Consider the following 61,509-nt stretch of genomic DNA (forward strand, 5'->3'; position numbering starts at 1 on the left):
GTGGAGAATTGGTCTTTGGGTTTGCCATTTGGGAATCAGCAGTAACTAGCCAGCAGTGGGTGCAGGGAATCAAGTCTGCATGGAAAGTTTGAGGAAATTTTAAGTTACTGGGAGAGTGGAAATGAGGAAGGGCTTGGAAGCAGTCACTGAAGGTGACCAATTTTCTGGACAGGGCAACAGAAAATGGGGCAGGTGCTAAAAGGAAGCTGTGGGACCCTGAAGGGTCTTGCAAAGGTGAGAGGTGCTAGTGCACGGCCTGACATGGGGGACACTCCAGGAAGCATAGAAGTAGAGCAAGTGTTGGAGAGAGTTGGGCACTGCACGAGGTGAGCAGATGAGGCAGGGGACTGACAGCGGTGGACTCCACATTCTCTGAGGACAGGTGAAGGGTGGCTGTTGAGAGCAGCAGACATGCACAAGACAGCTGCTCTGAGCAAAACATGAAGCAGAGGAAGTCGGTAGGATTGGATATAGTGGATCAAAGGACACATGCATTTCGGGTCTGAACGTTTGGATCAAAGCAGTGTTTCTTTCCTAGAGAAAAGAGCATGGGAAGCCTTTTACCGTAAGCATGATGGGGGAAGATGGGAGGCAGTGGTACATCAGGGGAGCTGACATGCTACAGGTGATCACGTTCGCAGGACAGATCTGCTTGAGATGTGTGGGAGGAGATTGCTGTTTCAGGTTGCGGGTATAATTATGCTCTTCAGGGACAAGAGACAGATCGAGAAGCCAAAGGCCCTGACACACATGGTACCTAGGGGACTTAGCGCCAAAGGCCTGGCAGGACCTGGGCAGCCATATTCTGTGATGCTGTGTGGCTGGAAGGACTCATTCACTCACTTACTCAACCACTTTGAGAGCAATTTAGTGTGAAATACATCCTAGGTCCTGGAGAGGTAGCTGGTATTTGAGGAGTGCAAGCTGCTTTGTTGTCCCGGGGTCCATGGAGCAGTAGTGGCCAGCCCTCCCTGGGGGAAATTGCAGTACTTCTCTGGGGCGGCTGAGTGAGCCTGCTCTTCCCACAGCTGCGCATGGAGTACCTCTCCCTGATGCATGCCGTGGTCCGCTCCACGCCCTACCTGCAGCACCGCCATCGGCTGTCAGACCTGCAGGCCACACTGCGGCGCATCCTGACTGAGGAAGAGGCCTCACCCCAGTGCCAGATGGACCGCATGATTGTCCAAGAGATGCACAAGGAATTCCCGGAGCTGGGAGAGGTCCCCAGCTAGCACCTCTCTTTTCTCCCTTCTCTGCAGCCCTGGCCAGGGTGCAGGGAACCCGGGGCTTTGCTCTAAGGATGTTTTGCACTGATGTTTGTGAGGGGATAAAGGATTTGGAGGTACCTGAGCCTGGCCCCTTCCCTGAAGTAGAATCACTGTGCGGGGCCAAGTGTAGGAGTGGGGACCACAGTCTGGGAATAATGTCGGGACAGAGGACACGTGCAAGCTGAAGATCCTCTGTTTGCTGGTAGGCTGCCTCTTCAGCATGCCACCCACCCCATACCCATGTGCATACCCAAAGTCCTGCTGCCGCGCCAGGCTGGGCCACCGTCATCCCCACCTGCTGCCTGCTCTGAGTCTTGGGCCTCAGCAAGCCATGTTTTTAGGGTGAGGGAGGCGCCTTCCACCAGCTCTGTTCTTTGCCTTAGCTTTCAGTGAGTGTTGCTCATGTGCAGCCCTTACCCCCTTAGGGACCGCTCTCCCCCCACGCTCCTGCTTTCAGCCCCAGAGGCCTTGGCCAGGCTGTTGCCTTGAAAGCGGGATCCTAGAGACAGGCCATCCATCCTGGAGCCTTGTGGAACAGGAGGATGGTACTGAGAAAGCCAATGACAGAATCTATTTTCTCTCAGAAAAAAAAAAAAAAAAAAAGACCGAAAGCCATGTGTATTTTCCTATATGCTATAGCTTACCTTCAGAAATAAATTATAGGCATCAGGAATTGAGCTTCCCTGTATGATCCTGGGGGAGAGGATGGGTGGGGTGGTGAGGCCTCAGGACCTCAGTGCTCGAACTTATACTGATAGCTGCAGCCCAAAGAGGTGATAGACCTTGACTATGCTTCCCCTTCTAGGGACTAGCCACAATCAAGTGCCCCAGGAAACACCTGTAGGTCTCTCTCTTTGGGGTTTTGTTCATTTCTTCATTCTGGCCATTGTGGTGCACACCTATAATCTTTAATCCCGGCACCTGGGAGCCAGAGACAAATGGATACCCACAATCAGCCTAGTTTATGTAGTTTCAGGCCATCCAGGGCTGCATAGTGAGACTGTCTCACTGAAAAAATAAGTAAAATAAAACAGGTATCTAGTCCTTTACAGTTACAGCTGTTCCCTGCCCCTCCCTTCACCTTCGTTCTCCAGCTCCCTCATGCTGTGGATTGAGCCCGAGACCTCGCACGTGCTCCCTGAGTCTTAAGTGGAGCAGGCCCTTCTCCCAGCTGTGTGCTCCCTGAGCACGCTGGCCAAGATTAGCGCTCTCGTTATTTGGCCCACCATCGTTCCTTCGTTTCATAACCTCAGCGGAGATTGTGTAATTTTTGTATTCTGAAAGGCTGTTACAAGGCTGGGGTTAGGCATGCACTCTTGCTTTCTCAGAGGCTAGAGAGTCATTCTCCTTCCAGCCAGTGTAGGGACTCTCGCCAAACGCACAGGGAAAAGTGAGGGCCCAGGGGCAGCAGCAAAGCGTGGTTCCTCAGGCATTTCTTAGCTGCAGCCCTCCGCATACAGACCACACATCCAGCATTACATCAGGCTGCTGAAGGTAGGAGCTGGAGTGATGGCTTAGTCTGCGAAGTGCTCGCCACCCCAGCAGGGAGGCCCGTGTGGTGGGACCACACAGGGCAGAGAGAACCAGCTGCAAGTTGTCCTCCACATGTGCTTGTGCTTCGTCCCCGTGTGTGTTCACACACACGGAAGTAAGATGTAATTTAAGTGGAAGGTGGGGGCTGGAGAGCTGGCTCCGAGGAGGAGCACTGGCTGCTCTTCCAAAGGTCCTGAGTGCAATTCCCATCTATAATGAGATCTGGTGCCCTCTTCTGGTGTTCAGGCCTGCATGCAGGCAGAATACTGTATACATAATAAATCTTAAAAATAAAAAACAAAAACGGAAGGTGGAGTGCGCTGGAGAGATGGCTCAGCAGTTAGGAGCCCCTACGTTCTTGGGGAGGGCCCCACTTCAACTCCGGCACCCACATCAGGAAGCTCACAGCCCACCTATTAACGCCTCCAGCTCCAGGGGATTCAGTTGCTCTCTTCTGGCCTTTTCAGGCACTACACAAACTCACTCAAACCTGTATGTACACGTGATTAAAAATGAAAACTTTTTTTTCCTTAAGTAGAGGGTGGCTCAACCGTGAAGAGCACCAGCTGCTCTTGAAAACGGCTCAGGTTCTGTTGGCAGCACCCACATAGTGGCTTACAATCATCTGCACTCCACTTCTAGGGGATCTGGTGCCCTGTTCTGACCCCTGCAGACACCAGACACGCGTGGTGGACATACGTCCATGCAAACAGAACATTCATACACCTTATAAAGTGTAAATAAAAATTTAAAGGTATAGAGCAGTAGAGAAAAACACTTGAAACCACCCTCTAGCCTTGCCATGTACACACACCCAAACACACAAAGTAAATGCAGTGGGCAGAAGAGAGGCTAAGGGTGTGGCCTCCACAGTAGCTCAGGAAAGTGAGGTGGGGACATTTCAGACGGAGCCTCTGGGGTAGAGTCTTCCAGGCAGCACCCTCCTTAGTCACTGGCTCTGTCAGAATGCTGAGCTCACACGCTCCAGAGACACGACCTACTCACTGTTCTTTGCCCTGAGATAGCTTGCCTCCCTGTCACATCCAGTCAGTGACACTGATTTCTAGCCATAACTGCTCTCACGAAGTACTGCAAACAGGAAATCATTGCTCTCGGAAGGTGATGTCATGTGGTGAAAAGCAGAAGTTTTCCAGGAAGCTGAGGGAGGCACACGGGACAGCGTCTGCTGTTTGCTGCGTTTGCTGTGATGTACACCCTGATTTTGTGGGACGAGCTGGCCATTCTGTTGTCTGTCTGAGGGCTAACTCCTAGATAAACAATGTATAATTTTAGGAAGCCCACACTCAAATTGTAGGATCATCCTGCACATGTTTGTAAGAGATGCAGAAGACCTAGCCAAGAGTTACATAAATGCTGGGTCATGTTCCCAAACCTACTTCAGCCAAAAGATTCCTCTCAGGAAGGGAAGCTTTTGAGACAACACCTCTCCAGCTGCTTGGAAGAGTGGATGTGGGATGTGAATAAGGATGAGAGACAGAGATCCCTTAGCTCTGCCGAGAAAGGACAGCATGCGGATGGGATTGAGAAGCAAAAGGGAGAGGTGGGACTCTGTAGGCTGAACATTAGTTTGACCAGAAATGGCACTTAAAGTGCATGCCTAAAGGTCCGGTCCATGGGGGACACACACTGGACCCCAAGACACTCATGTACAGCCTTGTGAGGGATGGGAAGCTCGCTTGTGTCCTCCAAAGGCATTGACATTTACTGTATTCGTGTGTGGTGTGTATGCATGAGCACAAGTGTGCAGGGAGGGGCCAACGCCAATGTGCATTTCCTCCCAATAGATCTTCACTTTGTTCATTGAAGCAGGAGCTCTCAATCAAACCCGGAGCTCAGCAGAACATCTACTATGATTAGCCAGACGTTTCGAGGATTCCAGCCGGCCCCCTGAGCTCGAGAACTGAGCAGGCTGCCACAGCCATCTCACATTCATGTGGATACTGGGGATCCGAACTCTGGTCCTCTCCTCACCCTTATATGGCACGTGTTTAGCTGCTGAGCCATCAACCCAGCCTTTTCCCCTTGGAATAGAAGAATAACACACCACCAAAAGTTATGGTATTCAAAGAACAAGACTTGCACCTTTTCATTAGTTTACTGTCTTGTCCGATTACTTTCAGTTGTAATGCTTATTCAAATCTCTTATCCATATATCTACTGATCTGTATCTCTTTTATTGACATATATGTAGTCAACATATGATTCCTTAGATTTTATACTTATAGTCCATCTATCTATCTATCTATCCATCTATCTATCTATCTATCCATCAAGATATTGCTATGTTGTCTCAGCTTGAATAATCTTTCTATTTCAGTCTTCAGAGAGGCTGAGTCTGTAAGCTCACTGGACTTGAGTAGGTTGGTTGCCATTCTTTTATTGTTTGATTTTTGTTATTGTTATTTGAAGTAGGGTCTCACTCTCAGCCTTGGCCTGCAGGTAACTGGTGTCCTCCTGTCTCAGCCCCAGTGCTGGGAGTGCAGGCATGTATCGCCCTGTTCTGGCTCCCTTCTTAGTGTTACCATTGGATAATAATTCACTGGGTGCAACGTGGTCCAGTTTATTGTTGTTTTCACTTGTTTAATGCATCTTTATGTTGTATTAAAAATCCTTTCTTTAGCTGGGCGGTTATGGCACACTCCTCTAATCCCAGGACTTGGGAGGCAGAGGCAGGTGTATCTCTGTGAATGTGAGGCTAGCCTGGTCTACAGAGCATGTTCTAGGACATCTGGAGCCACACAGAGAAACCCTGTCTCGAAACACAAAACAAAAAGTAGTAGGTTCTCTAAACAATTGATCAATGTCTTCAGCCCCATGTCCAACAACTTTGTTAAGTCCATGTTAACAATTTACCCTTAGTAGGGCTTGAGAGATGCCTCAGTGGTTAGAGCACTGGCTGCTCTTCCAGAGGGCCCGACTTCAATTCCCAGCAACCACATGGTGGCTCCCAACCATCTATACTGGGATCTGGTGCCTCTTCTGACATGCAAATGCATAAAATACATAAATAGTAATTAAAAGAATTAAAAAATAAAGTGCCAGCTGGGCATGGTGGTGCATGCCTTTAATCCCAGGGAGGCAGAAGCAGGCAGATCTCTGTGAGTCCAGGACAGCCAAGGCAACGCAAACCCTGCCTGTCTGGAAAAAAGCAAAAACAATTTATTCCTACTGAGGCTGGAGAGGTGGCTCAGTGGTTAAGAGAACTTGTTGCTCATGAAGAATGCCCAGGTTCAGTTCCCAGCACTCACATGGTGGCTCACGATCGCCTGTAACTCCTGGGCATCTGATGCCCTGTTCTGACGTCTGCAGGCACAAAACATACATGTGGTGCACACACATGCATACAGCCAATACATAAATACACGTAAGATAAATCTAATAGCACACAAACATAAAGACAATTTACCCCTAGGTTCCCTTGGATTTTTATTATTATTATTATTTTTAGGGGAGAGTCTCATAGATCTCAGACTGTTCCTGGGTTCCCTATGTGTCTGAGGACCTTGAACTTCTGATCCTCCTTTCTCTCCCTCCAGAGTGCTAAGATTACAGGCATTCACCACTGTACCTCAAGGCTGACGATTTACCCTAGGGCTTCATACATAATAAGCAATCACTCTACCAACTAGGAAATATGCCCACTCCTTTGGATTTTTTTTTTTTTTTTTACCTACAGCATCTTATTGACGATGATACAATTTTTCCTTTTTAACTTCCATATTTGTAAAATTGGTTTCCTTGCCTTACCATAGAGTTGTCTAGGTCCTCTAAACATACTAAGGCTGTAGTCATGAATGTACGATGAGACTAATTAGCAGGATTGTGTGTTTTTTCCAGTAATGCTCTGCAGCTCCAGATATGAGAGATACACACTCTATTTTAAGCCCGTTTGGTTATAGTCCAGTGAAAAGCTGAGAAGTTAGAGCCAGGTTTTTTGGTTTTGTTTTGTTTTGAGACCATATTTCTCTGTGTAACAGAGCCCCAGCTGTCCTGGACTCGCTTTGTAGACCCAGCTAGCCTCAAACTCACAGAGATCCACCTGCCTCTGCCTCCTGAGTGCTAGGATTGAGTGTGCTTGTTTTGTTTTGAGACAGTCAGTCTCACTGTGTAGCCCAGGCTGGCCTGGAGTTTACTGCATAGACAAGACTGGTCTCAAACTCAGAGCCTTCCTGCCTCTGTCTCTTGAGTGCTAGGATGTAGTGACACCACACCAGGCCAAAATTCTTTTGTTTATGGTGCTGGAGATTGAATACGGGGTCTTGGTGTACAGAACATGTGTGTAGCACTGAATTCTCTGAGGCTAATGGAAAAGGTGAGGTGGAGCGCCAACCTCTGCTGTCTGGTCTTATCTTGCCTCCCATCAAATCTAGGTCTCAGGTTACACAGAGAAACCCTGTCTCGAAAAAAAACAAAACAGAACAAAAAACTAGGTCTCTGAGCCTTAAGTGAACCCTGTCATTGGAACTATTGAGAATGAAGATAATCCACAGGGACGTTTTACTTATTTCCAGGAGGTGGGGCCAAAGCTGGACTTGGAAGCAGAGGGAGGATTAACGTGTCATTTGAAAATATGGATGTGTTATTTTGGAGTGGAGTCGTACGTAGAGAGAGGTCAGAGGACGCGTTTGTGGCGTCGTTCCCTCCTTCCCCTTCCTCGTGGGTTCTAGGGGCCAAACTCAGGTGTTCGGACTTGGACATCAAGCGCCTTTCCCGGCTGAACCATCTTGCAGGCTCCTCGTTCTTGTCTTTCCATTCTTAGGAACTCCTACTGTGGGTTGGACAGAGAAGCGAGTGCTTATGAGAAGACAAGGTGAGGAAGCCTCCAGAAAAAAGCAGCGGAAAACAGAGGAAGAGTGCACGCAGGGAGCCACACCGAATGCTGTCTGTTCTGGATGCCACGGCTCAAGGGTGAAGGCCAGCTACCAGCCCTACAGGGAGGAGAAAACGGAACTCGATTTTCCTCAGCAGTGGCGCCTTAACACCCCTGCCCACGCGGCAGGGGCTACCTGGCTCCCTAAAGTGCTGCTCAGGCACCTGGTACACCTGAAGTCCTGGTCTTCGTTCAGGCGCCTCCTCTGTGATCCCAGCTCTCGTCCTCCCTGTTCGGCCTCAGATCTGTGCTTTCCACTAACTAGCCCGCGGACCCAATGGGCAGCAGGCACTGTCAAAACTAGGTACGGCTCCTCTCTCCTCCGGTCGGGAGCCGCAGTCCTACAGAGTAACTTCTTTAGCGCCCTCGCTGATACTCCCACTGCGTGCACAGGGGTTCGCCTGACACTGAACGCTGGCCCTGAAGAGCTTCTTAAGACTCAAAGACCCCAACCACCACAGCCGAAGCTCGCGGGCCAGACCCTTGCAACCACAAGGGATGCCACCCGCGTGAGCCCGGACTCCCGGAAGCAAAGAAGCGGAGGAGGGCGAGAGTGCGTTGATTGGTTGCTGGTGATGTCATAGCTACCATCTGGGGGGCGGGCTAGAGGTCTGGGCCAGGAGTTCTTGGACTGTTTGAAGCAGTAACCACTCAGCTGGGGGAGCCGCGCCCAGGGCAGTGTTGGGGGTCCTGGGCTGACTCCTGTCTCGGCGCCGGAACGCCCGAGCGCGCTGCACCTTGGACGGCAGCTCTCCACCAGCGCCACGCTCGGGGCCCGCCGGGGTAGCGCGCCTTTTGGATCATTTCTGCGGGCTAGCTTGGAACTCTGCGGAGCCCTCCTTCCTCCCGCATACAATGGAGTCCTCCGAGAGGGGCGGGGCCTCCCATTGTGCCAATAGAAACAATGACTCTCTGATTGGAATGCGCCGCCTTCCCCCCCCCCCCGTAGTCCGTGACGTCTGTTGCGCCGCGTCCAGCTATTGGTCAGTGGGGAGGCGCGCGTGCCAGGAGTTGGACGGAAAGCTAGACTGGACCAGGACGAGGGAGAACTGAGCTCCTGTCAGGCTCTTCAAGGGGTTAAAAGGATGCAGTTGTCGCAGGCGAGGGGCGGGGACCCGCGGAAGCTGGGCCCGCGCCCATGGTGTAACCCTGGGTTCCACGTGGCGTCTCAGAGCCCTGGACAGAACCACAGCCTGGAGGAATGTGGCGTCTGGCACGGGAGCCCCCAGGCCGGGACACTGCCAGCCACTGTCGAGGCGGAGAAGGGTTGGCTTCTCCTCCTGCCTCAGGAGGGTCAAAACAAGCAGATATTTGCGACATGTTTCACGAGCCCAACTTGTTAATAAACGGTCAGGGCTATTGTTTGAACTGCTGATGATGCAGGCTGGTTTCTTCTGGTCGTTATCCTCCCTGTCCCGGGATTCTGCACGGTAACCCTGCCCAGAGCGGTGAGGACACTCAGAACATCACGTGACAACACGTTTTCAGACCAAAACTGGGTGTCGGGGCTCGGAACTCGTGCTCTAGAAGGAGACGAGATTCTCAGCCAGGAGAAAGGCGTACCGGGAAGAGGGAGGGCGATGGCGGAGTAGCGGAGAAACTCTCCGCTCCATTCAGCACCGTGGGCAGCACTTCTGTCCTCAATAAAGATGGCGGAACCGGCTTCGCTCGCCAGAACTGCCATGCGCGACGGGCTCTACCACCGGGTCTGGAGCATCGGGGCGGAGGTGGAGCGAACCATCAGAGCGGCCGGGAGCCATGTTGGAGCGTCGGGAGGCGGCGGCAGCGTCGGGGATGCTGTGGTGGGGGCGGCAGAAGCCGGGGCCGTATGCCAAAGGGGCTCCGGCCGCGGAGTAGATGGTGCCCGGAGAGCACCGGCGGCGCGGAGCGACAGGCCGAGGGGCGGAGGGCCGGGGCGGCGGCGGGGGCCCAGGAGGGGGCCAGAGCAGCGGGGCGGGCCCGAGGCCCGGACCCGGGCGGGGGTCGACGGAGGCCGTGACGGGAGGCGGGGGGTGATGGCGAGGCGGCCTCTATGGTGGGGTCTCCGGGGACCGTCGACCCCGATATTACTGCTCCTTCTCCTCTCTTTGTTCCCTTTTAGCCGGGAGGAGCTGGGGGGCGGCGGGGACCAGGGCTGGGACCCAGGGGTAGCTGCTGCTCCTGGGCCAGGAGCGCAGATCGGCAGCGGAGCCGCGGCTCTTTGTCCCGAGTCTCCCGGCGTCTGGGACGATGGAGATCCCGGCCTGGGAGTCAGGGAGCCTGTCTTCATGAGGCTCCGAGTAGGTAGGCAAAGCGCCCGGAACGGCCGGGGGCCCCCTGAGCAGCCAGACGCGGGGCTTGTGGCCCCGGCATTGGGTACTCGTGAACAAGAAGCAGGTCGGGGTCCAGGATATCTGTTATGTTGGCACCCAGAGATCTCCTCTTGTGGGCGGACAGGGCCTTTACGAGGAGGTGGTCCGCCCCTCGAGGCCCTGTCCCCAGGGGACCCAGATCTGGGGAACAGCTCTCCCCACCCTTCGGACCTTCTGGCTCAGCGTGATGGCTCCAGGACGGTGTCCTTCCAGCGTAATGCTAGGAGGAGGGTCCGCAAGAGGGTGGAAACCCCTCGCTGCTGCGGGAGGCCGTGGGAGCCAGGACGCCAGGGTCAGGGTGGGAGATCCGCCGCTTCCCGAGTGGAGAGGGGAGCCCTTCGGCGGGACTGCCTTCCCGGCTCCTGGGGATCTGAGCCAGGGGAGGATTCAGCACCACGTGCTCCGAGGACAGCTCCCACGCCGGGTTCAGCACCCCGCGAGCCCCGGACAGCTCCGGAGCCGGCTCCCGAGCGCATGCGCCCGCGCGGTCTCTTCCGCCGCGGTTTCCTCTTTCAGCGCCCTGGGCCGCGCCCTCCCGGGTTCCCGACTGGTCCCGAAGCCCCGCGAACGCTCTCGACGAACCAGGGTCGTCCCCGTCGTGCTGCCAACCGCCACCCGCAGTTTCCTCAATACAACTACCAGACACTGGTACCCGAAAATGAGGCAGCGGGCACAGCGGTGCTGCGCGTAGTGGCGCAGGACCCGGACCCGGGCGAGGCCGGGCGCCTGGTCTACTCTCTGGCGGCGCTCATGAACAGCCGCTCGCTGGAGCTTTTCAGCATTGATCCTCACAGTGGGCTCATCCGCACGGCAGCCGCTCTGGACCGGGAGAGCATGGAGCGCCACTACCTCCGAGTGACGGCCCAGGACCACGGCTCGCCGCGCCTCTCAGCCACCACCATGGTGGCGGTGACCGTAGCCGACCGCAACGACCACGCGCCAGTGTTTGAGCAGGCCCAGTATCGGGAAACACTTCGCGAGAACGTCGAGGAAGGTTACCCCATCCTGCAGTTGCGCGCCACCGATGGCGACGCGCCCCCTAACGCCAACCTGCGCTACCGCTTCGTGGGTTCGCCAGCGGCGCGCACCGCGGCGGCCGCCGCTTTCGAGATTGACCCACGCTCGGGCCTGATCAGCACCAGCGGCCGAGTGGACCGGGAACACATGGAGAGCTACGAGCTGGTGGTAGAGGCTAGCGACCAGGGCCAGGAGCCCGGGCCACGCTCGGCCACGGTGCGAGTGCACATAACTGTGCTGGACGAGAACGACAACGCCCCTCAGTTCAGCGAGAAGCGCTACGTGGCACAGGTGCGGGAGGACGTGCGCCCGCACACGGTGGTGCTGCGGGTCACGGCCACGGACAAGGACAAGGACGCCAACGGTTTGGTGCACTACAACGTCATCAGCGGCAACAGCCGTGGCCATTTCGCCATCGACAGTCTCACGGGGGAGATCCAGGTCGTGGCACCTCTGGACTTTGAGGCAGAGAGGGAGTACGCTTTGCGCATCCGGGCGCAAGATGCAGGCCGGCCGCCTTTGTCCAACAACACGGGCCTGGCAAGCATCCAGGTGGTAGACATCAACGACCATACGCCTATCTTTGTCAGCACGCCCTTTCAGGTGTCCGTGCTGGAGAACGCACCCCTGGGCCACTCGGTCATTCACATTCAGGCCGTGGATGCTGATCACGGCGAGAACTCCAGGTTGGAGTATTCTTTAACGGGGGTGGCCTCAGACACCCCCTTTGTGATAAACAGTGCCACGGGCTGGGTCTCTGTGAGCGGGCCCCTGGACCGCGAGTCGGTGGAGCATTACTTCTTTGGTGTGGAGGCCCGAGACCACGGCTCACCCCCACTGTCGGCTTCAGCCAGTGTCACCGTAACCGTGCTGGACGTCAATGACAACAGGCCTGAGTTCACCATGAAAGAGCACCACCTCCGGCTCAACGAGGATGCAGCTGTAGGCACCAGTGTGGTCAGTGTGACTGCGGTAGACCGAGATGCCAACAGCGCCATCAGCTACCAAATCACGGGCGGCAACACGCGGAACCGATTTGCCATCAGCACCCAAGGTGGTGTGGGCCTGGTGACGCTGGCCCTGCCGCTGGATTACAAGCAGGAACGCTACTTCAGGCTGGTGCTCACTGCCTCTGACCGCGCCCTTCATGACCACTGCTATGTGCACATCAACATCACAGATGCCAACACACACAGGCCTGTCTTTCAGAGCGCCCACTACTCGGTGAGCATGAATGAGGATCGCCCAGTGGGCAGCACCGTGGTAGTCATCAGCGCCTCTGATGATGACGTAGGTGAAAATGCCCGCATCACCTACCTTCTGGAGGACAACCTGCCCCAGTTCCGCATCGATGCAGACTCCGGGGCTATTACGCTACAAGCTCCCCTGGACTATGAGGACCAGGTGACCTATACCCTGGCCATTACTGCTCGGGACAATGGTATACCGCAGAAAGCAGATACCACGTATGTGGAGGTGATGGTCAATGATGTCAATGACAACGCCCCCCAGTTCGTGGCCTCCCACTACACAGGCTTGGTCTCTGAGGATGCCCCGCCTTTCACCAGTGTTCTGCAGATCTCAGCCACCGACCGGGATGCTCACGCCAACGGCCGGGTCCAGTACACTTTCCAGAATGGGGAAGACGGGGACGGAGATTTTACCATTGAGCCCACCTCTGGCATTGTGAGGACCGTGAGGCGGCTGGACCGGGAAGCAGTGCCGGTGTATGAGCTGACTGCCTACGCGGTGGACCGAGGCGTGCCCCCGCTGAGGACTCCAGTCAGCATCCAGGTGACTGTGCAGGATGTGAATGACAATGCCCCTGTCTTCCCAGCTGAGGAGTTTGAGGTGAGGGTGAAGGAGAACAGCATTGTGGGGTCAGTGGTGGCTCAGATCACTGCGGTGGACCCTGACGACGGCCCCAATGCTCAGATAATGTACCAGATTGTGGAAGGGAACATCCCGGAGCTGTTCCAAATGGATATCTTCTCTGGAGAGCTCACGGCGCTTATCGACCTGGATTATGAGGCTCGTCAGGAGTACGTGATTGTGGTGCAGGCCACATCTGCTCCCCTGGTCAGCCGGGCCACCGTACATGTGCGCCTGGTTGACCAGAATGACAACAGTCCTGTCCTCAACAACTTCCAGATCCTCTTTAACAACTATGTGTCCAACCGCTCTGACACTTTCCCCTCGGGCATCATTGGGCGCATCCCGGCTTATGACCCTGATGTCTCTGACCACCTCTTTTACTCCTTTGAGAGGGGCAATGAATTGCAGCTGCTAGTGGTCAACCAGACCAGTGGGGAGCTTCGGCTCAGCAGAAAGTTGGACAACAACCGCCCGCTAGTGGCCTCCATGCTGGTGACTGTAACAGGTGAGGGGTGCAGGAAGGTGACCTAAAGATCCTGTCAGGGGTCAAACCGGAATCCTAAAGTGGTCCAATCTCGTACCCAGTAAGATCACCTATAGACCTCAGATCCCAGCGGTTCTTGGACAGTCTTGACAGAGCACTAAAGATTCCAGGGCATGTAAGAACCATAAGTAACCGGTCCTATAGGGACTGCTCTCCTCTCCTTAGGGGGGAGGGGACAGGGGTTCTTTTTGATGCTCCTGTTTCTAGGAACAGTCAGAATGGCAGTTCATGTACCCCATGCCTGTGTTTAGATAAAGGTTACTTTGGGTCTAGTCTGTCCCTTACTTCGGTGGTCAGGGAGAGCAACTTAGTTCGACGGCCTCAGGCAGGTCATACAGGAAGTGGGCCCACCCTGCTCTCCAAAGAGCAGTCCAGGGACCTTTTTGGGAAATGTCCAGAGATCCGACGGCCTTCCTTTCCCTGGGGACTTCACAAGCCCCTCTTCCCTCGTAGAAGGGATTGGGTGGAAAAGGCTCTTGGAGCCCCACCTTCTAAAGGTGTCAGAGGTTCATTTGTCTCAGCCCTGGAGCTGGCGCTCTTGGCACCACCACAGAAGTTATGGTCCTCATTTACCCTCAGTACTCTCAACAGCCGATCTTAAGGACCACCGAACGCATGCTAAATCTTTTATCTCAGAATGGGCACTGAAACCACAAAACCCAAGTCTAAGTGTTAGGCGGTTTGCTAAGTAAAGCATGCTGAGGGAGACGCAGAGTGCGGGTCTACATCAGGGTCCGTGCTGTTCCTGGAGCTGGCTGATCCAGAGCTCTGGAGAAATACTCTGAGTGTCTGAGCGTCCAGGACCGTGTAATCATTGCCCAGAGCCACCCTCTTCTTTCTTTTTTCTTCTTTCTTTCCTCCGCCTTTCTTTTTCGTTTCACTATGTAGCCCTGACTTGAACTCATCACGTAGACCAGGTTGGCCTCAGACTCACAGAGATCGGCCTGCCTCCGCCTCCCAGTTCCTGGGACTAAAGGCACGATGCGTATCAACACATGCCTGGCTTCCCCACATTGTCTCTTGCAGGGGGTGTCCTGCTGTTCCTACTACACCGAGGAAAGATGGGGTGCTAGGGTTGGATGGCCGGTGGTCCTGGCTTCTCCTTGTATCCTGAGTGGATAGCCTGTTGACCACAGTGACTAGGAGTATAGGTTACTCAGCAATTAGGCAACTCTTGTGTGTTTAATTATGAGGACAGGGCTGGTGGAGCTCCCGATCGGGACCAGAGCTGTGTAAATTACTGACTCAAGCCTCTCCCCATATTGGGGATGCCCGAGTAAGGCAGCAGCAGCTTGTAGTGCCTTGAAGCCGGGAGAGGTGGCGATTCACCACCTCTCCTGTCTGTTGGCTCAGGGCTTTAGGTTAATCACTGGCCCCAGACCCCTTGTGTTCCAAGGAGAGGCAGCTACTGACCCGAAACTGATCACTGTCCCTGCCCCTGCCTGCAGATGGCCTGCACAGCGTAACGGCACAGTGCGTGCTGCGCGTGGTCATCATCACCGAGGAGCTGCTGGCCAACAGCTTGACCGTGCGCCTGGAGAACATGTGGCAGGAGCGCTTCCTGTCACCGCTGCTGGGTCATTTTCTCGAGGGCGTGGCTGCCGTGCTCGCCACCCCAACCGAGGACGTTTTCATCTTCAACATCCAGAACGACACGGATGTCGGGGGCACCGTGCTCAACGTGAGCTTCTCGGCGCTGGCTCCTCGCGGGGCCGGGGCAGGCGCTGCAGGGCCCTGGTTCAGCTCGGAGGAGCTGCAGGAGCAGCTGTACGTGCGCCGCGCCGCCCTGGCCGCCCGCTCGCTGCTCGACGTGCTGCCCTTCGACGACAACGTGTGCCTGCGCGAGCCCTGCGAGAACTACATGAAATGCGTGTCGGTGCTCCGCTTTGATTCGTCCGCGCCCTTCCTGGCCTCGGCCTCCACGCTCTTCCGACCCATCCAGCCCATCGCCGGCCTGCGCTGCCGCTGCCCGCCGGGCTTCACGGGAGACTTCTGCGAGACGGAGCTCGACCTCTGCTACTCGAACCCCTGTCGCAATGGCGGCGCGTGCGCGCGGCGCGAGGGAGGCTACACCTGCGTGTGCCGCCCGCGCTTCACCGGTAAGTCGGCCGCAGCGCTGGCCGAAACCCCGGCGGAGCTTAGCGGAGGGACTGCGGGAGTGCGAGGGAGCGGCCGGCCTCTTTTTCCGTAGCCGCGGGGATCCGGTAGAGGCGCGGCTGAGCCGGGCCCGCCCAAAGCCTGCAAAGCTCTAACAGGAATGGAAGCCCTAGGCAAGATGAGCCGGGGGCGGGGCGGGGCGGGGCGGGGCCTGGGCGGGGATAGACCACGTGAGGGCGTGCCCACAGACAGCTCAGCCACTCAGAGGCGGAGGGGCTGGGCCTCGAGGCTCCAGCCTCTCGGAGAGACCGTGGGTGGGCGGGGCGTGGGCGGGGCGTCCTCTGACCGGTCCCGCCCTCCAGGGGAAGACTGCGAGCTGGACACCGAAGCTGGGCGCTGCGTGCCGGGCGTCTGCCGCAACGGGGGCACCTGCACCAACGCACCCAATGGCGGCTTTCGCTGCCAGTGCCCCGCGGGCGGCGCTTTCGAGGGCCCGCGCTGTGAGGTGGCAGCACGCTCTTTTCCTCCCCGTTCCTTCGTCATGTTCCGCGGCCTGCGGCAGCGCTTCCACCTCACGCTGTCCCTCTCGTAGGTGCCCGCCCCGTGTCACTGTCCCTACCTACGTACTCTGATCCAGACCGATAACTGCCCGGTCCTGAGGTCCTCCCCGGACACCGGGCAGCGTCCTCTCCCCGACCCCTGCTGGCATCTCCCACGCTCTTCTTTAGGCTCAGCTTGAGCTGGTTCTCGAATGTCTGCTCCTAATGGTCCCATTCCACCTCACTCAGGTTTGCAACAGTGCAGTCCAGTGGGCTACTCTTCTACAACGGGCGCCTGAATGAGAAGCATGACTTTTTGGCTCTAGAGCTTGTGGCTGGCCAAGTGCGGCTTACATATTCCACGGGTGGGTGAGATGTGTTTTTTTTGTGAGAGAGTGGGTGCATGTGTTCCTGGGGTGGCTGGCAGAGTCAAAGCATGATTCCCCTCAGGTGTGCACCTGAACACACCCTTCAGTGCCAGGCGACAGTGAGGACCAGGCTCTGTGGCCACTCCCTCAGGGAAGGCCCATCCCTTCAGGAAGTGTGTTTCTCCGGTGTTTGTCCTAGGCTCAAGGACACTGTAGCTCAGCCAGTTTGGTCACCAGTGACCAAATATGGTGATCCATTTATCCAGCATGACCCCAGGAGTGTCTGTCCCTGCTTATGTAAATGGGGCAGGGTGGTGCCACTCAGGAACTCCAGACAACATTCCACGTACCCGCTCCCCACAGGTGAATCCAATACAGTGGTCAGCCCCACAGTCCCCGGAGGCCTGAGTGACGGACGGTGGCACACAGTGCATCTGAGATACTACAACAAGGTGGGCGCCGCCCCCTGGCGTGCTATGAGCGGGGCGTGGGGGGAGTCAGGATTCTGCGTTCTCCTCAGGACTAACCATAGGGGCGTTGTTGATTGGTGTGCCTGGTCTCTAGCCCCGGACAGATGCCCTAGGGGGTGCTCAGGGCCCTTCGAAGGACAAGGTGGCTGTGTTGAGTGTGGATGACTGCAATGTGGCTGTGGCTCTGCAGTTTGGTGCTGAGATTGGCAACTACTCGTGTGCAGCCGCTGGTGTGCAAACAAGCTCCAAGAAGTGAGGCCCCCATCCCCTGATCCTCATGTTCTCTGCCGACCAGAGCCCCCACCTTCACCCTTCACCTAGCCTGCCAACCCCCTTGTTCTCTTCCCGAACCAGCACATCAGAGACCCCGGAAGCCTCCTCAGCCTAGCTCCCAACCCTATACTCTGTACTCCACCCCAGCTTCCACACAGTCCTCAGAGAAAGACCCGAGGCACTCTGTCCCCTAAGATCTCTACACTCTCTAGTCTCTAATGTCACACGCTGCCTCTACTCCATGAATCTCATAAATAGACCCTGAGAACACTGAGTGTACTGATGTCACCCTGCAGGCCCTCTGCTCCACCCCCACCCCAGCCACCCACATGCCTCACTCTTCATCCTAGTCTTCAAGTACCCCATCATTTCCACACCATCTTCCCGTCATGGCCTCTTCCTTACATCCTCACAACTGCAGTCTGAACTCTCCCCAGCATGGCCTTGTCTTCTTCACCTAGCCACCCTTCCTTTAGTCCTACCCCCTACTTCCTGAGGCCCCCAGGAGCAACCCTACTCTGGCTCTAGACCCACCAATGACCCAGGCTCCTGACCCCCAGGTCCCTGGACCTGACGGGCCCTCTGCTCTTGGGGGGTGTCCCCAACCTTCCCGAGAACTTTCCAGTGTCCCACAAGGACTTCATTGGCTGCATGCGAGACTTGCACATTGATGGCCGCCGAATGGACATGGCAGCCTTTGTTGCAAACAATGGCACTATGGCAGGTAGGCCCCCCAAAGCTCCTATTTGTCCCCATTCATGTCCTTGTCTCCATCATAATGAGGAGGTGGAGGTTTGCATGGGATGGCTCTGCGGCTGACCCCGATCCAGTATTAGATGGCAAGATGCCTACTGCAGTTCAGCCTGTAGAGCCTTCCTGTCTCCTTCCTGAGAACGTGAGGATGGAGCCACGTTCGCTTGCAGCCCCTTTGGGCCCCCACACCCTCCCCAGCACTCAAGTCCCCCTCACCCAGTGTTCTCATGTCCTCCTTGTCCCTTGCTCTCCAGGCTGTCAGGCCAAGTTGCACTTTTGTGCCTCGGGCCCCTGCAAGAACAACGGTGTCTGCTCAGAGCACTGGGGTGGCTTCATCTGTGACTGTCCTGTGGGCTTTGGTGGCAAAGATTGTCGGCTCAGTGAGTGGGCATCATGGGGCAGGAGGGCCATAGAGCGTAAGTAAGGTCTGTTCTCGGGGTAGGATCTGTAACCTTGCTTCTCTCGTCTCCTCAGCAATGGCCCATCCCTACCGTTTCCATGGCAATGGCACGCTGAGTTGGGACTTTGGGAGTGACATGACTGTGTCCGTGCCATGGTACCTGGGACTAGCATTTCGAACACGAGCCACGAAAGGGGTCCTGATGCAGGTGCAGCTTGGGCCACATACTGTGCTCCTCTGCCGGGTATGTCTGTCCTCCCGAGCCGTCACTGATGCTCCCCAACAGCTGGGTTCGGGCCTGGTTAGATAGCATACTTCCCTGCCAGCTGTCTTAACATGCTGGACTCTGCTTTGCACCCCAGGCCCTGACCCTTCCCCTACCATAGCCTTCTCTGTATGCACAGGGCACACACATAGCTCTTTCTTGTAACCGTACTGACCCATAAACCCTGGCTCTGTATCAGTCCACATCAACACGAACAGTCCTCCATGCATTTGGTATAGCTTTGCCTCTACTGTTCTGAACTCATAATCACTAAGCTCTGATCTCACCACCGAACCTCATCCCAGTCTGACCCGGGGGCTGTGCATTTCTGTCTACAGCTGGATCGGGGGTTGCTGTCTGTGACACTAACTAGGGCCTCAGGCCACACTGTCCACCTCCTGTTGGACCAGATGACTGTCAGCGATGGCCGGTGGCATGATCTTCGGCTGGAGTTGCAGGAGGAGCCAGGTGGCCGAAGGGGCCATCAGATCTTTATGGTTTCACTGGACTTCAGCCTCTTCCAGGTCTGACCTCTGACCCCAGGGTAGTCTGTTCTCAGCTTTCTAACCAGACATACCTTATTTGACCACATCTCTTGTCCATCTCCTTTCTGCTTTTCCAACTCCCAGATCAGATATTCTCCTAGCCCTTTGCTCTGATCCCACCCCACCAGCCAGGTTGGTCTGTTAGGCAACCCCACTTTTGTTGTGTAGGCTACCTAGATTTCTGGCTTGACCTTGGGGGACCTTTGTAGTTAGGACTTTGCCTTTGCCTGACCCTGAAAGCCCCTTATGGTGTCTTCCTTAATATCTAACCACACCAGGTTAAAATCCTGGAATCGTAGTAATGGGGAGATGGCTCAGAGGATAAAGCACCTGGAATTGAGGGACTCAATTCCAATCCTCAGAACATGTGTAAAGGCTGGGCAAGAACAGCAGCTGCCTGCAGTCCCAGCACCCAGGATGCAGATACAGGAGAGCCCCTGAGCAAACTGGCTAGCCTGACTAGCCAGAATTGATGAGCTCCTAGTCTAGCAAGCTCGATTAATGAAGAGTGATCAAGGAAGAAATCCAGTGTCATCTTCAGGTTTTCACATGTACACACATACACTTGCACCTACACACATCACACACCCATACACATATGAACATGTATGTACACACAGGTACACCATGTACTCATACACACACCAAAAAAATAAGATCATGGAATTTCAAGGTTGGCTCTGGGTCCAGGAGGGAGGGGCTTGTCTGAGCATAACTCTTTTTTTTTTTTTTTTTTTTTATTTATGTATGTGAGTATTTGCCTCCATGTAGGTGTGTGTATCATATGCATGTCTGGTACCCAGGGAGGCCACAGGAGAGTATCAGAGTCCCTGGAACTGGAGTCATAGACAGTTGTGAATTTTCGTGTGGGTGCTAGGACTCAAACCCAGATCCTCGAGAAGAGCAGTGCTCTTAGCCACTGAGCCATCTCTCCAGCAGCCCTGAGCTCAGCTTGTCACTGAAGCATGTCACCCATGCTGCAGCCAATTCTCCATACTTGGGAGCTACTCATTCCCAAACCATTCTTCTGATACAGAGGACAAAACATGGTCCTGTAGGGCTAGGAGAAAGCCATTCTGACGCTGGGATCTGACAGGGGTTTAAGAGGTAGCCCTCCCTCAATGGTGACTATCCCCTTCTTCTAGGACACCATGGCCGTGGGGGGTGAGCTGCAGGGCCTGAAAGTAAAGCAACTCCATGTGGGAGGCCTACCCCCCAGCAGTAAGGAGGAGGGTCCTCGGGGTCTGGTTGGCTGTATCCAGGTGAGGATCAGCATGAGAACATGATGTGGGCTCATTAGGGACCGGAAAAATAGCATTCAGGTACCTGCTGGCATGGGAGTGGGGGTTGCTAGATGACCCAGAGAGATCAGAGACTATTCAAAGACTGTCTGGAATATGTGTCAGAAGCAGCACAATTAGGGGGCCTGGCGGAGCCTGGATGGGGATGTTTAGGGAGGCCTTGGGTTTTGTGGAAGTAGTAGAGAGGGACTGTATGTGAGGAATCATCATCCCACTGGGTGGCTGGCCCCACAGCACGGCCTTGACCCGAGTCTCAGTCTCGCCCTTTGCTCTCTGACTCTAGGGGGTGTGGACTGGCTTTACACCTTTCGGGTCCTTGGCCCTGCTACCTCCGGGCCATAGAGTGAATGTGGAGCCTGGCTGTGCAGTGACCGACCCCTGTGCATCTGGGCCCTGTCCTCCCCATGCTGACTGCAGAGACCTCTGGCAGACCTTTTCCTGCACCTGTTGGCCAGGTGGGTGTTGAGAGAGTTAGGGGAGGAGCCAGGGGCCATAGAGAAGGCTCGGGGACTAGATGGCCTGGAGCAGGGAGGAAATGAGAGGGCTAGCACCCTGCTTCTTGCTCTGCTCTTCAGCCAGTGTTCTGAGCTTCCTGACCCAACCTGCAGGTTACTACGGCCCAGGTTGTGTGGACGCCTGCCTCCTGAACCCTTGTCAAAACCAGGGATCATGCCGGCACCTCCAAGGAGCCCCCCATGGCTATGCCTGTGACTGTGCAAGTGGCTATTTTGGTCAGCACTGTGAGCACAGGTGAGAGGCTCGGGACTAAGACAATGGGAAGACCTTATAAGAACAAGCGGAGTCACTGAGATGTCGTGGATGCCTTTTCTTCCCTCTCATCCCCAGGATGGACCAGCAGTGCCCTCGGGGCTGGTGGGGAAGCCCAACCTGCGGTCCCTGCAACTGCGATGTCCACAAGGGCTTTGACCCCAACTGCAACAAGACAAATGGGCAGTGCCACTGCAAGGTTCGCCTAGACTCTCATCCACCCTTGACCTTCTAATTTCCCCTCGGCTGCTATCAGTGACTTATCAAACTTGTTGATCCCTGCCGCCTGACTTGAGCCCTAACCTCTTATCTCTCTCCTACAATCTGTTTACCTCTTCCCATCCCTGACCTTTAAACCCTTCTTTGTCTGCCTCTGAGGCAGGTCTTTCTAGCCTATGAGCTCTTTTTCATTTGTTTTAAACTTCTGCCTTTGTTTGTGCTCATTCCCCAAGCTTTCACCTGAGACCCTTCCCTTCAGCCTGACCTCTGACCTCAGGCCCCTGACCCATCCCTACACAGGAGTTCCACTATCGACCGAGGGGCAGTGACTCGTGCCTCCCATGTGACTGCTACCCTGTGGGCTCCACCTCGCGCTCATGCGCACCCCACAGCGGGCAGTGCCCCTGCCGTCCAGGAGCCCTTGGCCGCCAATGTAACAGCTGTGACAGCCCCTTTGCAGAGGTGACAGCCAGTGGTTGCCGAGGTAAGCAAGTTCCGCCCACCTCCACCACCCACAGAGGACTGGTTCTAGCATGCTGAAGAATCTCCTGGAGGTGAAGGGCTCTGGGAAGCTTTTCCTGGGGGAGACCAGACGTATCGGGGGAGCCCTACATTTACCAACCACACTTGGCTGACGTGCCATGGGCTCTAACAGGCCAGCTGTTTGTTTGTTTGTTTGTTTGTTTTTTCTAATTTACCTTTTATTTTATGTCCATTGGTGTTTTGGGTTCTCTGGAAGAGTAGTCAGTGTCCTTAACCACTGAGCCATCTCTCCAGGCCAGACCAGCTCTTAAGAAGCCGTCAGGGGAGTGGTAGAGTCTGGGCCCATGTATGGGAGAGGTAGAAGAATAATAGGTATGGTGTCACTTGCCTTAGAACCCGGCCACCAGGCTCAACACTCCCTTTCTCCCTAGTACTCTACGATGCCTGCCCCAAGTCCCTGAGATCTGGTGTATGGTGGCCTCAGACTAAGTTTGGTGTTTTGGCCACAGTACCCTGTCCCCGGGGGGCCTTGGGTGAGTATGTGGTAGAGAGCATTGTGGCTGAGGGTGGGCCAGGCACCTCTTTCACCGAGCTGGGTGGTCTGGTCTCTGTGAAGAGCTGGGAGCAGGGTGGAAAGTCACGAGGGCCTTTTATTATTCTCAGTGGCTTTGGTTCCCCTCCTGTACTCTCATTAAGCCTCCATCTGTTTCTCTTGGCTTCTGGGCAGGATTGCGGGGTACAGGTAAGGGGTACGTGTTTGCTCAGGTGCGCTGCCCCCTCCCACTGCCAGAGCTTTTGCAGACCCCCTCCCCGCTGCCTGAGTTTCTAAAACCTGCTCCTCATCTCCTGGAGACCCCTTCCTGCGACCTGAGAGCCCTAGGGAATTTCTCTGGTGCCTGAGGTCCTAAAGGATCCCTCTCCATCACCTGGGGACCCTTCGGATCTTTTTTCCACTTCCCAAGACCTTGCAAACTCTCCCTACTTCCTGAGGTCCTTGTAGGGCTCTCCCTATTGGCCAGCGTCACCCAGCAGCTTCTCCTTGCCGCCCGAGAGTGTCCCCGCTGCTTGAGGTCTCTGCAGTGGCTGCACAGGGATCGTCTGTGTGTGCATGCTCACAGCGTGTCCTCCTGTGCCTGTGCATGTGTCTGTGAGTCTGTCTTGAAGGGATGGGGTTCTGAATTTAAGTTAGGGTCTCTTTCGCTGGTGGACACAACTTATTCAACTTCTATCCCAACCCCATAGAGAAGGAAAGGCAATGGTAGTAAGGTCATTATTGGGGTAGTTAAAATTTGTGTGAGAATGCTGCTCCCACCTCACTTGGGTCATGTGGGACTCCTGGAAGATCTTGTCTATGTCAGCATGCTTGTGATACACAAGAGAGTTGCGATAGTTGGCATGTTGGCTTGTTCAAGCCCATATGTGTGAATGAGTGAGTGAATGTGTATGAGTATGTGTATGAGTGTGTGTGTGTGTGTGTGTGTGTGTGTGTGTGTGTGTGTGTGTGTGTTATGCGTGTGTATCTATCTACATCCTTATGCTTTTCTTTATGTGGTTAGTGGTGAGAATGGCTCACAGACCTCTCGGGAGAATTGACCAAAAAGCTATTAGGACCCAACCAGGCCTAGGCTGCATTATGTAGGCAACTAGCCATAGATGCTCATCACTGTGGCCCCCTACCTCACGGTTCCTTACGGGATAGAAGAGGGTACTGTGGCCACCTACCAGCAACAGTCTCCAGGCTGCAGGCCTGACCAGGGATTGCCTGCCCCCAGGTGCTGCGGTGCGGCTGTGTGACGAGGACCATGGTTGGTTGGAGCCTGACCTCTTCAACTGTACTTCCCCCGCCTTCCGGGAACTTAGTCTGCTGGTGAGACTCTGCCCAGATCGCGCCCCACAACCAAGACCTTCAGGCTGTGATGGGCCCAATGTAGACCTCAGCCCTTGACCTCTTGGGCATTCATTTCCTAGTTGCCCTTTCATCTGTCCAAGCTTTCTCCCTGTAAGGCTTTTGAGAAAGGCCTACAGGACCACAGAGCAACCACTGCCATCCTTGTCCTGGCAGTTGGATGGCCTAGAGCTGAACAAGACGGCACTGGATACTGTGGAGGCCAAGAAGCTGGCTCAGAGGCTGCGGGAGGTGACTGGCCAGACTGAGCACTACTTTAGCCAAGATGTCCGAGTCACTGCCCGCCTGCTGGCCTACTTGCTGGCCTTTGAGAGCCATCAGCAGGGCTTCGGGCTGACAGCCACACAAGATGCCCACTTCAATGAGGTGAGCTGTGCCCTGTGTTCCTTGTCCCGTAGCCCTGACTTCCATGGCTCCTCCTCTTTAGCTCCCTAGTCCTAGATCCCCAGCTTATTCTCCTCCTGACCTCTGGAGAAGTAAAGGTCCTACAAATTCACTCTTCCCTTGTCCACTCCTGTCCTGCCCTCTTGCCTCTTGGACCCCCAACTAATACCTGGCTAGACTCCCTCATGCCTTCCCCAACCCTTTGTACAGTCTCACCACCTGGGTGAATACAGCTCTCTCTCCATCCTTCCAGAATCTGCTGTGGGCTGGTTCTGCGCTGCTCGCCCCAGAGACAGGGGACTTGTGGGCAGCCCTGGGGCAGCGAGCCCCTGGCGGTTCCCCAGGCAGCGCAGGGCTGGTGCGGCATCTGGAAGAATATGCAGCCACCCTCGCAAGGAATATGGAACTGACATACCTGAATCCTGTTGGCCTAGTCACACCCAATATCAGTGAGTGGTAGATGGGGCAGGAGAAGGGCAAGGGGAGCTCTGGGGCTCATTCTGCTTCTTGCCACACCACTCCTACGACCCCAAGGGCTCTACAGATACCAAGGGAAACATGGCTTGTGAAGCTTGAGTGGAGGGTGGGCATAGGTGGGCATGGAACTCTTGGCAGAGGAGGGAAGTCCTTGACAAGGGTTACCCCTCTTTTTTTCTTGGGCAGTGCTCAGCATTGACCGCATGGAACATCCTAGTTCAACTCAGGGAGCCCGTCGTTACCCCCGCTACCACAGTAACCTTTTCCGGGGCCAGGATGCCTGGGATCCTCATACACACGTGCTGTTGCCTTCCCAGTCCCCACAGCCCTCCCCATCTGAAGGTAGGAGCCCTTTGGGTGACTTCTGGGCCAGGCCCTATCTCCTTATCTCCTCCCAGAGCCTGGTGCCATGACACCCTCTCACCAATTCTTTCCTTGCCAGACCTCCCCCACCTCATGGTTCCTATGTAAGATCATCCTCAGGCCACCTCCACATACTTTGCCTGCTCTGTGACCTTTCCCATGTGCCCTTCATGGCCTCTGCATCCTCCACTCCCCAGTTTCTGGATTTGTGTGGAAGAGGTCTCTGTGCTTGGTGCTAGGTTGGGTTCAAAACTAGGCTGTAGGTACTCATGGTAAGAAGTCACTGTGGCTCCTTCCTTTCCCTTGGCAGTTCTGCCCACAAGCAGCAACACAGAAAACGCCACAGCTTCAAGTGTGGTCTCCCCACCTTCCCCTCTGGAGCCTGAGCCTGAGCCTGGGATCTCCATTGTCATTCTCCTGGTGTACCGCACCTTGGGAGGCCTTCTCCCTGCCCAGTTCCAGGCTGAGCGCCGGGGCGCCAGGTACCAGACAGAGAGCTGCTTCCGGTCCCCTCAGCCCTGATCCTCTGTGAGCCCCTCCCCCACCCAGTACTCCTTTCCTCCGTGGACAGATGTGCAGGTCCGCAGGGAAACAGAGACGATCAGGGAGCTTACCCGAACTGGGTTCCATGTGAATTTTCTTTGGCATAAGGAAAGGCAAAGGTGCAGGGTGACAGACAGAGACACATACGGGACCATCACACACACACATGCGCACAAGGGGTGTATGATCCGGGTATAGAAAAGCCAACTGACTGACTGATAAAGAAAGACAAAGACAGTTTGGTTGGGGAGGTCAGATGGGGATGGGAGAAGGAAAGGTTTGACTATTACAGAAGTCTGGAGCTGTTCAGGCCTCAGACCCCAGCCTAGGCAGTGAGTGTGAAGTCCCTGGCAGGCCAGCAGAGGCTGGCTGGCGTTCTTAGAAATAGCCTGTGCTCTGAGGGTATCCTACACCCTGGCAGGTGGTTTGAAGACAGGCGAGGTGGGCAATGAGTCTTTGGTCAGCAGTGTCCAAGACCAGATGGGTCTCTCCTCAGGCTCCCCCAGAACCCTGTTATGAACTCCCCGGTGGTCAGCGTGGCTGTTTTCCATGGACGCAACTTCCTCAGGGGTGTCCTGGTGTCCCCAATCAACCTTGAGTTCCGCTTACTACAAACAGCGAATCGGAGCAAGGCCATCTGTGTGCAGTGGGACCCACCCGGCCCGTGAGGACCCCCCTCTGGGAACCTTTTGTCCCTATCAACCTCTAGGAGGTGCCCCAGCCTGTCCCTGAGGTCCCTATCTATGCCACTGTGCAAATTAGGCCCACGCTGTTCCCTATCTCCCGGCACCCCCCCCCACACCTCACAAATCTCTGTGTGTGATAGAAAGGGGGCCTAACTCTCCTCTGGATACAGGGCAGACCGGCATGGGATGTGGACAGCGAGGGACTGTGAGCTGGTACACAGGAATGGATCCCATGCACGGTGTCGCTGTAGCCGGACAGGCACTTTTGGAGTCCTTATGGATGCCTCTCCCCGAGAGGTAGAGTTGTGTCCAATGACCCAAAGAAGTGGGGAGTCAAAGGGGCAAGGAAGCTCTACCCGGCACCCCAGTGACCATCCTTAACTCCACAGAGGCTAGAGGGAGACCTGGAGCTGCTGGCAGTGTTCACTCATGTGGTCGTAGCAGTGTCCGTGGCTGCCCTAGTGCTGACTGCGGCTGTCCTGCTGAGCCTGCGCAGCCTCAAGTCCAATGTGCGTGGGATCCATGCTAACGTGGCAGCCGCCCTGGGAGTGGCAGAGCTTCTCTTCTTGCTGGGAATCCACAGGACCCACAACCAGGTGCAGGCTCAGGGCCAGGGGAACTGTGTCCCAGTGACTCCACTGTTCTGTGGAAAGTATAGGGTCAAAGCTTGGGAACTAAGATCAAGGAAACCCGAGCTGAGGTCACGGTTTGGGGTTAGGGTGCTGTTATTGGGGAAGTAAGCGGAAAGATGTCTGGGGTGGAGTGAAGGACGGTGGGCAGCAGCGATCCTGACACAGGTCTCCCCGCCCTGCCTTCAGCTGCTGTGCACTGCCGTCGCCATCCTCCTGCACTACTTCTTCCTCAGCACCTTTGCCTGGCTCCTGGTGCAGGGCCTGCACCTCTACCGGATGCAGGTTGAGCCTCGGAATGTGGATCGTGGCGCTATGCGCTTCTACCATGCCCTGGGCTGGGGCGTCCCTGCCGTGTTGCTGGGTGAGGTCTTACCCACTCAGGCCTGTGATCCCCAACCTCTGACTGCCATATGACCTGACCCCAGGCTATGTTCCCAAACCCTATCTCTTAGCCTCAGTGCCCATGCTACCTCCTCTGGGAGGGTCCTGTTTGCTCTTACTCCATTTCCTTCCTAGGGGGTCAGAATTTAGAGTACACATCTTTGGTCCAACCTCTTCTCTTTTCAAAGGCCTTGCTGTTGGGCTGGACCCAGAGGGCTATGGAAACCCTGACTTCTGTTGGATCTCCATCCATGAACCTCTTATCTGGAGTTTTGCTGGCCCTATTGTCCTTGTCATTGTGGTGAGTGTCTGGCTCTTGGTGCCACCTGTGTGCTTCATTCTCAGGAAGGAGGGAGGAGACGTGGAGCGCGCACAGTCATCCCGGGCTGTTTCCATCTCATATCTGGTCACAGAGGGAACCCCCATTCAGCTGCATGGCAGCGGGAGGTTAACACGTCAAAGCCTTGGCTACTCTTCCTACTCCATCTCTGTTTCTCTCCGTCCTTGTGATCCCGTTTAGCTTTCTTCTCTTCCGCCTCTGACTCTTTTGTGCGATTTTTCAGCTCTTCTGTATCTTTCTGTTTCTGATTCATGCTCTCCGCTTTTCCCCCCTCCCATTTTCTCTTTCTCCACGGTTGGGTGTGTAGTCTTGGTCTCTTTCTGTTTCTTACTGTCTCTGTCTGTCTCTCTCTCTCCTCTCCACCTGACTGTGGGTGCAGATGAATGGGACCATGTTTCTCCTCGCTGCCCGCACATCCTGCTCCACAGGGCAGAGGGAGGCCAAGAAGACCTCTGTGCTGTGAGTTGGCTAGTGGAGGGAAGTAGGGGTACTCAGGATGGCAGACTCCTCCTGGGTGGGGTTTGGGCCCTCAGCATACCTGGTAGAGGTTGGACTTCAAATTCTGCATGACGTGAAGCCACTCCTCCTTCTCTGGTACTTTGCCACATTCTGGCTTCATGCATGCTTTCACTCTGCTGTCTCCTAGTCCCCTGGGTGTCCTGGAATCTCCCATGGCCTGAATGATTCACTTTTCCCCACCTTGTATGTGTCTGCCTATCTTCTGTTTCTCTCATGGCTACCTTACTCCATTGTCTTTTCCATGATCCCTCATGGTTTCCTGAATGCTCTTCCGGTTCTTTGTGTGACTGCCCGTCTTCCTTAGTGTCCTCCTGAAACCTTCATGTTCCTGTGTGAGGCGTGTTTTCTTCCATCCCTATGTGTCCTCCTGTGTCCCCTACATAAGCCCTGCTTGACCCTGGTGTGTCCCCCCCATGTCTTCCCGTGTCCTTACAGCAGGACCCTTCGAAGCTCCTTTCTGCTCCTTCTGCTGGTCAGTGCCTCCTGGCTCTTTGGCCTTCTGGCAGTCAACCACAGCATTCTGGCCTTCCACTACCTCCATGCTGGACTCTGTGGCCTCCAGGTACCTCCCATCCCAGAGCCTGATGGGGCCTCAGCAACCTAGCCCCTACTTGTCCTAGGCATGGCATTGCCACCAGGCCTGACTGAATGAGTATGATAAGTTAATCCTAGACTAGACACTGACCCTAGTTGCTGACCCCAGACCTAGGGTGACACCCAGCTAATCACTGACATCAGTCTTGGTGCTGATCCTGGGTCGCCCTTCGCCAACACTGCAACTTCTGACCTGTTGCTGACACTGTCGTGGGCTCCAGCCCCTCTTGCCATTTGCCTTCTCATTATCAGTCCTGAGACTTGCCCTGACTTTCCTTCTGTTCCCCCTCCCTTGGACTCCTCACTGACTCACACTGGCCTGTGCGAGCTGATGCTCCCCTCTCTGCTGACCCAGAGACTCTTACTGGTCCCTGATTGATGCGCTGTTGGTTGTAGTCTGGACTTAAGTCTTTTCGTATCTCTCGGTGACCCTCACTGACCCTTACTGACCCACAGGGCCTGGCTATCTTGCTGCTCTTCTGTGTCCTGAATGCAGATGCCCGGGCTGCTTGGACCCCAGCCTGTCTAGGCAAGAAGGCAGCTCCTGAGGAAACCAGGCCAGCGCCTGGGGCGGTAAGAGACTGCTAGGGCTGAAGGTGGGGATGGGAGCCCCAGGAAGCCTGGATCTGAGGCCTCTTCAGAACTAGCTCACAGCCCTGTCCCACCCACCCCCTCAGGGCTCTGGAGCCTACAACAACACGGCCCTCTTTGAGGAGAGTGGCCTTATCCGCATCACACTTGGTGCCTCCACTGTCTCTTCAGTGAGCAGTGCCCGCTCTGGCAGAGCCCAGGACCAGGACAGCCAGCGGGGCCGCAGCTACCTCAGGTAAGTGACCACATGTAGCTTAGTTTAGTCATTCTTCACCCGGGGTTTGACCTTACCAGATCCTAGGGAGGGTGGCCACCTGGAACTCTGCTGCAGCCTCACCCAGATGTCTCTGCTAAATACCCAGAGGCACCCTCAGCCATGCCACATGCAGCAGGCCATGCACTCAAAGGTTCCCCAGCTTCCAAAGCACCCTGTCACGTTCTTCTCTGATGGAGGATTCTGCATTTCAGGGACAATGTTCTGGTTCATCATGGCTCGACTGCTGACCACACTGAGCACAGCCTCCAGGCTCACTCTGGCCCCACTGACCTGGATGTGGCTATGTTCCATCGAGATGCTGGTGGAGTTGAAGCCCTGGGCCAGGGAGGAGGGGTGGAGGGTGTCTTTATGAGCTGCCTTCTGCCTCATACTGGGGGCTGTGGATGACTGGGTGGGACAGGCTCCCCTCAGGTCACTGCCTCAGAAAGCACCTATCCATCCCAGTGTCCAAACCCACCCCTGACCTACCTAGCTCACCCCTGATTAATTCAAGCCCTTCTGTTCCCACCCCTCCACCCCAAGTTCCCTCCAGACCCCACCTTAGTCTCCTTGCTGTCTTGCCTGCTTATGTGCAGACCCTTGGCTCAGGACCTTTCCTTATCCTTCCGGTTCCCTGCCGTTTCACCTCCCCCCTGACCTTGCCACTCCAGGTGCGGACTCTGATTCTGACAGTGACCTGTCGTTAGAGGAGGAGAGGAGCCTATCCATCCCATCATCAGAGAGTGAGGACAATGGCCGGACACGAGGGCGTTTCCAGCGTCCACTCCGCAGGGCAGCCCAGAGCGAGAGGCTCCTTGCCCACCCCAAAGGTGACAGGATCTTGCTGATTCCATGAGTGATCGAGGGACTCCCATATTAGATGTGATGGAGGGACCCTACCATCTCTTCAGGACTCCTGAGCCTGACCCACAGGGCACCTCTGGGAAACCACTGGGACCCTATGTACCATTCCTATCCAGATTTCTAGGCATGCTTGGGCACCCAGGAGCAACCTAGGAAATGGTAATGACATCAGAGACCTTACAGAGTAACTTGTCCCTTCAGCCCCTGGTTTTCCTGTGGTTTGGAGTTCATCTTGATCTTTTTAACCTCAGACATCAAACTTCCATCTCATCTATACCCTTCTAGCTAAGGATGACGGCTATCAGTAAGCCTTCCTTCAATGGCTGCATTGATCTGAGAAGGGACACTCTCCTGTTCCTATTTCCTTTAAAAACTATTTTCCTTCTCTGTGCATGTGTGCGTTTGTGAGCAGGTGTCTGCTCCAGTACTCTTTGGAGGTCAAAGGACAACTTGTGGGGGTCAGTTGTCTCTTCCTACCGGTGGTCCTGGGAATCAAACATAGGTTAACAGGCTTGGTGGCAAAGTGCTTTTACTTGCTGAGCTGTCTCGGTGGCTCTCCCTTTCCTATTTCTCAGTGAAGATAGCCAGGGCTTGGAGGGTCCTTAGGACCAAGGGTCACGGAGTCAGGATCACAAGTGTCAGGAAACACTGGAGTCAAGCCAGGGGCTCCTGTAACGTGCTCTGGCTTCGCAGATGTGGATGGCAATGACCTCCTGTCCTACTGGCCGGCCCTGGGAGAATGCGAGGCAGTGCCATGTGCTCTGCAGGCATGGGGCTCTGAAAGGCGCCTAGGAGTAGACACCAGCAAAGACGCAGCCAACAACAACCAGCCAGATCTGGCCTTGACCAGTGGAGATGAAACCTCCCTGGGCCAGGCCCAACGACAGAGGAAAGGTATGGCCCTGACCCTTTGGCCTCATTGTAGGAGCCCTCGGGGCTGCTCAGGCCCAGATCTATGGGAGTTCAGCTTCCTGATTCCAAATGGCTAGATCACCTTGTTTTAGGATTCTGCTCCTCAACCCTGTGTCACGGTCCCCAGAGGCTGCCTGATCCGTGGAGTTCCTGCTTCCTCCATTCCCTGGCTTGTACCCTTGGGTCCTTAGGAGCCACCTTCCCAGTCACTTTCCGAAACCACAGAAGCCCTTGAGCTCCTGCTCTGGTCTAGGTCTTCACCTCTTACGCTATGAGAGCCCCAGGGGCTGCCCTTGCTCCAGCACAAGAGAGTTTTGTCCTCGGTCTTGCATCGCAAGAACACTGGAGACTACCCTGCCCAACCCAGGGAATTCCTACCCTTTGACCTAAGCCTGAATTTCCGGGACTTGGAGTTATCCCTCTTCCGACTTCTTGGGAGTCTATCCTGACCACCCCACACCATAGTGACTGTCCTAGCCTGATCCACAGGATTACTGCGTCCCACTCTAACTCTTGTTCCACTGTCCAGGACCTCTAGAATTGCCTCTGACCTCAGTTCTGTTTCATGACCCCAGGAGCTGGAACTTCCTTAGCTAGATTCCAGCGTGCTCTTTGACCTACAGTCTGTTCCCGATTCTGTCCCTTCCACAGGCATCCTGAAGAACAGGTTGCAATACCCATTCGTGCCCCAGACTCGAGGCACTCCTGAGCTGTCCTGGTGCCGGGCAGCCACCTTGGGCCACCGTGCTGTGCCAGCCGCGTCCTATGGCCGCATCTATGCTGGCGGAGGCACAGGTAGCCTCTCACAGCCAGCCAGCCGCTACTCTTCTCGAGAACAGCTGGACTTGCTCCTACGGCGACAGCTGAGCAGGGAGCGACTAGAAGAGGCCCCAGCCCCTGCCCCTGTTTTGCACCCCCTGAGCCGACCAGGCTCCCAGGAGCACCTGGAGGCTGCACCAGCCCGCCTGGAGCCCAGAGATCGAGGCAGCACACTACCACGGAGGCAGCCACCCCGGGACTACCCTGGCACCATGGCTGGCCGCTTTGGGTCACGGGATGCACTGGACTTAGGGGCACCCCGAGAATGGTTGAGCACACTGCCCCCACCCCGCCGCAACCGGGACCTTGACCCACAGCACCCGCCTCTGCCCCTGTCTCCACAGCGGCAACTCTCAAGGGACCCCCTCTTGCCATCTCGGCCCCTGGACTCTCTATCTAGGATCTCGAACTCTCGGGAGCAGCTGGACCAGGTGCCTAGCCGGCATCCTTCACGAGAGGCCCTGGGACCAGCCCCACAGCTTCTCAGAGCCAGGGAGGACCCAGCCAGCGGCCCTAGCCATGGCCCCTCCACAGAGCAACTGGACATCCTCTCCTCTATCCTCGCCTCTTTCAACTCCTCAGCCCTCTCCTCTGTGCAGTCCTCAAGCACACCCTCGGGCCCTCATACAACTGCCACGCCTTCCGCCACAGCCTCTGCACTTGGCCCTTCCACACCTCGCTCAGCCACCTCCCACAGCATCTCGGAGTTGTCACCTGATTCAGAGTAAGCAGGGCCCGGCCACCTGGTCACACTCTCATCAGATTAGGGCAGCTTCCTAAGGGACCCATCCCTGAGCGCTACCATAGAAAGAAGTGAGAGTTGGCCCCTAGATATGCGCTACCCCAGGCTCAGCAAAGCGGGAGGCCACATGTTACGGTTGGTCTATTAAAAAATGGAAACAGGACTAGATAGAATCCCCTGGCTGTATGGTTAGAGGCAGCCTCCCTGCCCTGCGCAACCCAGAAAAGTACCTCCAGAGGCTGGAGGTACTAGTGGAGGGAGCAGGCAGGAGGCAAGGCACTGAAGTATGAAATAATCTGGCATTTGCGTGAGGCAATGTGAGGAATCCTGGTTCAGAAGGCCCTGCCTAGGAGTTCATACGGAATAGCTGCTTATTAGGCCAGCTTGAGTGCTAACTCCGAAAGTGCGTCATTCACTCATTGCTATATTCCTTCAGTGTGAGGCTGCTCCTGCCTGTGAGCACTGAGGGGGTAGGCACACACATCTCAAGTGCCTGTAGGGCATCTGTGAGGTTGAGACACCCAGCTGGAAACACAGGAATCCAAGAAGGAAGGCGTGGGTGGGGGTACTGCAGAGAGAGTGTTGCCCAGACTCAGAGTAAGCAAGGCCCAGCTAGAGTTACTAGGTCTTATAAGCCAATAGGACTGTCTCTCAAGGGGTAACTGCCAGGGCAAGTTCTGGGCTAGCTATCTTCAGGAGGAGAACTTACTTAGGGGGTCTCGCGTCTCTGGGGATGGGGCAGGGCACTGAGCAAAGGCCAATGCTGAGAGAGAACAGAAAGGAGGGAGGCAGCAGGGGCTTGGGAGCCTGGATTCTAGAGGATACTGAAAGGTAAGGACAGGAAAGAGATAAGCCACTTGGGTCCCTGCAGTCTAGCCTCGGGTCTGCAGAAGGGCCAGGAGGCCTGGGTAAGGACTTGGGCTTTAGGATCACAGAGTCTGAGTTCTATCTCTCATCTGCTGTGACCTCGGCCCAGTACAAGCTGGACAGTAGTCTCTGCAACTGCTGAGGGAGTTTACAGGAACAAATGCCTTGAAACGTGAGGCCCTGTGACACTATCCATCGTAGCGGTGCTGGGCGCAGCATCTCTACCTAGAAGGTGGCTCACGAAGCTCTGTGACACCTAGGTAGTCAAGTAGCCTTGCTAATGAGTCTAGAGAGCGGAGGTCCAGGCGGGTGTGTGGAGGGCTCAGAATCCTGGAGTGGGCGTGAAGGGGCTGAGCGCTGAGAGGCAAACCTCCCCTTAGCCATGGCCTTCGTTTCCACGTCCAACTCTACAGAGTTCCCAGAAGCGAGGGTCACTCCTGAGGGGCCGACCAGCAGAGGAGGAGCCACCAGGGCAGCAGAGGATTTGGGCTGACAGAAGAGACTCCAGGACTGATCCCAAGGCAGCCTTCTTCAAGCCCTCCCCTCAGCTCAGTACAGTGCAGTATGGCGGTCCCATGTGCATCTGTGAGCATGCATGTGACACCTGTGAGCATGGGTGTGACAGGTGCAGGGGGCGGGGCTGCGGGAGGACTTTTATACGTTTTGTACCTTTGTAACCAGAGAGATATGCTTATGTTATTTTTCAGCTTTTCTGTCTCCCAGGGGTCCGAGACTGGGCTGGGAGGGGAAGGAGATGGGAGAGAGACGTAGTTTGGCCTCCTTTGGGTCCTTAGCAAACCATCTGCTCTTTTCTTTCATCTTAGAGTAGAGCAGACGTATGGGGCAGATCCTCTCTTTTCCCCTCCTCTTCCCCACATTGATCTGAAAGTTGCTGGGGTCCAGAGTGCAAATCTGATCTTCTTTGCATTTTCTCTGATGCCCCCTAGGCCAAACCCCTGTGTTTGGGGGTTGGCTTTGGAAACCGGGGTCCCCCAGCTGCCTCCTGATGGCTCACTCGTGCCACTCCTCCCTCCCCGTGGGTGTGGCTCCGTGTTACTTGGAGTCCCTGCCACTTACTGCCTTAAGACCTAGGACCGATGCTGCGGGTGCTGGCGGAGCAGCAGAAGTCATGTTTACAGATCAAGGCTTCCCTTTCTCCCTTGGGGAGGGCCTCGGGCCTCTAATCAGACATTCCTGCGGGGGTGGGTGTCCCTCCTTCCCCTGCCAGAGCAACACTAGTCTATGGTGCCATTCCTTCACTAAGCTGTCCTCTGCGGGGCGGGGTGGGGTGGGGGTGAACAAAGGGAGCAGAAAAAGGGAATCCAAGACCCAGAATGTAGCCTCCCGCTGGTTCCTTATAAAGCAAAATGACTGCTGGGGTCCTGTTCACAAAGCTCCCTTGTGTTATTTGTCTGATGTCCAGGACTGGGGACTTTACATTTTTGTTACTTTGTTTACAGGTCAAGATTATTTTTTAAAACTGTTGGATTTTATTTACTGTTTACAGCTTAAAACATGGAATCTACACACTTTGTTTACAGTTGAGAATGTTAGCTCCCCCCCCCCTTGTTTACAAGTGAAAGGTAGAAAAAGTGGGAGAGGGGACTAGAAGACCTACCTGTGACAGCCCTGGACCTGGCGATCTTGAGGTGGGCTTCCAAATCTGACCTTTCCCAGGTCAGAGGTCAGCTGATTCTTCTAACAGCTCACCCGAAGATGGCTCAGGCCTGGGGTTCTGTGCAAATGCCACCCACCTCTACCCTGTGCATACTCTTGGGAGGCAGTTTTTGAGATTCAAAAATCCCACTTCACTGCCTGTGCCAAATCCCACCAGCCAGGTCCCGGATCTCCTTCCCCAGACTGACTCCTGCCCCTGAAGGGCTCAGTGGCCTGTCGGTGGGAGAGTTTCTTTACTATGTCCTAGGTTCTGTAGATGCCCATCTCTGGGGTCCCCCTCCAACACAGTGGCCCTCTTTCCTGTCTGTGTAAATTGTTCCGTGAAGCCGCGCTCTGTTTTGGGAATAAACTTCTATAGAAAACACTTGTCCCTCTTTCTATTTCAGATGTAGGATGGTTGCTATGAATGGTTCACCCAGAATGACCTTTGAAGGAATCTGAGCCCTCCTCCCTCCAAAATGTCCAGTTATTTTTAGCCCATTTCATGGGAGATTTGGACCAGGTTCCCATTTCTTTCTGAAATACGGCCTCTCACCTTATGACTGGATCCTGAAGTTGGAGCACACGAGCTGGCAGAGAAAAGCCACTTTCCTGGTCTAAGCAGTCACATGAGGGCTTACTCAACATCGGGTGCCCATCTGTCCAACCAAACCTTGGAGCTGGGGGTGCAGTTCCTGCTTTACCACCCACACTCCGACCCTGACTCTGAAGCTGAAAACCTCCCCAGGAGGGCCCTTCTCAGATCACTGGGTTGTTGAGGGTGGGAAGGGACCCTCAATGCTCCATGTCCAGTCTAGGCAATCAGAACCATCAGGAGTGATAGCAAACGCCAATTGATCTCACCTTTAATCCCAGCACTCAGAGGCAGGTAGATCTCTGTGGACTAGCCTGCTCTACAGAGTGTCTCAGAGGGAAAAATCTGAGGGTAGTGCCCACAGCGTGGTGGTCTCTGCTCTCCCACAGTTGAGGCTAAGGCCCCTGGTCACACACCTGGGCGTCCAGTTCATTCAAGAATTTTTCTTCTGCATTACACGGGGGCCCTCTACAAAGCTAGAACATACAGTCAGGTCCATCCATTCAGGGGCACGGAGGAACAGCATTGGTCAAGCACAGGTCCTTCGTTCCAGTCCTCCAGCGGTGCCCCAGCTCCCGGCAAGCCACTGAACGATGAGGGGAGAGAAGCTAGGCCGCTGAGAGGGAAAGGGTTAAATCTTTATTCTCCTGCTTCGCAACCGCCCGGAAAGTGTGACTTAGGTTCCACCCCCGGAATTCTGATTGGCCTGAGCAAATGCACATCCTGGCGGTGGAGCGTGATGCCGGCCTCGTTCTCCCCAGGGCGCCACCTTGTAGCTGATGGTGGCCTCCCAGGCGGCTGTCCGGACAGAGGCACTCTAGCTGCCCTCTGAGGGCCATGGGGCTGCCCGATGGGTCCGGTGAGTTTCAGGGCGCCGCCCGAATTCCGCGTGTCCGCTAAACGCTAATAGTCCTGTGACTCCCGGCCTGGGGTCAGTTCAGAAAGGGAACTGCCAAATCCCCAGCAGGCATTTCCCGCCCGCAGAGCCTCGCTTTACCGCTTTGCCGATTTTCCGCTGGTGGTTGTCCGGCAGCAGCGAGGGATGGGGGCGGGATCCGGCGCGACCCTCGAAGGTTGTACTCAGAGTCCCTGGAGTGCTAACAAGGGGGCCGCAGGGAGGTGGCTGCCTGCCGTTGGGTCCAGGTCCAGGAGGTGTCCGGGCTGGGCGCCTTGGGACCGGGAGACAGACCGCTGCAGACAGGCTCTAGCCGGGCTGTGGATGAGCCGCTTGGGTGATGAGCGCTCCGCCGCTGCGGGCCCCTGTGCCCTCCCTTTGGGAGGTGCCAAGCATCAAGGCTCCGCCCCGTAGACGCGTGCCGCCTGATAAGGGGGGGGGAGCCCTTTAAGAAGACTTGAGCGCTCTCGAAGGAGGGGGAGAGGGGCCTCTGAGGTCTCCCGGAGTCTGCGGTGTAGAGACTCTCTGAAGATCTCCCTGCACCTGGTCTGCTCCCTCCTTCATCTTGGACACCCAGGTTAGAGGCTCTTCCCAGGTGAGTCCCTACCCCTCTGGTGGGGTCCTCTCCTCTGGTTATAGCCTCTGCTAGATCAGAACTCACTAGTGAAATATTTCCCAAGAGTCTAGCTGTAGTCTTCCCCGCATTCTACATTTGCCCCCTTGAAATGTATTTGCAGAAGAGAGTTGTATTCCGTATGGAGTGTCCCCCAGATCAGAGTCTCTTCTGAGAGAACTCTCCAGATGAGAACCATTTCCCTCCCCACCTCCTAGTCTCTGGGAAAGTCTTTCTCCCGCTCCGGCCAGATGAGCCATTGCAGTCCCCACACCCCAGGTCAGAACATGCCTGGCTGGCAAAGGCTTTAAGTTCCCTCTAGGTTGGATTGGCTTCTGAAAGCTGCTGTTCCCACAGGAAATTTCCCTACTTCACGTGGGAGCCTGCGGTCTAGGTGGAGGTGAGGGTTTGGAGCCTGAGGTCTAGGTGGAGGTGAGGGTTTGGAGCCTGAGGTCTAGGTGGAGGTGAGGGTTTGGAGCCTAAGGGTTTGGAGCCTAAGCCTGTCCTGAAGCTTAGGTAGTATTGCTTACAGACCCCTGGTTCGCTAGGTCTGTGAACACACTCTCAGCCAGCTAGGCAGGGCTTGGGGTGCAGCTGGAAAAGGGAGTGGACAGGAATTAACTCAGGGAGGGCAAGGGGCCAAGAGGCAGGGGCTAGGAGGTGCAGGCAGCCTGGACCTGGACCTGGACCTGGACCTGGACTTGCAGTGGTACTCAGGGCTGGGCAGCCACACCTGAGCTGGATGTGTAGGCCATGCTCATCCCGCTCTCCCTTCCCGAGAGACTTTGGCCCAGAAAGAGTTTTCCAGCAACCAAGGTTCAGATACTGCCCCTGTCTGGGTGTGAACATGGGGCTCTCAGGGACCAGAAGGGTTACATCTACCCTTGATCTCTGAGGCCAGAAATCTCAGGTATGTGACTCTGTGGTCGCAGGTAGAAGTGTAGGAAATGTCGGCCCAGGGGGCTCCTCATTGGATGTCTGTGGTCTTGCCCCTCCAGACCAAGGGCCACAACAGACACAGGCACTTCTGTCTGCAACACAAGAGATGGAGCTGCAAAGGCGAGACTACCATGTGGAGAGGCCATTGCTGAACCAGGAGCAACTAGAGGACCTGGGGCGCTGGAGCCCGGTGCCCAAGACCTACCAGTGGCGAACTTGGTTTCGGTATTGATGAGGGTAGAGGTCTGGCAGGGGTTCGGGGTTAGGGCCCAGGTGGTCCCATCTGTAACACATTGCCTGTGCTCTTAGATGCTCCCGTGCTCGGGCCTACGCTCTTCTGCTCCAGTACATTCCAGTCTTGGGCTGGTTACCCCGCTATCCCGTGCGTGAGTGGCTCCTGGGAGATCTATTATCGGGCCTGAGTGTCGCCATCATGCAGCTTCCGCAGGGTGAGCTACCTTTAATGACTGTAAACTCGGCGGTCTGTGAAAGGACAAACCAAGAGCCATGACCTCTGCTCTTGGAACTATGGCCCCTGAGCCCAGGGTTTGGATTCTCCTACCGTTTTGAGACCGTCTTCTCCAAGTCTGCATTGCTACCATTCTACCTCCAGGCTTGGCCTATGCCCTCTTGGCGGGATTGCCTCCTATGTTTGGCCTGTACAGCTCTTTCTACCCGGTCTTCGTGTACTTCCTGTTTGGTACCTCTCGACACATCTCTGTGGGTAAGTGGAGTCAGGCCTACCTTGTCACAGAGTGTCTCTATCCCCTGTGGAGGGGAGGGGCAGGCTGGGTAGGGCAGAGCAGCGTGGGGAGAGAGCAGTGGAGCTAGGCCGCTGAGGATAGCCTATGGATCGCCCCTAGCAGTACTAGGAAACTGACCACGGGGCTTGGAGGTTTAGGAACTCTCAAAGCCCTGGCTTCAAGGTGAACGAGGCAAACGAGGTAGTCCATGGGGCCTGGAAGTTCCCACAGGCCTGTCTAGCCTGCCCACCCTTATCCCATTCTTGCTCTCAGAGAGCCTTTGTGTCACAGATCACTGGACACTGGTGAGGCAGGATGAGGAGATGAGATTAGTATCACTGACTAGCCTTAAGAGCAGGTGAGCTCAAGGTTAACTTCTGACCTTGGCCATGCCTAGCCAGTACTACCTCCATCTGTACAGCTGGAGTCCAAGGGTATGTATTCAGAATGGGATGTCTGCTGGCCTCTCTCAATTAAGACCAGGGCTCCAGGGCAGGACAGCACCCTCCTGCCTCCAGACCTTCCCTGTCCTGCCCCTGCAGGGACCTTTGCTGTAATGTCTGTGATGGTGGGCAGTGTGACAGAATCCCTGACTGAAGATGAGGCCTTCCTGCAAGGCTTGAACGCCACAGTTGATGACGCCCGCGTGCAGGTGGCCTACACGCTCAGTTTCCTGGTTGGCCTCTTCCAGGTAGGGAACAGCCATCCCCTTGGCGTCACTTATATCCCCCTCCAATCCCACCTTCCCTTAGCTGTGCCTATGACCTCAGCCTCCCCCGCTGACTTTCCCTGGCCGCCCAACAGGTGGGGCTGGGCCTGGTTCAGTTCGGCTTCGTGGTCACCTACCTGTCGGAGCCTCTGGTCCGCAGCTACACCACGGCGGCGTCTGTGCAAGTCCTCATCTCACAGCTCAAGTATGTGTTTGGTGTCAAACCGAGAAGTCACTCTGGGCCGCTGTCCGTTATCTATGTGAGTGAGGGTGGGAGCAAGGGAGGGGCCGGCAGGCGGTGCCCCGTGACCTCGAATGCTGGCCGTAACACCGTTTCTCCTCAGACAGTGCTGGAGGTCTGCGCACAGCTGCCGGAGACTGTGCCCGGCACCGTGATCACGGCGTTCGTGGCAGGAGTGGTGCTTGTGCTGGTGAAACTGTTGAATGAAAAGTTGCAGCGACATCTGCCCTTGCCCATACCTGGGGAACTGCTCACGGTTCGGAGCCCGTGGGGGGGATGGGGGGCAGGGCAGAAGGGCGAGTGAGGGCGGAGCTGGCTGGTCTACAGCCTCAGGGTGTTTGAGGGCCAGCTGGAGTGAGCTCGGTAAGGGTTCTGGGGTGTTGGGGAGAGACTACAACAGAAAGCCCTATATTGGCTTCTTTATTGGTGTAAGAAGTATAGCGGCACTTCTTCAAACAGTAATGCTCATCTCTCACCCTACCTACAACTTCCCATTCCTCAGAAAAAGATTTTGTCCCCCCAAATGGTTCACCTTTCTCCCTGTGATACCTCCAGTGCCTCCCTCCCCTGACTCTGTCCTGTCCCCACAGCTCATCGGGGCCACTGGCATTTCCTATGGTGTGAAACTGAATGAGACATTCCAGGTGGACATTGTGGGCGACATCGCCACGGGGTAAGCTCTGGTTCTGTCAGAGACGTGGGGCAGCTAGAGCCAGGACCGTGCTCTGACCTCACAGTTGTGTCCCCCAGGCTGATACCGCCAGTGGCACCCAAGATAGAGTTGTTCGGAACGCTTGTGGGGAATGCCTTTGCCATTGCTGTGGTCGGCTTCGCCATTGCCATCTCCCTCGGGAAGATCTTTGCCCTGAGGCATGGCTACCGCGTGGACAGTAACCAGGTCTGTGCCGTGGCTATGTAGGGGTGTGCAGGTGTATGTGGGCCCAGATGGTAGGAATGAGCTAGAGTTAAGGGACAGGCTGGCCTTGTAAATGAATGATGGTAGAGGAACAGGGTGTTTGTGACAACAGCCAAATATTGGAGGCCACTGATTTGGCACGGGGTTTGGGAGTGTGTCAGCCAAGGCATGCCAGGAGAGTGGCCTGGTATCCCTGGTGAAACTCCTCACGCCACACTTCCCCACAGGAGCTGGTGGCCCTCGGCCTCAGTAACCTCATTGGAGGTTTCTTCCAATGCTTCCCCGTGAGCTGCTCCATGTCCCGGACCCTGGTACAGGAGAGCACCGGGGGCAACACACAGGTGGGCCTTGGGTGTGAGCATGCATGTGTGGGTCTCTGTTCGTCTGGATACGATTGCTGTGTCTGCCCGGGGGGGGGGGGGGGCGCCACTGCTGACCTTCATCCCCTGCTGACCCCTACCCCGCAGGTTGCTGGAGCCGTATCATCCCTCTTCATCCTCCTCATTATCCTCAAACTTGGGGAACTCTTCCGGGACCTGCCCAAGGTGAGCCTTCACCCCTCCCAGCCAGGCTTCAGGTCATGTCAGAGGCTCAGAGATACAAGGTTGAGCTTTTGGGATAAAATCTGGAACTAGATAGAGGTCAAAGATTAGAACTTTTTTTAGTTTGTGTCTTTGTTTGTTTTTCGAGACAGGATTTCTCTGTGTAGCCTTGGCTCTTCTGGAACTCACAGGGCTAAGTTCCAGAAACTGGCCTCAAACTCACAGGGATCTGTCTGCCTCTGTGTCCCAGAGTGCTGGGAGCTATAGGCGTGCGCCACCACCTCATTTAGATTAGAACTTCCTAATCAGCTCCAAGGGGTTAAGGTTGGTGTAGGTGGTAGTTGGTTATAGGCGGGGCTGGTCTGGGTGGGCGATACCTGGGTGGTTGAAGCCTCTAGGAACTCTCAACAACCCTGGTGACATTCTCCCTGCCTCAGGCCGTCCTGGCAGCCGTTATTATTGTGAACCTAAAGGGCATGATGAAGCAGTTCTCTGACATCTGCTATCTTTGGAAGGCAAATCGAGTGGACCTGGTGAGAAGCTTAGGAGCCCAGGCCTGGGCTTGGGGCCTTTCATGCCAGTAGACCCTTTGACCCCTGTCCTTTCACTATCAGCTAATCTGGCTGGTGACCTTTGTGGCCACAATTGTGCTGAACCTGGACATTGGCCTGGCAGTTTCCATAGTCTTCTCCCTGCTGCTCGTGGTGGTCCGAATGCAGCTGTGAGTCAACCATTTTTGATACTCCCAATTCCAGCTTGGTGAGGGTGTGAGTTTCACACTGGCTGTCCACAGCTTTCCTTACACCTCTGGGGGCACCCCAGGTTCCTCATTCCCCGCTCATGGTCTTTCCTTTGCCTCCTCTTTTTTTTTGCCCCCTCTTTTCAGGCCCCATTACTCTATCCTGGGGCAGGTGCCAGATACGGATATTTATAGAGACGTAGCAGAATACTCAGGGGTGAGTGGCAGGGGCTAAATGGAGGTGGGTGGGGCAGCTGAGACAAATGGGCCCTTTTTATCCCCTTTCACGTGAGCCAGAGCACCGGGAGGTGGACAGGGAAAGTGACTCAGTGGGTACCCTGTTATACAAATGTGAGGACCTGAGTTTGGGTCCCCAGCACCCACATAAGATGCCAGGAATGGCAGTGGGCACGTTCGTAACCCCGCTGCTCAGAAGGCAATGACAGGAGGATCTCTGGGTCCCACTGGCCAGTGAGCCTAGCCAGATGGTAAGCTCCAGATGCAGTAAGAGGCCCTGTCTCAAAGAGGAAGAGCCATAGAGAGGGTACCTAGTGTCACCTACTGACCTCTGCATGCAAGGTGCACAACTCCATACACACGCGCACACATATACACAACTCACACACACACACACACACACACACACACATGTGTGCACACACAGACACACACAAGGGGCTGAACGCACTTTGGCTTTGGCTCTTGGAATCTGAAGAGAGACGATTGGATTTGTGACCCTGTTCAGGGCATGATTTGATGGGATCAGTCTTGGAGATGGAAGCACAACCCTGGGTCAAGAGACTAGAGGAGCAGGGAGGTTTCCTGGTCTGCTCAGTGGTAATACAAAGTCCTCAGTTGCTAGTTTACATTCTCAAAAGCCTTGTGTCATGTTGTGGGAGCAAAGGTCTGAATAAAATAAGCTTTCACCTTGGCCCATAGCCTTGAAGGTATAAGTAGAATAAAGAGTAGAATGAGGGCCCTGGTTGTGGGAGAAGATGTGAAGGGAGCCAGCTGCGTGTGGCTGGGAGGTGGCCTCATGTGGTACAGGCCCAAATGCCCAGGAAAGCACTGGGCTGTGGCTGAGATGGAGCGAGAACTGGGGGAAAGTGTGTAGAATGGCAGCTTAGTGCGGTTCTCCTGTCTGCGTACAGAAGGCAGCATAGGACAGGGGTGGATGGCCCCAGAACAGAGCCAAACCTCGAAACCTGGAAGACAGGGACAGGGAGGGGCAAGACCCGCACGTGGGGAGCAAGGGTGATGTGGCTAGGCTTTGGCCCAGACTCCTGGAGGGGTATCAGCCACAGGCTGGGGGCAGGGGGTAGCAGGCTCCCTAAGAGAGGAAAGCTGAGTGGAGAGGATAACAGTGGAAAGCCAGGAAGGCTCAGCCACCTTGGCTGCACCTCATCTCCAGGCCAAAGAGGTCCCTGGCGTGATGGTCTTCCGTTCCTCGGCCACCATGTACTTTGCCAACGCTGAGTTCTACAGTGACTCACTGAAAAAGAAGGTGAGGCCGGGGTGTCCCTGCTTGGTCTATGTGCGGGTTCTAAATATCCTTTCTCCAGTGTACCAACCTCCGCCTCTGACCGTGTCTCTAGTGTGGTGTGGATGTTGACCGCCTCATCGCCCAGAAAAGGAAACGAATCAAAAAGCAGCAGATGAAGATGAAGCGAATGAAGAAAGCCAAGAAGTCCCAGAAACAGGTGGGGTTCTCTCTCAGCAGCAACCTCTTGGCCCAGCCTTATTGGGGACCTAACCCTGACCCCAGCCCTTCCCTGATGGTTTGGCCTTTCTCCCACTCTGGTCCTTGTCCCATTTCCTCACCCCTGTCGTTTCTCCTCCCCGCTCTTTTCCCCTTCACTCTCTCCCTCAGCACCCCAGGGACCCTGCTTCAGCGGCGGGAAGGGCAAGCTCTGGAGATGTATTCCTCCCCTGTGTCAGTCGCAGTGAACCACAACAGATCTCGTTCATTGTCACAACTTCTCAGGCCTGCAGCCTAGGTCCTGATGTATCTCCTTGCCTAAAGCCAAGGACAATCCCAGGTCTACCTGGCATGGTTGTCATATGGCACTTGGGATAGCTCTCTCATCATCCCTCTTTCCTCCCAGGCTGCCTCTTCCAACATCTCCTCAGTTTCTGTCAACGTCAAGACCAGCTTCGAAGACATCAAAAGCAATGACGTGGAGGGCTCTGAGGCCAAGGTGAGGCTAGAAGTGGGAGGAGGGGCCAGCCAAGAACTGCAGGGGTGTGGGTACATGTTGCGTGAGGAAAGCCGTGACCTGCAGGTTTGAAGGTCGAGCTCCCCTGGCTCTTGTCTATAGTCTCAGACTGAGCTAGCTGTTAGACAGGTAACAAGACTGCACAGTCTATGCTCATGGAGAGAGGGAAGGGCTTGGGAATGTTGGGCAAATCTAGGGGTCAAGAGGGATACCAAGTTCAACTAAAGGTCCAGATGGGTCCGGGTTTAAGGTGTGTATGAATGAGTTGTGAGCACTCATGGATGCCTGTGGCCATCTCGTCTGTACTTAGGCGCCTTCCACTTTACTCTGTTTGGCTAAGCATGATCTCTCAGCACCCTCCTTTCTCGTGTCTATTAATCTTTGGTCCAGGAAGTAATAGAACAGTTTGTGCATGTTGGGGTATGCTTTCCTGTGCCCCTACATGTCTCTCCTATCACACCATGTCCATGACTTTAAGTGTCCATGCATGCCTCCATATATCTGCATATTTGCATGCATGTATCAGCCTGACTCTGTGTGTCCCTGTATACTATGTGGCTGCCTTTGCTCCGTCATGGATGGCCCTTTAGTACATCTGGATCCCCTGAAGGAATTTTAATGGCTGCTCTGGCAAGAGATCACATCCGAAGACCTTCTAGGTCTATGTGATCCGGCTGGAATACAAACATGCCCTTAATGCAGAAGACACAGACAAGCAGATCTAAGTTCAAGGCCAGCCTGGTATGGAGCAAGTTTCAGGTAAAGAAAAGCTTAGGTCCAGATGTGGTAGCACAATGCCTTTTATTTTATTTTTTTAATTTATTTCTTTTTAGGTACATTTGGTGTTTGGCATACATATATGTCTGTGTGAGGGCGTTGGATTGACTGGAGTTTGAGTTACAGACCAGACAGTTGTGAGCTGCCATATGGGTGCTAGGAATTGAACCAGGGTCCTCTGGAAGAGCAGCCAATGTTCTTAACCACTGAGCCATCTCTCCAGTGGAACATGCTTTTAATCCCAAACAATGAAAGTAAAGTTAATTTGTAGAAGGAAGCACCCATGTTTGAAAGTGATGTCTAACTGAGTGGCAGAAAAAGTGACTAATCAAAGACAGATTTGATGAAATAGGATATGCCCAACTCTCACCAGAAGGGAGAGGAAAGGGAAGCTACTTAAGGAGCAATGCAGAGAGAGGAGGCAGTTTTATTGGGACAATAATAGAGACACAGGTTGCAGAGAGAGAACTCAGGTGAAGACATAACGAGCCAGAGAAGGAGGAGTCCAGGAGTTAGTTTGAGCCCAAGTAGAGCAATTCAGAGGCCGAGAGAAAAGCCAGATTGAATAAATAAATAAATAAATAAATAAATAAATAAATAAATAAATAAATAAATAAATGGTAAATAAATGATAAATAAATGATAAATAATTAAATAGATCAGCTGGGAGAGGAATTTGGGCCAGAACAGCTGAGATAAAGCAGCCAGCCCAGAGCTCAGCAGTAAGTCTCAGAGGCTGGAAACAGCCTAGGCCTAGGTTAGACTGTATGGAGGCTGGAAGCTTCCAGGACCGGGCCTAGGTTAGCAGACAGAGGGAATAATCCTCTAACACAACAACTGAAACAGGCCAATACGAGTTTCTTTTCCACAGGTGCACCAAGGGGAGGCGCTGCAGGATGTAGTCGTCAACAATCAAGAAGACGACAAGGCCGCAACCGTGATTACACTGAAGTCCCTGGGCCTGCCCCAGCCAGGCTTCCACAGCCTCGTCCTAGACCTGAGCCCCCTCTCCTTTGTGGACACTGTGTGCATTAAGAACCTGAAGAACGTAAGGGGCTGTGGGCAGGCTAGGACCCCTCCAGCCTTCACGCTGACCCCATCGCTTGCCATGCGCCTTCTCCTCTCTGCGTTTCCCCACTGCTGCCCCCCTGAGGCAAGCCCTCTTTGTTGCTGCAGATTTTCCGTGACTTCCGGGAGATCGAAGTGGAGGTGTTCATCGCAGCCTGTTACAGTGCGTTGACGGGGGACGGCAGTAACGATCCAGGCAGAGGGTGGGAGTCTTCCGGTCAAGGGGCTTGTCAAACAGCATAAGGGGAGGCAGGAGTCAAGAGTAGGGCCAGGGAGATGGCTCAGTGGGTAAGAAGGCTTGCTGTTCACATGTGAGGACCTGAGTTCAAATCCCCAGCTCCCACATAAAATAAGCCAGACTGATATTGCATGCTGCTGGGTGCAGAGTTCCCAGGAGGTAGTTGGTCAGCCAGCGTAGTCAAAATAGAGCTTCAGGTTTAGTCAGAAACTGTCTCAAGGGAATAAGGTTGAGAGTGATAAGAACAGAACATCCGATGTCCTGCTGTGTCTTCTGGGTGCAAGCAATATACACACATACAGGAGCAACCGGGTTTCTAGTAAGTAGCCACAGGGGTCAAAGAATTCTAGGGGTGCGTAAGGACTAAGTGTCCTGGTGGATCTGAGTGTCAGCACCTGCTCCTTGCCCACAGGTCCTGTGGTCACCCAGCTTGAGGCTGGAAATTTCTTTGATGACTCTATCACTAAGCAGCATCTCTTTGCCTCTGTCCACGACGCTGTGACCTTTGCCCTCTACCACCGGAAATCTGGCTCTAACAGCCCTGTTTTGGTAAGCTGCCTCTGGACCACTGAGCAGTTTTTGTTAATCTGTTGCTTATCCCCACCCTGACCCCAACTCCAGGAAGCCCGGGCTATTGCCCAGGGCTCTGGCCACATTAAACCTATTGCTCTTCCCCTCCTGCCTGGAAGAAAGTCGTTTGTGGGCAGGAGCAGGGATTCATATATGTCCCTTGGAAACAAACAGGAACCTTCTCTCCTGCAGGCCACCAAACTCTGACTTTTCTGGAAGAGACTGCCTACCTCTGGAGGCCGTGACAGGTCACCCTCAGGAAACCCCCTGCCTCTGGGCCACCTCCAGGTGCTGCCTAGGACTCCAGTCTGTGTACATGCACATTCAGCTCATGGATGGATGTGTTCAGCGCTACAGGCCTGGGGCAGGGCTATTAAAGTCAGACTGGCTTTGCCTGGGTGCTGGAAGGGAGGTGATGAGTTTACAATTTTGGGAATAAATGTGTTTGTCCAATTTCAGGCTCTGCTGTGGCATGGTTAGGCGTGGTAGGGGTGTCAGGTGGTCCTCAGCTCAGACTCCCAATCTGTCTTATAAACTCTAAGATAGACAGAACTGGGGTGTAGGATTTGGGGAGGTCAGGGACAGGAAGAGGAGCAGAGGTAAAGCCTAAGCCAGGTTAGGATTTTACAAGCTCAAGGTTCTCTTCAGTTTCACACAGACAGCCCTTTAGCTCTAGCTGGAAAAATAAATGGAATCAAAAGGGTAGCGGAAGACTCAGAGATAGCCTGATCAAGAGGCAAGGCAGAGTTGGTGTTTCTGAGGGATGTAGAGTGAACTCCTGAGCCCCCAGCTAAAGATCAGAGCCATTCTGGGGTCTGCTGCTGGATTTAAAACTCACTGTTACAAATTGCCTGCTCGCAGTATTAGAGAGTGGGGATTGGCAGAACACCGTCAGCCAGGACGTGGTTGGTTTCTGGCATGAGACATCAACAGAGCACATGTTGGTCCTATGGGTCACTGACGCCGTGATGGGAGGGATAGGGCCGTGGGCTCCTGAGCAGTAAAAGCAATGGCAGCCTCGTGAGTTGCTTGGTGTGTTACACGTGGAAATGGCTAGAACAATGCAATATTCACATCACCTGCCCAGAACACGAGAATTTCGCTATTCATCAGGCCATGCTCTAGGCGCCAGGCCCAGTCCTAGACACTGGGCAAGTTCCCAACAGTAGACAGAGGCTCCCTGCCCTCCAAGTCACCCAGGCAAACTTGCCTGGCCCTATTTTTATCATGGCCTGTGCCCATGCCTGGCACCAAAGTGTTTACATGCCTCCCTTGCTCCCGCCAAAACCTCAGCCTAGGAAGGCAGAGCTTTTTGTTGGTTCTGTCACGCTCCATTCTGGCACTGGGTTGGAGTGGTTAGTAAATATTGTTTGAATGAAGACTTGGAGCCAGAGGCAGGCAGAATTCAAACAAAATCTTGTCAGGCTGGCTTTGGATAGGTGCTAGGAGGAAGCTGGTGTGTTTTTATAGTCTGAGAATAAGGATGATTGTGTAGGTGGCCAGAAACGCTCTAAAGAAAATAACTTAGAGTCATACTAGAAAGAGCAGCCTGTATCACCAAGGGGTGACTGCACACAAAGCTCTCTCTAACCTTGAAAAGGTGGCTTTCTAGAAGGGAAGCCATGCTCCCAGAACAAGGAAGGGTGCTGAGGAAGGCCTGGGTGAGACAGGGGCAGCAGCCAGCAGGAACCTTCAAGGAAGCCACACTTTCGAGTGCTTGCTGAGCACAGTACTGAGTGGAGCAGAGCGAACTGTGGGAGGCTGCCCTGAGCTGTTTTACCATCTTGGCAGTTGCTAGCCCCGTGGAGAACATTGACCTTAAAGGCAACGGGGCACTCAGATTAGGATGGAATGACGCTTGAGTTGGAGTCAAGCATGTTGTTTGCAAGTCAAGTCCGTTCAGACCTAGTCCTCCTGAGAGAATGTGACCCAGTCCCTAGGCCTGCAATATTTCAATCAGACCCCACATCCCATTGTCTGGCCAAGCTGTATTTTGAAAGGCTGTGGGCCTAGCTGGAACCTGGTGCCTCAGAGCTGGGCCTAGTCTTGGGGGAGGGGTGTTTGCCGGTTGCCAAGGTACCCGGGTTCCGACCTCTCGCAGTGGCCACAGCCATGCTGTACTCACTGTTCTTAGTGCCATCATTGTTTCTGCTGGCAATGCCTGTCCCCAGCCGTGCCTGGTCACGGCCCCTCTGGTACCAAGTAGGGCTGGACTTGCAGCCCTGGGGCTGCCAGCCAAATAGCCTGGATGACTGCACCTCCACTCTGGGCTGCCCTGGCTACTGGATGGCCCTGGGAGGAAATCGCATCTACCCCGTGGCTGGAATTACGATCACCACCACCATGATGTTGGTCGTCAGCCGTGTGCTGATGCACCGGTGGCGGTCTCAGGACCCTAAGGGTCAGGTGAGCACAGCCCTGTCCTGTCCCCTACCGTTCCTGCTTCTGCTCACGCCCCATGCCCCCACTCAGCCTCCCTCCCACCAGCCTGGCTTACGGCCCTGTGGGCCTCCTGCCTGAACTTGTCCTCACCCCTGTGTCCTACTCTTGCATCTCCATGGAACCTATGTCGACAACCAATCCATCCCTATCCATTTCTCAGGGTCAGTACTCTGACCCAACTGACCCCATTTCACACTCCCATTCTTCATTCAAGCCTCCACGGACCCCAGGACCACCTAGCCTCTGGTAGATCCACAGTACCCCGTCTCCCCACCCTCTCTCGTACTACCCCTTCTCTCTTCCCTCTGGCTCCATGGCTGCACCCCCTGGCCTCCTCCACTCTCATGCTGGTCCTTACCTCAGCTCCCACAGGTGACCTCTGGCTCCTGCAGACACTGGAAACGGCAGGCTACTGTCTCAGACCGCACCCTGGTCCTCAGGGTCCTCCATATGCTGGATGCCATCCTGCTCCACATTGAGAGCCACCTGCAACGGCTGGCTTCCCAGCAACTCCAAATAAAAGGGGCTCCCGCCCAGTCTGGGTGATCCTGTACATGCTTCTCTTCTTCTTTGTGTCTGTGGGACTGTCTAGGCCCTGCGGTCTCTCTCCACTGTTGGAGGCAGCAGGGCAGCTGGGCGGTGGTCCCTGGCACCACTGTCCCCCCACTGGGGCAGCACCCACTCCTTTGTTTCCAGTCATGCCCTTGTTTCACCTCAAGGAGGTGGGTGGGCTCACTCAGAACTTAAGACCCACCACCAGAAAGCACCTGGCTTGGGTTCCTTCTCCAGCTTTTCATATCTCTCCCAGAGGGGGTCACTGCTCTGGGTCCCCAGTAGTTGGGACTCCTTAAGATCCTTGACTCATATCCAACTTCCAAACTCTAACTCTATCCTCACTCCCAGCTCAGGCCCCTAGAGCCCTGAGCTCAGGCCGCTCAGGTATCCCTAGCTGCCTTTATTTGTGTGGCAACTTCAGACATTCTCTGGTGCCAGATTGACTCCAAGATCCCTGTCAAAAGAGTGAGAGTTGAACTACCTCAAAGGATCCTCATTCTTTTCCTCCCTTTCTCTACCGTGGATGATCCAGGTTGTGTGGGTCCCAGGGACTAGGCATTTTTATGGTACTGTGTTTTAGAAAAGGAAATTCCAATTACAAATTGGAAAAGCTTCCTGGGCCTTTTGGGAGGTCCACCAGTTCATCCCACAAGGCTTAAGGAACGCCTGCGGCTTGCAGCGGCACACTCACAGCGGGCGTGAGTACTACTCCAATGGACGCAGCACACCTGGCCCTTACTCACAAGTGGAAGAGGTGCTGACGGTGAAACAGCAAGTACCCTGCTGCAGAGAATGCTGCCCGGCTGTTGTCTGGAACCTTAAGGATTGAGAGGGATGATCAGAGGAGAGGCTCCGGTCGGAAGGACAGGCACATACAAGCAACTGGTAGAGACGCAGACCTCAGCCTGTGCTGGATCCAAGGTACCCCGACTTCAAGGGAAAGACGGAGCTGTGCAGAGCAGCAAGCGGTGACAGGGATCAGTGGCTCCTAGAGGGCGTGTGGCAGGCAGAATAAAGGGCCCCTCAAAAACAGCCACGTCCTAACGCCCAGCACAGTACGTGGCAGAAGAAATTTTACAGATGAAATTAGAGAGAATCGACTTAAATTAAGGAGTTTATTATGGGTAATTTCGGTGGACCCAAAATAAGAACAAAATAAAATGGAAAAACAAAAACAAAAACAAAAAAAAACAACAGGGGAGCGGAGTAGGAGGTAGAGTGATTCAGAGTAAGAGGTCTTTTGTTTTGCACTGGGGGCCAAAGAATTCAGGTGGCATCGGTGTCAGAAGCAGGGGCAATCAGGTCACAGCCTGGTAACAGTCACTTTAGATTGGAATGTGCCAACCTTCCCACAGAATCACTTGAGCGGGGTTTAAGGGTTCACAGAGACAGAAGCAACAACCACGGAGCCTGCATGGGTCCGAGCTACGCCATCTGCATGAATGTTAACGGTTGTGGGACTCCTAACAGTGAGAGTGGGGCTGCCTCTGGCTCTTTTGCCTGCTTTTAGGACCCTTTTTTCTCTACTGGTTCGCCTCACCCAGCTTAATATGCGGGTTTGTGCCTCGTCTACTGTAACTTGTGATACCATATTCAGTTGCTACCCCTGGGAAGCCTGCTCTTTATTTGAAGGGAAAATAGGACTCTGATCTTAGCTCAGTGGCACCTATATCAAATCTCTGACTACAGGATGGTGAGACGACAAACTATGAGGTGATAAACTTGTGTTGTTGTTTCTCCAGCGCCAGAGGCTGGATCTGGGGCTTCATGCGTGTAGGCGAACACTATCGCCGATCTCCGCCCCTTAGCCCAGGCCAGCTTGTTACTAAGGCAGCAACAGAGAAGTCATGGATATGAGCCAGGCAGAGTAGGAAATAGCTTTAGTCCTAGTACTGGGGGAACAGAGGCAGGAAGATCAAGAGTTTGTTAGCCCAGGCTACCTAGCAAGACTATCTCAAAACAAAGTCCCAGGTCAGCCTGGGCTACATGAGCCACTATCTTAAACAAAACTAAACCACAGACCGTAGTTTAGGAAGCACTGGGATCCATCCCTCCAGAACTCACAGCAGGGCTTCTTTTGGGTCCTGTCATCTCAATGAGCATTATAGCATCTGGGAGAGCAATGAAGCTGGTAAATCTGTGAGGCTCAGCTCTTTCAAAGTCTCACCCCAGCTGCACCCCTACAAGCTCCGCAGGTGCAGGGAGTTTAAAGAAACAATACTTTTTCCCCATCCTCTTCCACGTTAGCCATTTAAAGACAGCCTTCTTTCCCAGGTCACTAAGCGACCTCAAACAATGGAACAGTTTCTGCAGGCACACACAACAGAGAGTATGCGCTCTGGAAAGATAGCGTGGGATAGGGTGTCAGCTCATGCCTATAATCCGAGCCCTGGGAAAGTCACACACAAGTGCTGCCAGCTCTTAACAAGCAGAAGTCAGCAGCCCTTAAGGACCAGCAGCATGACACCTGATATTCAGGACGCGGGTTCTGGGAATACTGATACCAAGAACTAAAATCCTAAAGAGGGTCGGAGTACAGGCTGGAGTGATGGCTCCGTGGTTAAGAGTATATTCTGCTCTTGTAGAAGACCCGAGTGAGGTTCCCAGTGCCGACGACAGACAGCTCAAGACAGCCGGTAGCTCCACTACTCCACCAGGAAATCTAGCGCCCTTTTCTGGGCTCAGCAGGCCCCTGCACTCACTTGCGTTTGCGCGCACACACATCCACACACATATGCATGGAAAGAAAAGATATATTTTTCTTTTTTATTAATTAATTCATTAGCTTTACATCCCGATAGCAGCTTTCCCTTCCTTCTCTCCTCCCAGTCCCTCTCTCTCCCCTCCCCCACCCCCTCCTCTCTTTCTCCTCAGAAAAGGGGCGGCCTCCCATGGATATTGACCACCACCACCACCACCACCACCACCACCACCACCACCACCACCACCACCACCGGCCTAGGCATAACAAGTTGCAGTAGGACGAGGTGCGTCTTCTCCTATTGAGATTAGACAAGGCAGCCTTTTGTTTTCCAAAGGGCTGCTGGGTGGGTGCTTTGTGATCACAGGTTGAAGGCCAGCCTGATCACCTTCTCAGTTCCAGGCCCGTCAGGGCTGTACGGCGAGATCTTGTCTCAACCAAACCAAATAAATAGAAATGGGGGGGGAAATGTTTTTTTTAAAGGAAACTGATGAAGCGCTTGTATGAAGAGCAGAGTTTGCATCTCCAGAACCCAGGTAAATGCAGGCCTAGCAAGGCGACCCGTGGGGACCTCCAGGGCAACACTAGACTCAGCTGTAATGGGGTGGACTCTGGAGTCAGTACATAAGGCAAAGCGTGACCAAGGACATCAGCTGCCTCAGGTCTCGCCTGTGCACGCAGGCACACATACACGCAGTTTGGGGGAGAACCACTAAGAACATATTAAAAGAAAAAAGGGAATCAAAATGGTCTATTTCAAAAAAATTCCAAAAAGGAAAGGGTCCTGTGACATGGATACGGGACAAAGGCATTTGCTGCCCAGCCTGACACACCAGCTGGATCCCCAAAACTCAAGTGGTAGAGAGAACCAGCTACTGACAGTTGTGCTCTGGTGGGTGCCCACTTGGATTCATACCTTTAACCTTCGAGCCATGCTTCGGACTCCATATTGAATTTCTGATGCAAGGGAAAGTGGGTGAGCCTTGAAGATCATTGGGTGAGTGAAATCAGCCACATACAAGAGGACAAACGCTGTAGTATCGCTCTTATCTGAGGCACCTAGAGACAGAAAGTACACTAGAGGTGACCAGGGGCTAGAGAGAGGAGAAAATGAAAAAGGACACAGTGGTTAGAGTTTCTATCTGGAATGGCAAACATTTTAGACATGGGAAAGGGTGATGGTTGCTTAACACTGTGAAGGTGATTCATTGCAGTTAAAGCATTCAGGGCCCGGGCTGGAGGAGCGTTCAGTAGCAGAGTGCCTGCTTAGAGTAGGGGCTTGCCCTAAGTTTGACTCCCCAGCGCTGTTCCCCAAATAGTCATGATGCAAAGTTTTTTTGTGTATTGTGATCACAATACACGTATTGTGATATATGTTTATATATACATATATAGTTTCTATAGACACATGTATGAACATACACATACACACCTATATGCATGCATATATACAGAGTATGTATATACATATATATGTATATATTTGCTGTTTTGTTTTCCGATGGGCTCTTACTGTATAGCCCTGGCTGGGCTGGAAATGCCTTGCAGATCAGGCTGTCCTCAAAGGCCCAGAGATTCGGCTTCCTCCAACTTCTGAGTGCTGCTGTTGAAGGTGTGTACCATCATGCCTGGCCCTGTTGTGCATATTTTGCTACAAGGCCTTACTATGGTGTTCAGGCTAGCCTCAAGCCCACAATCGTACTGCCTCTGCTTCTACAGTGATGGAATTAAAGATATGCACCATTATGTCTAAGAATCAAGTCATTGTTGTTGTTGTTGTTATTATTGAGACAGGCTCTCATTGACCCCAGGTTTTCCCTGAACTCACTACATACCTGAGGGTGGCCTTGAACTTCTGGTTTTCTCGCCTCTACCTTTCAAAGGCTGGGATTATAGGTATGTGCCACCACTGTTTTTACATGGTGCCGGGTTTTGAGCCCAGAGCTTTGTGCATGGTAGAAAAGCACCACACCAACTAGGCTACATCCTCAGCCCCTGTCTGTTTGTTTGCTTGCTTGCTTGCTTGCTTGTTAGTTTGGGACAGGATCTCACTCATTAGCCCTGGCTGACACAGAGCTCAATGTGTAAGTCCAGCTAGCCTCAAATTTTGGTGATCCTCCTGCCTCAGCTATGCAGATGCTGATTCTGGGCCTGCACTACCACACCTGGAATAAAAAGCCTGGCATGTGGCAACAGGAGCAAACCTTTGAGCCCATTATGTTAAGTCAAATAAATTAACATGAAAGGACTCTGCCTGTGTGAGGCATTAGAACAGGCAGCCATAAAGATAGAAAGCAGAAAAGGACATCTGGGACAGAGAAAACAGTGATTGCTTAATGGGTCAGAGTTTCTGTTGGGGATGATGAAAAAAGTCCCGGAAATAGTGGTGATGGTTACACAACATTGCAGATGAATTTAATACCAACAGGTTATGCCCAGGCCTCACCAGTGGTGGGACTGCAAGATCCTGTCCTGGATATTTTAACAGAAAAATCTAGAACAGGTGAATGAAAGTGTGAAACCGATGTACCAAAGCAGTGCCTTGTGCCTGTAACCCCGGCACTTTCGAGGTAGAGGCAGGAGCTGCAGGAATCCAGCGTTTGAATCCTTGGCTATGGGGCCAGCCTGGACTGCAGGAGACCCTGTCTCCAAAAGGAGTAAGGTCAGTGCCAGGGCCTCCCAAACATACCTGGTGATGGGTTTGGGAGCCCCAGGGGGATAAAGTGGGCCTCACTGACAGATGGAGAAAGGAAGTCTGGTCAGGAAATGGGCTTCAAAATCCAGTTTGCCGTGGGTATGTGGGAGCATTTGACCTCGCTTTACTCCTTACACCCAATAAATTAGAGAAGATCGATTAATGAGTCACTAATGACTTGACAAATCATTACAGCAGCCGCTTGACCTCTGTCTGCTTATACTTCAACCTGCAGTAACTTTCCTTCCTTTTGCTCTTATCCCCCCACACCCCAGACAGGGTTTCTTTGTGTAGCCCTGGTTGTCCTAGAACTCGCTTTGTAGACCAGGCTGGCTTCACACTCAGAGATCCACCTGTGCTGGGCTTACAGGGCGTGAGCTTCACTTTGTTATTTTTGACCCCAGCTGAAGGCCATACCCAGGGCCTTGTTCTAACCGCTGAGCTCTTACATTCTTTTGGTCCCCTTTTCCATGATGTTCCTGGAGCCTGGGAGGAGGTGATGTAGATGTCTCATTTTAGGGCTAAGCACTCAAGAGTTACTTTTCACTGTTTGTGAGTCTCTGCTTTAACTGCTAGGCACTGTAAACAGAAGTTTATCTGACCAAGGCCAAGTCTAGTCTAGGGGCATAAATACCAATATTTAGAAAGTACTTTGACTACATGTCCATTTAACAAAATATAAATATTAAGTTTTTCTTTAAGGCCTGTAACCATCTCAACTATGGGCTTTTTATATATTTATTTTTAAATCTGTTTTTGTTTTTTGAGACAGGATTTCTCCATACAGCCCTGACTGTCCTAGAACTCACAGAGATCTGCCTGTCTCTGCTGGAATTAAAGGTGTGTGCCACCATGCCCAGCTTAGCCATGGGCTTTTTAAAGTAAGATTTATTTATTTTATTTTATATGTATATATTGTTTTTGTTGGGCCCAGCATGAGCCTAATTTCCAGAAGGATAAAGAGAACTCAGGAGACCAGATCTCATCCATGCAAAATCGCAAGAGGTTTATTTTAACCATTGCACGATAGGGTCACCCCTGCTGGTCAGCAAGGAGTGGCACTGGGAGACAAAGGCCTGGGGTTTTTAAAGGACAAGGCAAGGCGCAGGAATTTTTAGGGGTTGCAGTCTTGGCAATTCAGGATTGGATGAGTAAGATAATTGGTTAGTCTTAGGTGCTCAAGCTTGGCCAGTCCTGCCAAGTGTGGATGCAGCTGCAATTAAAGGTGGGGGTGGTTAGCTCATCCTTGAAGATTGGGGCTTCGGGCTTTTGGCCGGAGGTCAGGGGCTACTCAGAAGAAGGATTGAGGCCATCTGGGTTGGTTGCTAAGGAACACTATCTCGAAGACAAGGGTCTGGTCATTCTTTTTGCTGAGTGAAGGTCATTGCTTGCTCACTTTTTTATCTCTGTCCTCACAGATGGCCAGGGTCACATTCCTCCGTTCTCTGGAAAGGTACTACGAAGCTTTAGCTTAACCTGGACCTAAAACTCAAAACTATAGGCTTTAGAAGACATACAGGTAACAAAGTTAGTCTGATCCTTTCACTTTGCCTACACGTATGTTTGTGCGTACCATGTGTGTGCCTGTTGCTCGGAGGTCAGAGGAAGGCACTGGATCCCTGGAACTGGGGTTACAGTCGGTTGTGAGCTGCCATGCATATCCTAGACATCAAAGCTGGGCCCTCTGCAAGAGCAACAAGGGCTCTCGTAACTTCTGAGCCATCTCTCCAGCCCACAGAGTTTTGAGCAGGTTACAGACTCGAACATGAATTTCTGAACTCAAATCCAATCAGAAAATGCTTAATTACTCTCAAAGTAATAGCCTCTATTGTGCCACACTTTTTAATGAGGTTTTAAAAATATTTATTATCATTTTCTGTGCACTTTTTCCATGCCTGATGCCTGAAGAGGTCAGAGGAGGTTGTCAGACAGTAAGGTAACTCCGTTTAAAACCTTGTCTCAAAAAAAAAAAGTAAATAAAATTATTCTAAAAATTGGAAGAGAATTTTCAGAAAGACGGGAGAAGAGCGAGGAGCCAAGGATAACCCCTAGGTTTTAAATTTTACTTTATTGGATTTTTCGAGAGAGAGAGTTTCTGTGTGTATTCTTGGCTGTCTTGGAACTCTGTAGACTAGACCTCAAATTCACAGAGATCCACCTGCCTCTGCCTCCCCCGGCATGATGGAATCAAAGTTGTGTGATACCAGCACCCGGCTTCTCTTTCTTTTTTAAGGCAAGATCTTGTAGCTCTGGATGGCCTATGTAAACCACGCTGGCCTTGAACTTCCAGTGATTTTCCTGCTTCTGAATCACAAGGTGTTGGCCACCAATTTGTTGCTGGGTTCTTAATATTTAATATTGATTCATATCATTATAAATATCCCTCAGCCCTCTATTTTATAAATAAAAACACAGAAGCCTGTTAGGTTTTTAATAAGCTGTATTACACCCGGGGTTAACAGGTATCAACACCCTCGAAGCTCTCCTGTCTATTTCCCATCCACAAACCCCGCAGATTACTGGCTCCTGTTCCACCTGGGCTGTTCCTGCTCCATCAGGTCAGTCCTCAGAGTACGCTGCTTTTGGCCACGTGCTCCTGGTTCACGTGCTAGCCCATGGTGACCTGCTCCTTCTTTCTCCTTCCTCCTCTCTCTACCCCTCATGGTCCTTCTCCGACTCCTCCAAAAGCCCTTGAACCTAGGGGTCCACTTACCGCTCTCCTGCCCAGCCCAGGTGTAGGTACTTTATTTGCCAATCAGGGACAATCTGGCGGGCAAGGTTCACACTAGGTATCCTTTTGGATACTTGAGGATTTGCTCAGAAGGAACTTGGGGAGCAAGCAATTAAAATTTGAATACATAGTAGTTTCACATCAACCCCAACACAAGGGCTAGGTCCAAACATACTCTCTTCCCTCAGCATGTGTATGTGTGTATGTATGTATGTATGTATGTATGTATGTATGTATGTATGTATGTATGTACGTACGTACGTACGTACGTGTACCGCTCTTACAAAGGAGTTTGGCTCCCAGCACCCAACTGCCTGTCACTACAACAGGACAGCCAAGGCTACCCAGAGAAAACCTGTCTTGGAAAAACAAAACAAAACAAAACAAAAGATGGGCAGAGCCCTCAGGTAACCAGGCTTGTCACCCAGGATGTTTCTGGGCAGAAACATCTGAATGGCGGAGGCCTAAAATCCTGGTAAAAGTTGCCTCAGTGGACCTGGAACATGGACCACTGCCTCACTGTCTTGTTACAAGTGAAACAGTTCCTGGAACAGAGAGGAGTTCGGGTCAGAGTTCAGATTCCCAGCATCTGAATAAAAGCTGGATGGATGAGCATGGAGGACCATCTGTAACCCCAGCAAGGAATGTCTCCCCAAGCCGAACGCCACACTAGCCAAAGAGAAGGCGATGCCTGTGAAGGATGGTGCCACTTAAGCCAGTTTCTCCAAAGACAACCCGAAGAAGCATGACCCATTTGCTAGTCAAGTTCATACACCATCTCTTAACTTACTCGTGCCCTCTGGACTTGGGCATTTCATAGTCCTACCAGGAGCCTCGGTTTACCATTCAGATGTTTCTCCCTCATTGGGATCTGAGTATTGACCTATGTTCATATTTCTAGGAGGTCCACACACGGGTCACTCAAGAAATCTATTTGATATATCTATTTTTTTATTCTTCAACTGAGACAGCAAAAGAGAGTTCACTGCACACGTTACCCTTTGGCACAAATGAGATCCAGGGCAGAGCACCAACAGGAATTTTTTCCACGTGCAAGCAAGGTGGGACTCTCACAGGTTGGCAGTGAAGACGGGGTACAAGTTTCAGATTCACCGAGACAACTTTGACCAGCGTCCCAGGCCTCCAGCATCCCTGTGTCTGCCCCGAAGCATCTTGGGTAACAAGGCAGCTTATTTGGGCCTCTGCCTCATCTCTCTCATTTTGTACATCAGCCTGCATACTGGCTTTGTTCACCACTCTGTTCTCATGGCACAGAAGTCTGAATGAGGGAGATGGTCCAAAGGCTAAAAGCATGTGGATTCTTGTTTTCTATCCTTTTACTCTTTTCCACACATGATCCCATTACAAAGTAATGAGCACAGGTGTGGGAATCCAGATTTGAACACAAAGGAATGTTTGTTCTTGTAGAATGACAAATGATTATAATTGTTGGTTACTTTAAAAATAGTTTTCTTAGCCAGGCATGGTGGCCCAGACCATTAATTCCAGTGCTCAAGAGGCAAGGCAGGTGGATGTCTGTGAGTCTGAGGCACATACACAAATAATAGATAATAAAAATAATTTTAAATTAACATTTTCAAAAAGCTGAAAAAGCTAAAGATGTTGGGTAGTGTTTGCCTAGCGCTCCTGAGACCCTGACTTTCCTCCTCGGCACCATGGAAATCAGGTGGTGGCACTTGCCTGTGATCTTAGTACTTAGGAGGGGGAGGTAGGAGGATCACAAGTTCAAGGTCATCCTTGGCTACAAAGTGAATTTGAGGCCAGCTTGGGCTACACAAGACCCTGTCTCTCAAGAGAAAGCAAGCTTGGCCACCTAGAGCTACACAGTGGTCGTCTCTCTCTCCCCCGTCTCCCTCTGTCTGTCTCCTCCTTTCTCCTACACTCTCTTCCTTTTTCTCTCCCTCTCTAAAACAGGGTCTTACTATGTAGTTCAGCTGTCCTGGATCGCACTATGTAGACCAGACTGCCCTTGGACCCACAGAGATCCCATTGCCTCTCTCTCCCCAGCGCTGGGATTAAAGGCACATACCATGATGCCCAGTTGAGACCTGTCGAAAACAAATCCAATTTTCTTATTGATATTGGGGACTGAACATAGGCCCTATATGAACTATCATTAAACCATGTCTCAGCCTGGCAAATAATTATGTTTTAACTGTTCTGTATTTATTAGTGTGTACACTTATGAATTTGTATGCATGTGGAGGTCTGAGGACAATTTTGTAGAGTCAGTTCTCGCCTTCCACCAGTGTGAGTTCTAGGGATTGAATTTGGTGGGTTGGGTTGAGCAGCACGCACTTTTAATGACTTAGCCATCTCACTGCCCCAGTAATTTATTTAACAAACACATACAGGTGTGGAAAGATGGCTGGACTGCTAGGAGCACTTGCTGCTCTCGCTGAAGAGCTAGGTCCACTTCCCAGCACCCATGTCACCGCAAACAACCATCTCAAGTTCCAGAGGAGGAGTCCCTCTTCTGGCCTCTAATTATGGCAGCCACACACATACATACATGCAGGTGAAACACTCATACACATAAAGGAAAAGTAAATCTTAAACAAAGAAAAAAAAGCAAAACCCTACAAGAGGCTGGAGAGACAGCTCAGCAGTTAAGAGCATTTGCAGCTCTTGCAGAGGACCCTGGTTCAGCTCCTGACACCCACATGGCTGTTCACAACTGTCTGTAACTCCAGTTCCAGAAGATTCAGTGCCCTCTTCTGGCCTCCATATATGCAGACAAACTCTCATACCCATTAAAAACAGCAACAACAAACAAAAAACAAAACAAAACAAAAACCCAAACCTCTAAAAAAAAAAAAAACACCTATGAGTCCTAGTATGTGATGATGTAAGAAATGTCAAATATTCAGATTTTAAACCACTAGAAAGAGACATTCTGATAGAAAATGATCTTTTAAATGTCTTTCCGTTTATACTGAAATATCTGAAGGGTACCTGGAATTTGGAAGACACAACTTCTCACAGGTTGGGAGGTTTAATTGTGAGCTGAGTGGGTGAAGGACTGTGAGGAATGCAGAACTGAGCAGGATGTAACTGTTTACCTTCCAAGG

At 53.4% G+C, this 61,509-nt stretch overlaps 4 protein-coding genes across 6 annotated transcripts in view; all 4 read left to right on the forward strand.

The window, feature by feature from the left end:
• The window catches only part of Nckipsd (NCK interacting protein with SH3 domain), a 10,567-nt gene extending 8,626 nt beyond the window's left edge, over positions 1-1,941 (forward strand). The window contains exon 13 of the mRNA XM_055629803.1: positions 1,029-1,941. Coding sequence (XP_055485778.1) covers positions 1,029-1,232 — 204 coding nt within the window. The 3' untranslated portion in view covers positions 1,233-1,941. The remainder of the gene's footprint in view (positions 1-1,028) is intronic.
• Positions 1,942-9,522: 7,581 nt separating this feature from the next.
• Positions 9,523-35,877, forward strand: Celsr3 (cadherin EGF LAG seven-pass G-type receptor 3). Its single transcript, XM_055629711.1, has 35 exons — positions 9,523-13,440; positions 14,928-15,578; positions 15,939-16,164; positions 16,365-16,480; positions 16,847-16,935; positions 17,048-17,205; positions 17,787-17,950; positions 18,234-18,359; positions 18,454-18,623; positions 18,983-19,168; positions 20,335-20,451; positions 20,774-20,945; positions 21,099-21,240; positions 21,337-21,457; positions 21,778-21,961; positions 22,392-22,493; positions 23,733-23,827; positions 24,023-24,232; positions 24,504-24,699; positions 24,914-25,069; positions 25,401-25,572; positions 26,130-26,297; positions 26,490-26,616; positions 26,709-26,915; positions 27,138-27,312; positions 27,521-27,633; positions 28,052-28,131; positions 28,630-28,753; positions 29,242-29,358; positions 29,463-29,611; positions 29,845-29,954; positions 30,304-30,462; positions 31,190-31,390; positions 32,060-32,951; positions 34,250-35,877. Exons 1-35 carry the CDS (start codon positions 9,708-9,710, stop codon positions 34,275-34,277), a joined length of 9,936 nt encoding a protein of 3,311 aa, XP_055485686.1. The 5' UTR covers positions 9,523-9,707; the 3' UTR covers positions 34,278-35,877.
• A 938-nt stretch (positions 35,878-36,815) lies between these two features.
• On the forward strand, positions 36,816-47,746 carry Slc26a6 (solute carrier family 26 member 6). 3 transcript variants are annotated; one of them, XM_055629712.1, is made up of 21 exons: positions 36,816-36,946; positions 38,594-38,759; positions 38,844-38,983; positions 39,148-39,258; positions 39,820-39,968; positions 40,082-40,246; positions 40,331-40,483; positions 40,818-40,900; positions 40,978-41,125; positions 41,371-41,484; positions 41,611-41,688; positions 42,123-42,218; positions 42,300-42,406; positions 42,572-42,641; positions 43,836-43,928; positions 44,020-44,124; positions 44,530-44,622; positions 46,289-46,465; positions 46,594-46,648; positions 47,136-47,272; positions 47,486-47,746. In XM_055629712.1, the coding sequence occupies exons 1-21, from the start codon at positions 36,925-36,927 to the stop codon at positions 47,498-47,500; spliced, it is 2,277 nt and encodes a 758-aa protein (XP_055485687.1). In that variant the 5' UTR covers positions 36,816-36,924; the 3' UTR covers positions 47,501-47,746. The 3 variants fall into 3 exon arrangements, with proteins under 3 accessions (XP_055485687.1, XP_055485688.1, XP_055485689.1); XM_055629713.1 differs by lacking the exon at positions 36,816-36,946 and adding an exon at positions 37,434-37,577; XM_055629714.1 differs by lacking the exon at positions 36,816-36,946 and adding an exon at positions 38,317-38,505.
• Positions 47,747-47,808: 62 nt separating this feature from the next.
• On the forward strand, positions 47,809-50,871 carry Tmem89 (transmembrane protein 89). The gene is made up of 2 exons (XM_055629715.1): positions 47,809-49,699; positions 50,099-50,871. Exons 1-2 carry the CDS (start codon positions 49,406-49,408, stop codon positions 50,279-50,281), a joined length of 477 nt encoding a protein of 158 aa, XP_055485690.1. The 5' UTR covers positions 47,809-49,405; the 3' UTR covers positions 50,282-50,871.
• The last annotated feature ends 10,638 nt before the right edge of the window (positions 50,872-61,509 follow it).

Source organism: Psammomys obesus, unplaced genomic scaffold (assembly GCF_907164565.1).
Source record: "Psammomys obesus unplaced genomic scaffold, mPsaObe1.curated_primary_1811, whole genome shotgun sequence".
Classification (NCBI taxonomy): Eukaryota; Metazoa; Chordata; class Mammalia; order Rodentia; family Muridae; genus Psammomys; species Psammomys obesus.

What these genes read in the sequence shown, in the direction of transcription:
- Tmem89 (XM_055629715.1), top strand. Translation starts at nt 49,406, where the DNA reads ATGCTGTACTCACTGTTCTTAGTGCCATCATTGTTTCTGCTGGCAATG. An exon ending in CTCAGGACCCTAAGGGTCAG is followed by an intron (nt 49,700 to 50,098) that starts GTGAGCACAGCC and finishes TCCTTACCTCAG; the next exon opens with CTCCCACAGGTGACCTCTGG.
- Celsr3 (XM_055629711.1), top strand. Translation starts at nt 9,708, where the DNA reads ATGGCGAGGCGGCCTCTATGGTGGGGTCTCCGGGGACCGTCGACCCCG. An exon ending in CACCTCACGCTGTCCCTCTC is followed by an intron (nt 16,165 to 16,364) that starts GTAGGTGCCCGC and finishes CACCTCACTCAG; the next exon opens with GTTTGCAACAGTGCAGTCCA. An exon ending in TTCCTGCACCTGTTGGCCAG is followed by an intron (nt 20,946 to 21,098) that starts GTGGGTGTTGAG and finishes CCCAACCTGCAG; the next exon opens with GTTACTACGGCCCAGGTTGT.
- Slc26a6 (XM_055629712.1), top strand. Translation starts at nt 36,925, where the DNA reads ATGGGGCTGCCCGATGGGTCCG. An exon ending in TACCTGGGGAACTGCTCACG is followed by an intron (nt 40,484 to 40,817) that starts GTTCGGAGCCCG and finishes CTGTCCCCACAG; the next exon opens with CTCATCGGGGCCACTGGCAT. An exon ending in GTGACTCACTGAAAAAGAAG is followed by an intron (nt 43,929 to 44,019) that starts GTGAGGCCGGGG and finishes CCGTGTCTCTAG; the next exon opens with TGTGGTGTGGATGTTGACCG.